Raw genomic sequence first — 72,089 nt, forward strand, 5'->3', positions numbered from 1 at the left:
CCTGCTTCAGCTAACAGAGACACGGGGACACTCTGTCAGCGTAAAAGATCAGATTTTATTAGCTGCAGCTAGTACAGTTGTCCTAGAAGTACACACGGTATGTTCTCAGGAGACTGCCACTTCACTCCGTGGCGCACAATCTTTTATAGTACATAGGTGACATATACATTAACGAAGGACACACCTAAAACATACATGAAAAACCAATAAGAATAGTCTGAAAGTAAGTCAGAGCCAATAGAAAGAATTGGAAAACAAAGGTATCGAGTAACCCGAAGAAGCCTCTCCTCCAACTGTGTTTGCCACCCCTCCCCACAGGTTAAGGTATTAACGTGTCTGTAACTGACTTGCAGGTGGCGAGATACGTTTGTGTGTTTTGGAGGACAGTTGTGAAACGAGAGAATACGAGCAGAGGACAGTGAAGGCCTGAAGATAAGATAAAGTCAGAAGAGAATAGTGTGAACTAACAGATAGTTAAGACAGGGATTAGAAAAACCAGACAGGGATTAGTGTACTCGGCCAGTCTCTAACACCAGCTTTGTAAACAGAGGCACAAGGCTATTTTGACACGATATTGCAGGAAAAGCAGAAAAGACTTCGTTCGTCGTGCTGCCTGAGTGAGGGCAACACAAAATGGCGGCGGAGCACAAAATGGAGGCTCAATACGATCGTGATCGAAAATCGAATTTTCTGAAAGCACGTCTGCTTCCTGGGTCCCCATCTTTTGTCTATGGAGGGATAGCAATCCAGCACTTGTGCAAGTGCAACTTGGTGCCTGGAGGTCTAACCCGGATGGACAAAACTAAGTAACTGTTTCTTTCCATTTTAGGTAGTTCCATCAATCTCATTTACGTGGAGCCAGCAGGGGCAACAGTTATCGCTGACTGGTGCAGTTGAATCTCTGATGAGCTGGGTCACGAGGCATAGCCAAAGACCTGTGATTTCTTGAACATTGCAAATTTTGGGATATGCGATATTGGGAATGTCGTGTTTGTTGATTACCTCTGAGTAGGGCACATATGGTTATGCGGTTCTGCTTCTATTGGGACATTTTGACAATTGCAAATACCTGTAAAGTATATATTCAATGTGCAGACCCTTTTGATTGCAATGTATATATCATGTTGATTTCGATGTGGGTGTGTAATACACTGACCAATGTTTTATAAATACGATGTGGAGTCTTTTTTAGCGTACGCAATGGGTTGCATGAGTGGTGTTGTGCCAATACTTTACACTTTGACCCTGAGGATACTCCTGACTGCTCTTTTCCAAGCTACCCAAGGGTGAGCACAGGTTCTCCTACATGTGTATCATACTCATCCTATCTAGGATGGGGAATGACGACTGGCTTCGATGCGTCCCAGACAGCCAGAAACCGCTAGGTCTAACAGGTAGCCAGAAGTCAGTCAATAAATGACTGGAGGGTTAGTTGCTTTCTGAAATCAGGCGTGGACTGTTACTAAGCCCAGGTAAATGTCATTTACTCCAGCATATTCTTGCATAATTTCTGGGATTTTGCATTATGATTATTATGAGAATGCCCATGACCACGCAATTACCCTATGTCGCATAATTAAGGTTTGTACAGGTAAAATTCCTAGGGGCATATTTATGAGAGGCTAGCATCACGTTTGCACCACGCAAAGTGGTACTTGCCTGACGCAAGCCTCTTAGTCAGATTTATGAAGTCACGCAACACCACTTTGCGTGACTTTGAATGACTTAAAAAATCTGGAGTAGGAGGAGCCTAGCGCGTGATCAAGATGGCCGCGTGAGCTCAGAGCTCCCGAGACCCTCGCTCCCTCCGGCAAATATCCTGTGCAGCATCCTGTTTTTAACACCCGGAATATTGGAGGCGAGCCGTTGCTGAGGTGATCGTCGCTGTCCGGACTGAAATCGCTCACCGGAGGCCGAAGTTGTGCTACATGGAAGTTTGCGGCCTACTCCCCGGAAGATGCCCGGGGCTTGCGCTGGCACAGTGCCCGAGCACTAATTGAACAACAGCGGCCGTGTGAGGGGCGAGCCGTCGGGAGGACGGTGTCATCACTTTCGCTTTCGCTTTCCTGTTCATCGCGCTCTGGCCTGGGAGTGAGTCGCGCCGGTCACTTGTTGCATGGTCGTCTTCTCTGGATGGGCAAGGAGACTGTTTCCGCGGCAGATCACGATGTCGACCAAATCGGAAGCCGAAAAACAGAAGCCCAAGAATACCAGGCGGGGAGGATACACCCAAACCAACAACATGGACCGCTATGCCCAGCAGAAGGGGTCACCGGGCGGATCGGGACGGACACTGGAAGCCTTGAAAGACGGTTTGCCCCCCGCCACGGAACTAACCCTGCAGGATATCATGGGGGCCATCGAGGGGATGCAGTCCTCTATCGGGCAGCAATTTGAGACCCTGGCACATAAAGTGGACACAATCTCGATTGACGTCAACTTGATTCGGGCAGACCTGGGGAAAACTAATGAGCGGGTTCAGTCCTTGGACCTTAAAACCTCTGGCCTCATGGGAGATGTCTCTGACCTGCAGCTGGAAGTCCGTACCTTGAGGACCGCAAATGACCACTTTGCCCGACGGCTGGAGGAGTTTGAAGGCCGGGCACGGCGCAATAACGTGCGCATTATTGGGGTCCCGGAAAACTCGGAGGAACAGTCGGTGGACCTGTTCGTGGAGGACTTGGTGGTGAACCATCTGGCGCCCAAAGGCCTCAGTAAGTTCTTTACTGTTGAACGTGCCCACAGAGTCCCTGGTGGGAGGCCCAAGGTGGGGGCCCCTCCGAGACCGATTGTCGCCAGGATCTTTAATTTCAGGGACCGCGACGCCATTCTACAAGCATCCCGAGTGTCCGGCCCGATGACTTTTCAGAACACCACAGTGAGTTTTTATCCAGACTTTACCCAGATGGTGCAGAAGCAACGGCAAAGCTTCCTGGCGGTTAAGAGAAGGCTAAGAGAGAGGGGACTGAAGTACGCCATGCTCTTCCCGGCCAGGTTGCGTGTGGTGTATGAAGAGCGGACTTTCTTTTTTGAATCTCCGGACATGGTCGGAGACTGGCTGGACACATTGCCCCAACGACGGACTAGCGGGGAACATGCCGGTGGAGCAGAAGGTGGCCGTGATGAACAATGAGCGAGGAATCGGGTGCTAGATCACTTTGATTTTGTTCAGGACAGTGACTCAGTCTTTGGCTCCTCCGGGAGGGTGGTAGCCCGGGGGGTGGCGGGGGTAGGAAGGGAGCTTTTTCCTCCTCTGGGGTTCTTTTTGTAGATTAGTCTTTGAATGGGGCGACAGGCACACTGCAAGTTGGGGGGGCTTTTTGAGCTTACGCAGGGGTTCAGGGTGGGGGGTGGAATGGGGTTGTTGAAGTGGTTGTTGTTGTTTTTTGTTTTGCAAGGCGTAGTGATGCAAGCTTCTGTTGCTCGAGTGCGGTTCTACGGGGGGGTGGAGGTCTCCTTACATTTCGGGATGGGGGGTAGGGGCTTAAAGATACTCAGTTGGAATGTTAACGGCTTAGGGGATCGTATTAAGCGAGGGATTGTCCTGCAATTTCTGAAGCGATGCTCCCCTGATATAGTTTTATTGCAAGAGACGCACTTGATAGGTAACACGTGCTACGCACTCAACAGGAAGGGCTACAAATTTGTCGCACACTCGGGGTTTTCCTCGGGCTCTAGAGGGGCTGGAATACTTGTCAGGGCCTCGCTGCCGTTTGAGGTTGACTCCACTACTGTTGATGATAGGGGACGATTTGCGGCTGTGGCGGGGAGGTGGGAGGGCAGGACGCTGGTCCTGGTGTCGGTTTATGTCCCTCCTGCGCTGCAGCCCTCCACCTTTGCAGACCTGGGGAGGGCTCTGTTGGATCTCCCAGAGGGAATGTTGGTGGTTGGTGGTGACTTTAATGCGGTTGGCTCCGGATTGCTTGACAGACACCCGCCAAGAAGCTCTGGGGGGCGCAGAAATGGCTTCCAGACTTTGTTGATACCCTTGGTCTGGTTGATTGTTGGAGACTGCTGCATCCCACACAGCGGCAGTACACTTTCCACTCCGGGGCGCATGGCAGTCTCTCTAGAATTGATTATGTGCTTACCTTGGCCGCACACGCCTCCTTTGTGTCCGAGGCTAGGCACATGGCTAGAGGTATCTCTGACCATTCGCCGGTGTGGATCTGTATGGATGTTGGTAGAGGAGTGGTGGGCAGGGTGGCTCCGATTAACCCCTGGTATCTCCGTGACCCTAAGACTCGTAGTGCGGTGCTGAAGGCGGTCGATCGCTATTTCCAGGAAAATCTAGGCTCGGTCACGTCTGCGGTGTCTTTTTGGGAAGCGTTTAAAACTGTGCTGAGAGGAGAGGCCCTCTCCTTGATAGCGGCAGCCAAACTTCGGCGGGATGTGGAGGTCGCTCAGATCGAGGCGGAGATGGCGGCTCTAGAGTTGGTTTTGGAGGAGGAGGTCACGGCAGCAGCGCTGCATAAATTGAACCTTAAGCAGTCGGAGTATAAGGCCCTGGTGACGGATGCGGCCAAAGCCCTGAGTAGGGAGCAGCAGGGGCGGCTGTACGACGTCGGGGACAAGGCCGGGAAATTAATAGCGTGGCTGGATAAAAAGGAGCGGGTCAATCGTGTGGTGCCGGATCTAGTAACAGAGGGTGGCGTTATTGTCACTGAGCCGGATGGCATAGTCCAGTGCTTCGCAGATTATTTCCGCACGGTCTATACCTCTGTGTCGGACAGGCCGGTGGAGGACTCGTGTGAACTTCTGCGCGATCTTGCTCTGCCTTGCCTCTCTGACATAGACAGGGAAGATCTAGATGGTGACATCACAGCTGACGAAGTCGCGGGTGCTATCCGTTCACTGCGCCCGGGCAAGGCATCGGGCCCGAATGGCCTGCCAATTGAGTTCTATAAACTCCGGCCGGACAAGATCGCTCCACATCTGCGAGCTATGTTTGTAGAGGCGCGGGAGACGGGATGCCTTCCATTCGACCAACGCCTGGCGACAATTGTGGTCATACACAAAGATGGCAAGCCCAGGAATAAGTGCAGCTCATATAGGCTGATCTCGCTACTTAATGCCGAGCCGAAAATCCTCGCTAAAATACTGGCCAACCGTTTGATCAGGGTGATCGGGGACCTGATCCACCCGGACCAATCTGGTCTTATCCCGCACAGTAACACCGCGTTGAACCTTAGGCACATCCACGGCGTGCTCGCAAGGACGGGGACGCTGCGGGAGCCGACCATTGTGGCAGCACTTGACGCCACGATGGCTTTCGACACGGTAGAGTGGGCATATCTGTGGGCCGCACTTGCAAAATTCGGCTTTGGACCTGGCTTTGTTGGCTGGGTGAGACTGCTGTATGAAGGACCCCTGGCTAAAGTCGCGGTCAGTGGTAGGGCGTCCCGTCCGTTCGAGCTGGGGAGGGGCACCAGGCAGGGTTGTCCCCTGTCGCCGTTGTTGTTTGCTCTCGCTCTTGAACCGCTGGCGGCCTGGATACGATGGCACCCGGATATAAGGGGGATCCGATGGTCACCAGACCATGAGGACCGCATTTCTCTTTATGCCGACGACATTTTGCTATACCTCACTTCACCCAGGAAGTCTCTCATAGTTGTCTGTGACATTCTTTTGGTAGGAACTCGGGTCTCACCATTAACTGGGGGAAGTCGTACCTGTATGCCCTGAGTGGAGACGTCCCTGTTCTCCCGCGGAATTGCTCGATCCAGACCGCCCGGGAGGGTTTTTTGTATCTGGGGATCTATATCTCCACCGATCCAACTGTTCGATATGAGAGAAACCTGCTCCCTCCGTTGACGCGCCTGCGGCGGGATGTGGCGGGCTGGCGGCGGCTGCCGCTTTCCCTCCTTGGCCGTGCCGCGCTGTTCAAAATGATGTCTCTTCCCCGTTTTCTCTATGCCCTGCAGAATACCCTGGAGCTGGTCCCGGCCAGCTATTTTCGGGAGGTTGAGAGCCTCCAGCGCTCGTTGCTGTGGGATGGCCGTCCGCGTATAGCTGTTGCAAAGCTGACCCTTCCGTGGTACGATGGGGGTATCGCACTTCCTCATATCAGAAGATACTATTGGGCCTCTCAGTTGAGTGCGATCAACCACGGAGTCTACGGTCCGGCGCTGAGCACCGGCTTCGCTATGGACCGGTGGTTGCTGCGCGGGGGTAATTACTTTAGAGCACTCTACTCCAGGTCAATGGATGGGTCCCTCACGTGGCCAACCAAGGTGGCGGTGCACGTGTGGAAGGCGGTTACGAACTCGCTGGGTTGGAAGGATAGGCTCACCCTCGCCACTCCGCTGTTTGACTCCGATATGTTGGGGAAACTTTGGCACACGAAGGGATTCGAGAAATGGGATCTGATCGGGATATCCAGGGTGGGGGACCTGCTGGCTAAGGGGCGAGTTAAATCGTTTGACGAGCTACGGACGGAGTACGCTCTGGAGGGTACGGAATATTTCCGGTATGCACAGGTACGCCATGCTCTGCGGTCCGTCCTCGTCGAGTGGGAGAAGGTGCCTGAGTCCTCTCCCTTGGAAGATCGGATCCTGGATGGCCATATGCCGGAGAGTACAATCTCCTTTATTTATAAGAAGCTCGTTAATGTCCGGACTGACCTCCTCCTAGGTGTGCGTGATCAGTGGACTGGGGACGGCCTTGAACTGGATGATGAGGACTGGCAGTACGCCGTCTCCTCTCCCAAGGAGGTCGCGATCCCCGCAAGACTAAGGCTGGTCCAGCTTAAGATACTTCATAGAGTCTACGTCACAGGGCCCCGACTGATTCATATGGGTTTCTCCGAGGATGGCTTATGTAAGAGGGGCTGTGGGATGGTGGGCACCTTTCTACATATCATATGGGAATGTGGTGTTATCGCGGAGTTCTGGAAGCAAATTCATGTAGTGATGCAGGAGGTCACGGGTATTGCACTGCTGCCAGAGGCACGGCGCTGTCTTTTGAATGTCTGGGGTCCTACTGACTATGACGCGGCGCAGACTCAATGGGTGACCCTAGGAAATATGGTGGTGAAGCGTGATATTGCGCGACTGTGGGGCTCTCAGAGACCTCCCGCTATGGATGCATGGATGGATAATATGGACTGGAGCATGTTTAGGGAGAAAACGGTGTATAGTGCCCGGGGGCGGCCTAAGAAATGGCACAAGATATGGGGACGATGGAACCAGTATAGGGGTGATATATGTCTGCCCCCGGCCACTGAACCGTTAGAGGAGCTACTTTCCCCCTAGCTTCACTTCCAACTTGGGATTTTCATGATGACTATATGCTAGAATGTTAGCGCCTCTGCTTCTCCCTCATCCACCCGACCGGTGGCTTTGTTCTGATTTTGGGAATGGGGCCGCGCCCCCATTGGAACTGCACGAGTTTATTGTGTATACTGCCTTGCTTGTGTTATTTATTTTAGGTTGTTTAAAAAACGGAACCTTTGTTTTTTTTTCCTGTACCAGAGCTATGGACGCTTCCATGTGTTGCACTTAACTGGCTGCCGAACCTCCGGGATGTCGGCTGAATAGCTGTGTTCCAGACTGATATAAATAAAGGTTTAAAAAAAAAAAAAATCTGGAGTAAGGCAACACAGTGCCAATCGGATATTGGATGAATGTGGTGCATTCCTGCCCATTCCCATTGAAGCAGGACAGTGTGGTAAGGTGACTTGCTGTGCTGCCCTGCGCCACTAATCTAAAAAATATGTCCCCTAGTGAGGGAGCACAGAAACAAGATGAAAGAAATGAACATGAGCGGCTGTTTCTTTCATGCGTGATATTGCGCCAATTTCTTAGTGAGAAATACATAACACTTCTCGCTAAATAATACGGCAAAATGTCTGGCCAGCATTTTTGTATTAACACATAATTTTGTGTAATATTTTTGGCCAGTAATCCCCTAATCAAGCCCCTTTTTTATTGTTGCATATACTCTACCACTTGAAAATGGTTCCATTTTAATTATATTTCACAAAAGGCATTTTGATGTGCAGTCTCACTCGGACCCTTATAAATAGGATCTTTTCCAAAGTTGTAAAATCAACAATCGATGGTTCATTAAAGTGGCACCATTTTGCTAATGTTGACAGCTACACTTCATGTGAACTATGTTTCATATACTCAGCACACCACCTACCAGCTTCAAGAAGTGTAAAACACTAGTAGGCTAAATGAGCTCAAGAAATACTATAACTTGCAAAGTTTAGTTTGTCATTGTCCCACAACTGTGTTGTGATTTCTGTGACAGTTAGACATCAATAGAAATTGTTACTTTTTTGAATAGTATATAATGTGTTGTGTCCATAGGATTTTCACACAAGATACCAGGGCTATCTAATCAGAAAAGCTAAGGAGGGCATTTTCTATATTACCAGGATAAGATTGTATCTAGGCTTAGGGATCCTAAAAATATGTTCTCATTTGCAATGACAATGCGGAAAGTCCCCAGAAGATTTATTCACTCAATCAGGGCTGAAGCATGTACATCTATTGTGAGGAAAGTGACATAATCACTACCTAATTCTACCACTCATTTGGGGGCATGTTTAACAAAAGTTCATGCAACGTGGGGCAGCCAGCAAAGTTGCTGCCTTGCGTTTTGTGAACGGGAGAGAGCTGAAAAGCACCATATCTACTAAGATATGGTGCTCGTCAGCTCCCTCCTAGAGCTGGGGCACTAGTGGCTTCCTAGCACTAATGCAGGCACGCTTGCGCCACGTTGAACGGTGCCTGCATTATGAGCAGGATTGTTTTTGCTCATGAAGGGATACCTTCCTGTACAAAAACAATCTTGAAAGGCAATTTTCTCTTTCTATGTGTGATACAGATTGCATCATTGATTGAAAGAGGAAGTAATGAGGTGAAATAAAGATATTTCTCCTCATTACACCTCACCCGGGAAGGCGCAGCATTTTGACGCATTCCTAGGTTTACTATTTTTAGTAAATCTGGAAATGCGACAAATCCATGAGTGGATGCCTCGGAATGTTCAGGCTCCACCCATGGAACGCCTACCTAATGCAAATAAAGCAATGCAGTTCTAAGTGCTGCCTTACATTACTTTGTATTTACTAAACCATGCAAACCCTCACAAAGTGGCTTTGAGTGGCTCAGTAAATGCCAAAAATGATTTTGCGTCAGGGCCCCACCACAAAAGTAACCCAGGGACAAAATCATATTAAATCTGGCCCTTAGTTTTAATCTTTATATAAGGCTAAATCCATTATTATCATAAATACAATGAGAATGCTTTATCTACCCTAATATTATTTCAATAGATTAAGAGTGAGACCTAAGTTCCTCTTGGCTTTAAGTCCTCACATACAAAATACTCTGGATGAGCCTGTTTAGCACCAACATGGTGCCTGCAAAAGACTACCCCAATGCTGAAGGATGCCACCTCGAGTATTTGGAGGGGTACGTAATTTTTTTATTTTTTTTAATCAAATCATGTCACTTGCTTCATTTCATTTAACCAGTTACTCAAGTATTTAATACAAGATCACATGAACACTTGGACTTTTGAAAAATACAAGCACTGCATCTTGATTAGCTAGAACCTCACAGTCCATTTTGGTTTTTTTAGTTACAAGGCAGGGGCACTGTATGAAATTCTCTAATTTCCTCCGATTGTGTCAACTCAGTACCCCAAAAATGTGTGCCTGTTCCCAGCACCTGCAACAAACCGCACAAACTAGCACTGTTTTTGATGTACCCTCTGCCCTTCCCAACGAAATGTTTCTGTTCCATGCTCTACAATAACAAATGCTAAGAATCAGCTATACGTGAGATTTTTTATGCAGTCATTTGTTCCCTTTGAGTTTGCAGTTCTCTCCAGAACCTGGTTCTATAAAAGAAAATCTGCTCTTTACATCCAAAGAGGACGACTTTAGGGAGCCAAAGCTGGACTTAGTTGCAAAACCAGTTTGTGAAAAGCATCTTGTGCTTGTATAGTACTCATAGAATGGGGCAGGGGGTAAAATAGTGAGGGGATTGAGAGCTGCAATGCTCAATTATTAATTTGCATTGGCGCTGTAGGTTCGTGTCATGGGAGTCAAACTGAGGTAGCTTTGCTAGTTCATAGTAGGTTATGGCTGTTGAGGGAAGGAGGGATTACTTGCTGCTGGGTGAGTGTGAGTGTTGAGCATCATCGTTTAGCCTTCATTATGACCACAGCCATTGGCTGGTTGGTGTGCTCATCATTGAGTTCTTAGTGTATAGGTGACAAATATCCCATTTGCTAAACTGAAAAATCTGTTGTCTATCATGACAGTGGCATAGCAAGAGGGGCGGTCTGCCCCTGGCCCTGCTCTTACCTGCGGCCGTCACAGGTCGGCAGAAGCAGGGATTGACATCACCCCACCCCCCCCCACTTCTACCTGCGGCCATGGTCAGGTGTCAACCGCAGGCTGGGACGGCCACGCCACTACATCATGAATGTCCCTTTAATAGAGAAGCAGAAGTTCGTTCGGAGGAGTACTCATCCCGATATTCTATGACACAATCTCCCTCGTCCAAACAGTTAATTCTCTGCAAATCAGTCTTGGAGCCTGATGTGAAACTAACACGTGAGGAGTGGAGGACTGCTATTTTTGACCACTTATTTCCTGAAGTGAGATGCGGGGGGTTTTGGAAGTAATGCACATTTTGACTTGTCAAATGACTACAGAAGAAAGGCAAATTTCACGGCTGTTCTAGGACAGGTCTAGTTGGAGGATTGACCACCTCCTTTTAGCAACACTCTTGCTTTTTGATGGACCACTCAAGTGGTGGTGTGGAATGAAAACCTGTTAGTGATCAATCAAGAAGGAGTGTTTTTGCATTTAAAGGTGGCTCCTTAAAGAGACTCCTACCTGGAATTGGCTTCAAAGACCTTGACAATGGACAGAAGGTAAATCATTCCTCATCATCATGCTGAAAATCCCCAGTATTTTTAAACAGCAAAAAACAGTGTTAAAATGACCGCAGTCCCAAACAAAATGTTTGTTTAGTAGCAGATTGACCTCATGTGAAAAGACGTGAACTTTGGCCAATGAGGTGAATTTGATAAGTACGTTCGGATTCCTACTCCATGTTGCATGTTAGAGAGTCCCTGAATGGATCTCTGCTCTATCTTAATAGATTGGCTACAATTGACTGGATTTCTACCTTTTCTTCAACTTCCCTGGAACTCTGCTAGCACTTGTGGAGGTTGTAATTCAGGATGTTTTATTCATGAAGATAACAAGTAGTAAGGTTCAGGACATCAAGTAGATATGTATGCAGATGACAGCCATAAAGAGTAGCTATACTAGCTGCATCCCAAGCACAAGGCCCACTGCAACATCTGCAAAAATGTTTTTTAACAGCCCTCGAGGATAAAGAAAGAAGGCTAGCCCTGTTTCTTCAGGTGAGAAAAAAGAATTCTCCTTCCGATTGGGAAGCCTTCTTGTCAGGGGATGGTTTTGTACTCAGTGCTCCTCAAAGCATTTCCACAAAGGTGGCAAAAAAGGAAACATTCAGAGCTACCTGAATTGGAATTCTCTACTAAAGCACCTTGTCCTCCGATTAGGAAAACAAATCTCAATGTCCTTTGACTGGGCCTCAAAAAAGGCTTCAGAGCACTCAGCACCAAAAATTGCATGAAAACCTGGCTCCCCACAAACCCTGTAAGCTTCCTCACCAAACCCATCTGGAAGGCTTCCATGAAACCTGGGTGGTCAACAACCAAATCACAATCAGCGACTCTGTTGGTATGTGTTTGATCTACACCACCTTCCCATCGATACCAACGATGGTCCAATTGACATGAAGAAGACACTATCAACAATGGTACTGTTGATGGCACTGATGACCACCTCCATGACAACACTGTCAGTTGCTGAATACCCTGTCGATGACAACACCAGCAACAAAATGGACAGCCTGTTGGAAAGAAAGGGTTTACAACTATTAGACATTGTCAGTGACTACATCAGCAATGATAATGTCCACTATAGCATATATCAATAAGATCCTATTGAAACAGCGCGACAGGAATTCATATCCTGCCATCACTTGAGGTGCCACTTGCATATTAGTGGCTTCAGGCACTTACTATTGCAAATTTTAGATTTAAAAATTGAAGGCTGACATTAGTGACTTGATCAAGCGTCAGAAACAGCATTCAGTACTACGCAGCTAGATGCCCCGTACACCGGATTATGAGGCCAATCATTTGCGGAGGAAGAGTAAGACCCTCAATATGTGGCAAAAGATTCAAGAGGGTACATGATACCTCAGGACTATTTAGGATGTACCTCCACATTGTCATCCGATGGGCCCATACAGGGACATCACAACTACAGACATTGAAACCAAAATCAATTAATGATGCAAGCACTTCTGAAATTCCTCACACTTTACAATAAATGATTGAAGACCTTTCAAAAACAGGTCCCCCAACTGTTGCATTATATGCCACCTCCAGCACAACCACTCCCAGCATAAACAGTGGAGCAACCCCATCAAACTGCAATCTCAACACTAATACTGGCAGAGCTTCCCCTATCTCCACTCCCTTTACCAGTTCCTCATGTGGCCCAGGACATGGGGGTAGACAAGCTGAAGAGGAAGAAGCAACTGAAAATTAAGAAGATGGGGGGACTCCTAACCAGGATCAGGAAAAAGATCGTCATGAAGAAAAAAATAAAAAGAAAAACAAAGATGAAGGTGGATAGACTGTGCAGCCCAGTTCTTCTGCAGATTACATTTCTTGATTCTATGCCCTTTTGAAAAGGCCAGTGAAGAACTCCGGTCTACTTATGACATAAAGGGAGAATCAATGCTTCCTTTACGAGTTCAAGGAGAAACCTAAGAAACTAGTGAAGTATCTTCTGATTTAAGACTACATGTGGAAGGAGGGGTTGAATCTCATGAAGACATTGGTTACAGTCCAAGAAGTATTTCTTTGCTTGGAAAAGTAATATGGAGCACTAGACACAGCCCCAGCATGCCACACAGTCATCTAAAGGCAGGCTCCATCATTATGGCAGTAGCTCAAAAAAGATCTAAAAACTCAGTGGCTCCATACTGTCCTACCTAATGAACTTGGAGGCCGATATCTGACCCACCTACTTTCAAGGGACTGGCACCAGATGAAATCGCGATCGTTCCCCCATCGGTTTTTCTCCTCCACTACTGAAAATAAAGCGGGGTGGCTATCTTAGTGGTTGGCTGATTCCCTGGAACAGTGGGTGACAGGATCGCGGAAATTAAGGGACAGCTGCTAGCCTACACGATACATCTCGGGGTACACACACTGGCGGTGGGGTCACTGTATGCACCTAACTCTGGCCAGGAGCACTTTCTCAAGGGGGCTTTCTCGGAAGTCCTCAGTAAACAGGAACGGTGGACACTGGTGGGGGGGACCTTAACATAGTCATGGACGCCAAGGCGGATAGGTCCAGGCACAGGTTTTCTCAGTCCGGGGCCCTGTCTGAGGAGGGGAGGGAATGGCTTAGCTCCCGGGGATTGGTGGACATGTGGCGGGTGGCTCACCAACAGACCTTCCAATTTTCCTTTTATTTCCATGAACGGGGTACATATGCTAGACTTGACCACCTGATAGGCACCACGGAACTCAATGCCCTGGTGGGGGACATGGATATAATGCCGACTGCGCTCTCCGATCATGATGCGGTGATAGTTGCCCTTCATCTCCCAGCAACACGGAGGCCGGGGGTAGGGTGGCGCCTCCGAGAACACATGCTCCACAAGGAAACGGTGACGGCACAGATACACAAGTGCATTAATGATTTTTTAGAGATCAACGATACAGCGGCCACGTCTTTGCCATCTTTGTGGGGGCTCTCAAGGCGGTGGTGAGGGGGGAGCTCATCGCTATCTCAGCAGCAGAAAACACAGTGCATAATGCGATGAGGGAAGTCTTGGTGGCACATTTGACAGAGCTGGAGAGGGTACACAGCAGGACCGGGGCGCCGAGAGTCTGGAGGCAGTTGAAGGCGGCTAGGGCACAACTGGCGCGGCTGGACATAGACAGAGCTGAATTTGTGGCTCTGCGCCTTAAGCATTCCTACTATGTGGGGGGGCAAGACGGGACGCCTGCTAGCAAACAAACTCAGGGCCCGAATCCAGCGGGAAAGGATTCAATCTATCCAGACCGAGACGGGCAACGTGGTCCAGACAGATGAGGAAATAGCGGCCACGTTTCGGGACTGCTACACAGACCTCTATGCCAGGGAGGCCCACTCAAGCTGACTCATGACTGCATACTTACAGGGAGCTAATACGACACAGCTGAGCAAGGGGCGGGCAGAGCTGCTGGACGCCCCGATTCGTGTAGAGGAGCTTATTGGGGCAATCTCCCACCTTAAACCTCTGAAGTCGCCGGGTCCGGTTGGCTTCTTGGTGGGTTTCTACAAGACCTTTTGTCGTATCTTGGCTCCGCTTCTGACAAGACTTTTCAACTCCTTTTCAGAGGTGGGCTCGCTGCCTCCCGAGATGCTCTCGGCATCCATAGTGGTTTTCCCAAAGCCAGGGAAGGATAAATCTCGCTATGGTTCCTATAGTCCAGTGTCCCTTCTCAATGTGGACCTCAAGCTGTTCACGGGCATTCTGGCAACGCGTCTGGGGCCCCTGATGCCGGGCATCATAGTGCCCGACCAGTCAGGATTCATTCAGAATCGACAAAGCAGTGACAATACCAAGCGTATCCTGCACTTAGTGGATAAGGCCCACCGCACGAATATGGATGCTCTTTTCCTCTCAGTGGATGCTGAGAAGGCATTCGACCGGGTCGACTGGGATTTTCTGGAGAAAGCTCTGGCCCATTTTGGACTGGGGGAGAGGTTTCGGGCTTGGGTGGCCAGCTGCTATGGGGCACCCACTGCCACCATCAGGGTCAATGGGATGTCGTCTCGACCCTTTGTCATCCAGCACGGTACGCGGAAGGGATGCCCGCTGTCACTGATGCTGTTTGCCCTGTATGTAGAACCACTGGCACAGAGGATCAGGGACAACCCAAACATCATTTGTATTCCCTTTTGAGGGGAGAGACATACCATAAGCCTCTATGCGAACAACATCATTGCCTCACTTGATTTCCCGGAGCGGTCGTTGCCGACTTTCCTGCGGGAGCTGGAGGCCTTTGAATGGGTCTCGGGTTTCCGTGTGAATGTGGGGAAATCCATGATCTTACGGCTTCAGCCTGACCGGGCTTAGTCTGAGAAGGAAGAGACCGGCTTTGAGGGGATTAAGATCCTGGAGTCCATCCCTTATCTGGGCATCAAACTGGCTCCGTCTATACAGCGGATAATTACATTGAATTATTCTAAGCTGACCCGGCAGGTCACAAGGGAGTTACAGAGCTGGACACAACACCCACTGTCACTGCTGGGCCACGTAGCAGCGGTTAATATGTCCATCTAACCCAAGGCACCATACTTATTTCTAACATTGTCCCAATGGCCTCCTTGGGGGACACTACAAGCTCCACAAAAGGCGATATCTCACTTTGTTTGGGCAGGGGCTCGCCCTCGCATGCGTAGAAAGCTGGGTTATCTGAAGCTGGAGGAGGGAGGCTCGGGCATTCCAAACCTGGTGGACTACTTTATGGCGTCCCAACTGCGGTACATGGTGGAATGGAGCAGGCCGCAATCTGAGAAGAGATGGCTGTTCCAGGACAGGGTGCTCGCAAAGCTCTCCTTATGGAAAGTGCCCTTTCTGAAACGGGCGGATCGCCCACAGAACCTGCAGGGTTCCCCTATCACACATACGCTACTTCAGGTGTGGGATGGTGTGGCCGGTCGACGGGGGTTGACAACTTTCCCTTCCCCCATGACTCCCCTATTTGACAACAGGGACTTCACTCCAGGGTTAGATGAGAGGGCCTTGGCGGGGTGGAGAGTGACGGAGTGTAAAGCGGCAGGGCACCTCTTTGATGGAGAGGGGATTCTTCCATTCTCCCAAGTGCGCCAGGACTATTCCCTGCCGGAGGCGGAAAGGTTCCATTATCTCCAGATCCGTCACTGGCTCCTTCAACCAGAGGTCTGGGAGACAGCCTTTAGGAAGCTGACACCTTATGAGAAATGGTAAGTGACGAAGCGCACTGACAAGAAAATGATCTCTGAGCTCTATGAGTTACTGCGCACTCCGGCCCCCACCCATTTCACAGCTAGTCAGAAAAGATAGGCACTCGAATTAGGGAGGGAGCTCACCAAGAAGGAGTGGAGGGAGATTTATTATAGGACCAAACATACAGCGCGAAACACTGCCAGCAGGGGAACTGCCTTCAAGATCGCCAAATACTGGTATTTGACCCCGAAGTGACTTCATAAAGGTAATCCGGATCGCAGTCCTACTTGTTGTAGGGGGTGTGGGGAGGAGGGAACGCTGCTTCACATACTTTGGGAATGCAGAGACCTGGCGGTCTACTGGCCCTGAATTCTCAATGAAATAGACCAGCATTTCGAGAGATCGATTCCACGATTCCCGGCATACGTCATCCTAGGGCTTTCCAATTCGCTGACTTTCCCTCTGAAATCCCGCAGAGGAAAGCATATGGGGATTGCATTGGGGGCGGCTCTCCAGAATATCTTATCGCATTGGAGAACTCAGACGGTACCGTTTCACATGGGGTGGTTGCATATGCTTTGGTACACTATGGGGATGGAAAGGATACAGGCCTCACTCACAAATTCCGCCTCAAGCTTTGGGGAGGTCTGGCGACCGATGGTCTCCCTTATGTCCACCGAATTTAATGAAATTACATGCCCCAAATACCTCTGCCTCCTCCAACTCACACCAGCGGAGGCAGCGAAAGCGGGCCCGGACTCGGTCCGCCAGGCGCGTTCCGTCCTCTAGTTCACAGAATCAGTGCAGGTTGGACACACCCGTTCTGGGGTGGGGGTGGGAGGTGGGGGGGAGTTACCGGGGGACATTGTTAGCCCGTGCTGCGATCTGCGGCCTCAGCATGCATACTATCACATGTGGGTAATCTAGAGCATATCATTCTTCGCTATGGTTTCTATACGGCTCAGTTCCATTATACGCGGCTGGCCCATCAAGGGTTGTAGGCAGCATGCTGTGTATTGCACCTCTACCGGTACCCCAGGTTTGATGATCTGTTATATGCTTATGAGTTTTTGGAGTTGCCGGCCGGCCCGCTAGGTTATAGGCGAGGTCCATTGTATGATGACATAAGGTGTCTGGTTAATAATAAAAATTGATTTAATCCTAAAAACTCAGTGACCCCTACCTCTGCCCTTCCTGATAGTACATTGTCAAATAGGGCCGGTGTATGTTCAATGTTGCTGGGTTTCACCAACTAACTACAGGAGGCAAGGATGGCTGACTTCAACCTTATTCCAATCAGAGGCGCAGGCCAAGATTCACAACATGCCCTGTGATGATAACCCCTTGTTGACAAAGCCTTACATAACATCAAAATAGACTCTGACATTGCCCACTCCCAGGAGCCCTACAGTTCAGGCATTTCTCTGGTATCCTTTCAGAAGAGCAAGTAGATCCCAGTCGTATAGGGGTGCCTCCTTTCAGTATGGAGATCAGGGCATACCAAACACCTTTACCAACATTCCAGTGGGAATATTCCTCAAGCAGAAGTCAGCGGTGACATCTTTACGGGTGTTTCTCAGGGAAAAAGAAAGGAGTGTCTCCGTTGCGCTCACAAGACAACTCCAAGAGCGCCTTACTCACTACTGCAGTACACACCACTAATCCCTTTCAGGCCATGGGGGAAGAATCACATATTTTGTCTCACAATGAGGAAGGATCAAATTTGACCAGTGGACACTACAAATGGGGGGGATCAGGGTATATTCTGGAATTTATCCAAAAGCCCTAGTGTCATCCGCTAGTTAAGGAAAATTATCCGTATCTTCAGGAACTAGAAAAGGCTAACCAACAACTTCTTCTAAGGGGAATTATAGAACAGGCCCCCCAAGCACAGAGGATTCAAAGATTTTATTCCAGAGTCTTTGGATGTTGGTCCTCCAAGAAGTGCTCCTTCTACTACAGGAAGGAGAATATCTTGCATCCTTGGGCCGTTGTGATGCTTATTTTCCCATTCCCATAACCCATATCAAAGGCAATTTCTGAGATTCTCTGTTTTGGGGTGGCACTCTCAATTGAAGTCATTACCCTTTGGCCTTAAAACTCCCCCAATAGAGTTTAACAAAATATCAAGCACCAATGGCAACCTTCGTACGATATCAGGGTCGCCAGATATTTCCATACTAGGACCATTGGCTGCTAAAGGTCTCTTCTGTTCTGGAAGCACAGAATCAATGGAGGCCTACCTAAGACTGTTCCAATGGCTAGTTTAAAACTGAACATAAGCAAGTCATCTCTCATGCTAATGATTTGCCTATGGTACATGGGGGCAATCTGGATAATAGCTCGGTCAAGGACTTTCTATCAAAAGACTGCGGTACAAAGCTACAGACACTGGCTACAAACTTTTGCAAATGACTTACAGCACCAGTCAGAAACTACACATTGCTACTGGGTCTACAACATTGTAGTTGCATTGGATGCAAAATGGAAGGAGCACCACTGGTCAAGCATTAAAGTGGAGCACATCATACAGAGGACATGCTATGATGGTACATCTTGGAAAGAGTAAGACCCGACTCAATAGGTGGGAACCTACTAGATCAATGGGCCACTCTAAAAAGTACAGAAAAAGGACTGAATGATATAGGTGAGCTGCGAGGGGCTGCAGCTACCTTACCCTAGGAATTAGTACATGACGTGTTCTCCCTTCAGATCTTCTTTGTATGTGGGTATATCTGGGCAGGTTGTGAAGTTCTGAGACCATCCCATATGTATTGCTATGTCAGGATGCAATGATACATTGGAGCACCGTGCACTACACAATAGTTACTATTACCGTCCTTAGTGCCTTACGATGCATTGATACAGTTTGAAAACTGCGTGTACTATAAGCTCTAGGAGTTAGGGTGATATAGTAGAATCAATAATTTGTACTGACTATAACATGTATGTCTTTGCCAGAATGACTTGGATATTGTCATTACATGAAAACTTCAGCACGATTATGAATATCACATGTACAATTTTGTCAGTTTGCCTTGGATATTGTCAGTACAAAATATATTCTGTTCCATCACAATGCGAAGTCCATAATATTTGAGGAATGTAGGGGATACATGGAGTCCTTGTAAGGGGCTGAACAGGGATCCCTCCAAGGCAGATATTGCTTCTATTGTGTGAGATTGACTTTCCTGTAGTGCCATTGACATCATCCATATATGATGTTCACATACTCACTGTCCATATATTGTATTTTATTGTAATTGCATTTATATAGCGCTTACTACCCCTGACAAGGAGTCAAAGTGCTTTTTCGGAGGTTAGCACGCTACTCCAGAACCCACATATGACACACACGATTGTTTATCAATATGAATGTGAACTTGTATCCACATATGATATACTCAATAGGTTGCCGTTATGGATGAGGATTTGGTGCCATGCCTTTCATTATAAAGGTAACCGGGTAGTCGGGACATCCAAGATCGCTGGCGCGGTTTGCGGTCTTGTGTTCAATCAGGACCCCAGGCGATAAGAACATGCTTCTCCCAGCACGTCCTGTTTGTCTTCCAGTATCGGATGCAGACACGATGAACATACCTCGCTGCTGTGTCTTGACGAGCCATTGGATTGTGATAGACAATCGCTGTCTATACAGCAATAAGGTAAGAGGGTGACCATTTGAGGACCCTCAGGTGATATTTTAGCTATTATTTTAACACACAGAGTATAAAGGAACACTTAATGGTGTTTGAATACTGGTGGGTTCACTGCCTTTGTTTATATTATTGAGAGGGGCTGTCCAACATGTAAGTGATATTGAGAAAGTTTACGGGCAATAGCCATTACAGTGCCTAGCCCTTGAGGTTTTAGCATACAATTAAGTTGTTTGCATAGATATGCATTACTCTCCCCTGTGGATTTGCATTTTAGATATGGGATACTAGCAGAAGTACCCATATTTTTGAGTCTTTAATATGGTTAGTTTATTGGTTTTAGATGGGATCTAGAGGCCAACTATCATTGACCAACCCAGCACATGAACTATGAACATTCCTTGGAGGTAGGTCTTGGATCATTAAGTAATGTTTCATTAGAACAGATATATCTGATGCACATAGTAAATTAGTCTCTCTCTCTACATTGTGCCCCGATAGATACTGTGCCAGAAGGCACGTTTTTGTCTTGAAGAGACCTTTGTAAATTGCATGTAGGGTCGAAACTTCAACGATTTTAAAGGGATTGTCTGTTACTCAATCACACTGAAGACAGGAATCAGTGAATACTTTTCGAACTGTTGAGTGTCTATGGAAACTTTGAGACATCCCGCTTGAACATGTGTATCATTGTAAATCATGCACACCACTGTACCTTTGAGCACCGCACCGTCTGCACTAAATGTATTTATGTGTGAAAAACTATACCCATTTTGGAGAAAATATTGAGTTAAATGTTTTCTGTGTCAAAAGAGAGAGTTGCATTCATCGAATAAGAAAAAAGTCCTACAGAACCATTTTGTTTGTTTTCACTTTTTACCGTGGTGCCGTTATTGGGGATAAGGGTTAGGTCCTGTGTATTGTTATACCTACCATGTCTTATTCCTTTAGGACAGGCCAAAGATTAAATAACCATTAATACAGGAATGTCTTCTAAAATGTGATTTCCTCATCAGACGGGCTGTGTATTTGTGGACATGAATCCTGCATACCCTACTGCTGTAACAAGAAACCACTCATTTACTCAGAGATGACTGTGGCCCCTGCCGAAATTGCTCCTCACCCTTTATGGAATAACTAATTCCTAGAGAGCACTGTGATGCCCATCTTTCCATCCATAAATTCACCCATCCACATTCTCTCCCCTGCATCCAACCAGCCACACCCTTGCTCTTCCCATTTATTTATGCATCAACAAACCATACACCCAGACCTATTCATGTATCCATCAATCCATTCAACTGTGCATCCACACATGTATGTATCTATCTCTTGACCCACACCCAAACATTAATCCACTAATCCACCAGTCCATCTGTCTGTCCCCGCGGTTAGTTAGGAGCTTCCAGGACTGCTCCTTTTCTACTGCTGCCTATACCTGATGTTACCTCTCCACCCAGTCCACTCTCCCCAGCTCCCACTCCCATGCTTATTACTAAACCTACTCCTCACTCCACCATCTCTGCTAACAATTCCATACACTCCCCTACCCTTACAACACCCTCATACATGCGAGGTATGCAGCAAATGCACCTATAAAATTACTGGTCTCATCCCCAATAATAGCTTCCACCTTCTGGCTCTCATGGAGACCTGTAATAAAAACATTCTTCATTGCCAGATATAACCAATCTCCTTTCACTGAACTACAAGCTCCTAACTAACCACGTAGGGCAGAGTAAAGGATGAGGGGTTGCTCTGGACTATCTCAATTCATTCTCTCTCAAACAGGCCCGTAATTCATCCTACAACTCATTCAAGAATCTCCTCTCTAATGTGACCATGAACTCAAGCACTTAACTAGTCTGTGCCACCATCAGCCATCAGCCTAAGAAATATGTGGCTTCATTTCACTCAGATCTCCATGATCTGTCCGAACACATCATACATACCCTTCTTGATTGAGCTTTTAATCTGGGTGATCGGAATGTCTGGGGTGTGACACAACAGATAGGTGAGTCCCATTCAAAAAGCCCTGCGTCATTCCTTAGGCCTGGTCTTAGCAGGCGTAGGGAATTTGACGCAGTGAATGTGTAGAGTGACACAGTGAAATGTTATAAATTTCACTGCACCAGTTCTACATGGCGTTTTGGGTGGGATTGCCCACCCTGCATACATTTTACCTGAAGCAGGTATAATGTGGTGCAGGGCTTTACAACGTGACGCATCTCCCTAGATGCATCTCATTGTAAATGGGCCACAAAGTGGCGCAATGTTTACGCTGCTGCTGTGTCACAAAAAGTGAAGCAACGGTGGCGCAAAAGTGCCGCAAGGGGCTTGTAAATCTGCCCCCATGTTGTTATTGATCTCAGGCTTGCATTGGGCCAAAGAGGGGGTGGATATGTCATTACACATTGTCCTTTGGGTGTTTTGCCACATCTACATTTTATATTTCTCAAATACTTATTTACCAATGTATTCGCACCGGAATGTCAATTATATGTTTTAAGTCCTTCATTTCTCAATGTAGCTTGTGCAGCTTACCGAGGACCAGCTTGATTTTCGCTCGCTGTAGATTATTACACTTGCTTGAATTTGCAGAGGTGTGAAAGCTGTAGTTTGCAAAACTGGTGTCGATTTTTTTTCCACACGTGTATGCCTACTCTTTCATTTCATCCAGAAGGTGTTAAGCCACAGATCTATTTTTGTCATGAAGATTATTCTCCGTTTTTTGTCACTGCTTTGAATTTTTGTTGCGCATTGCTCTCTTTCATCTCATCAGTCTGACTGAGACTACGCAGGTACCTCTGCTTTTGATTTGACAACTTCCTGGGTTTATCGTGAAGGGCTTTGCAGACAGCGTCACTACAGCTGTCCGGTGGAGCCTTGTAAATGTCCTTTACCGCGACTCATATTTATTCATGAGCTGGCGCAATACATTGAAATGCCTATGATATGCTCGGAGGCTTTCTGCTTCCCACCTCATCCGTGGCTGCATTCTTTTGGTTCTTATGTTTGCATTTCAGATGCCCGAGTTGAGCACTGCTGAGATTTGTAGGTTTGTTCTGAGTGTCAAGTTGCGCATGTGTTCTTCTCTTTATTCACTGTTCTATTTTTTAGCTGCTTTGGTTGTGGCACAGATTGAATTTGAGATGATTAGAGCGGTGGCATTGTGGACTAACTTTGATGACAGTGTTTACGTTTGCTTGCATATAAGTGAACATATAATCTATAGGTGTACTATCCACATTGAACGAATCGCCTCATGTTGTACCATAAAGAAGCGAGCTGTATGTCTCTGCACACAAATACAATCTGTGAGCCTCTTTCTTTGTAGGTTTGAGATTATGGCTGTTCCGTTAGCAATGAACAGTGTGTGGATTTTTTTTATATACTGTAGTTGCTTACGTCTTAGAGATGACCTTTATTTCTCCGTGGATTGATGCCTTTAGATTTCCATTTGTTAGGGTGTTTCCCCTAGTTTGATAAGGTAGATGTATCTCACTGTTGCATGGGTGGTCTTCCTGTTGTAGCAGTGGTTATGGCAAATCCCCGTTATCCATATGCAAAGATTACTTGCACTGCATTTTAATGTTGATATGTATTTGGTTAAATGGCTTGAGTTTTCAGGGGAAGAAAGTCCAGCTCTAAATTTGCAGTCCGCCTTTCTGCACCTAATAGAAAAACATGTTATGTCTCAAAGACAGTGATAATAATGAAGCAGTGTGGGATGGGGTTTGCACAGTGCAACTCATTGGCACTAGCATAACGAAACTTGAGGGGGCTCTCCTGCCAACTACATGGAGGGGCCCCCCTCGGGACTCAGTCATGAGCTCTCAGGCCAGGGTACTGTCATGAGGGGGCCGCTGAAACTTGGGGGCCCATCGCACCACGGAGGATGTGGGGGGCCTATGTTACGCCGCTGATCATTTGTGCAAATTCAAGTACAAGCTGCATTCCAGTTAATGGACCTTTATCTCAAATTGAGGCTTAACATAAACTTTTCAACAGTACATCAATGATTGTGAAGTACAGGTGATGAAAGCCGACATAACGGCATTGCAGCGCAAATCAGAAAATACTGGAGATGCTCTTGTTGCAATAATGTCCGCTTTTGGGATTCCCTGAGCGCTCTGAGGGTCCCAATATGGAACTCTTTCGCAAGACATGGCTGATGGAGACAGTGTTGGCTGGTAGGATTGTGAAATTGTTCTCTGTCGAGTGGAGCCACCGCCTACTGGGACAGCTTCTCCCAACAGGAGCGTGCCCACGTCCAGTGATAGCCCAAGTACTCCACTACACAGAAATAGACCTACTCTTACAACTGTTCCGAAAACAGGAACTCTGGTACTTTGAGAACTGTGAAATTTCCGGACTACACTGGGAAAGTGCAACACCGTAGTACTCGTATGCCAGCATGACAGAGCAACTACACCATTAGGGGATACAATACGCTCTTCTGTTCCCAACCAAGCCTCGGGGTTTTGAATACAGATACTACCCACTTCTTCACATCCCCGGAGCATACGTGGACTTGAATGTATGGCAAGGCCATGGCGGAACATCCGGTACAGTCCTGGGCCTGTGAGAGTTGGTTGACCCACGAGCTGAAAAGATACCTTCCCTGGAGGCCACTATCCAGGCCAACAACTGAACAGATGGCCAAGGAACAAGCATGGGCTGTGGAGGGAGTACTGCTGCCCGCACATAATCCCTTTGAGTTCCAAAACTCTGACGGGACCTCTGACACTGGTTTCAAATACCAGTGGCACTGTAGTTTCTACCAGTAATCAACTTCATGGCCACATACTGACACCTCAAATGGTGGACGACCTGCAATGCTGAACTTGGGCAAAACCTTCCTAAGCGGTAAGACTAGTGGCGATTGTAAATGCCCTGTCGCTCTTTTGGTGACATTAAAGTGAGGGGGTACAGGGGCCCACTAGTATGGGAGTTTCAAATGACCCGGATCACACCTTCACTTGCTGCCCATGCCCCAGTGTACCGTAAAGGACTTGAAATCTAAATTGCAAATTGTTAATATTTTGGTTATACAGCATTTTCCAATGTTGCAGAAAATGAGGTGTTAGCTCAGCATAGTGAGTGGGTGTAGGGTATGTTGCTGTTGGTTTTGTTGATATTCTTTGGAATCTGGAGTTGCCTGTGTCAAGTACTTGCAAGCCCGATGGACTAACTACACTCACACATGCACAGGGATAGAGCTGAGAGTGATCCTGCCCTAGGGGACCGAGTGCCTGGGGTTCAGGACCTTCTCCTCAAACGTTTCGATACAAGGGCCACATGTGTACACCTAACAAGACCTTAACCCCTCAACACAACCTACTGACCTGGAACGTGAGCGGGGTGGCCACATTGATTATGCACTGCCGGGTCAACACCTACCTTAAACTGCATCATGAGCAAGTGGTGATTCTTCAGGAAACACACCTAACACAGACAGAATTGCTAAGCCTGCATACGAAATGGAGGGGGCAGGTATATGGCACCACAGTCTTGACCAATGTCAAAGGGATTCTCATCTGGATTGTCCTAGGAGTCCTGTTGGTCCAAGAATCTCACAAGGTTGACCTAGAGAGCAGTTATGTTGTGCTTGAGGGACGACTAGAAGGAAAGCCCTTGGCAGTAGTAGCTATTTATGCTCCCACTGTGACCCAAACTTCATTCAAAGACATGCTCACACTTGTCCTGCTGCGTGACCCCCCACACTTTTACCATCTGGGGTGGAGATTTCAATTGTGTCTTGGATATGGAAAAAGATCGGTCAACCCCCTCACTGGCAGGAGAGACTTGCAACAGAACAGCAATACATCTCCAGGAGTGGCTGTCCAACCAAGTAATGTGTGATGTGTGGCAACTGCAACACCCGGAGAGACACAAGCCATCCTTTCACTCCCCTGTACATGATGTTCACACCTGCTTAGATATGTTTGTATGTAGCTCACCATTAGCCCCCCTTATACACCACTTGGAATATCTGACATGCACACTTTCCGATCACTGCCCGTTGCTGCTCTTGGTGTGCTGGGGCCATGCTCACCCAAGCATTCCAACGTAGAAACTACACGCTCCTTGAGCCTCCATTTCGAGAAGACTTGGCTGTGCAGTTGACATGATGCTTTGACCACGATTCTGACTCCATGGCTACTCGGGCACTGGAATGGGAGGCACACAAAGTGGTGGTGAGGAGACACTGTATTGGAACCACATGGGGGATAACGGACATATTACGTAAAGAGATACTAGCCAAGGAGCAGGAAATGAGGTGGCTTGAGAACGTCCAACCACGTCCTACTATCGACATTGCACACTTACACCAGTTACACCAGGAAAACAGTGAACTGGAAATGCATCTAGGGTGCCTTGTTTACAAGCAACAACTCACCAGACTCCAAGGGGAGGGAGATCGCGCAGGGAGGATATTTCTACATTCATGTCCACCTATTGGAGTATTTCGTGCAGACCACGGCACGATCCTCAATACCCAGGAGGATATTAATGCCACAATTGTGAACTTCTATAGCTCCCTCTACTCTATTGGGGTGGGTCTTTCCTTGCCTGCTCTGCTAGATTTCCTGCAGGATATACTGCTCCCACGCCTAAATGTGGCACAGCAGGCTGACCTGGATGCACCCCTCCAGATAGACGAGATTTGTGCAGCCATATCACAACTTGTTCACAATAAAACCCCGGGCACTGACAGCCTCCCCATAGAGTATTACCCTATGTATAGTACTACTCTAACACCTAAGCTTTTGGAGGTTTACAACGAGGTTCACGCCTGTGAACACCTACCGGACATGCTCCGGGAGGCCCTGCTAGTGATGCTCCCAAAGTCAGGCCTGTGATCTACTCGATGTTTGATCTTCTAGACCACTCTCCCTTTTGAACCTGGATTACAAACTTCTAGGAAATGCTTTTGCAAATAGGCTACTCCCCTTACTTAGTACCTTAGTACATGTGGATTAAAATGGATTCATACCTTGCTGCAAAACATCTCCCAATGACCGCCGACTACTGCGGCTGCTGAGGGCTGACCTGGAGTCTACGGGTATGCTGGTTGCGGTGTTGCTTGACACCGAAAAACATTTGATATACTGAGCTGGAATTATCTGTTTGCGACAATAGAGGTAATGCAGTTGGGTCCAGGTTACATCGGTTGGCTCAAAGCCCTCTATAGGAGACCAGAGGTGAGGGTCAAGGCTGGTTCGTTTGTCTCTGAGAGAGTGGATATTTGCTGCCCCTTATCCACGCTGATCTTTGTCTTGCCATGAAGCCGTTGGCCTGTCGGCTGCGTACTCGGGTAGATGAATGGGGGGTGGGGTTGAGGCTACAGGTGCCCATCATGTTGTCTCTTTATATGCAGATGACACCCTAATTTATCTACGGGACACTGACACCTTGTTGCCACAGTGATGTCCCTGTTGGACGATTTTGGTGAGATGTCAGGATTAAAAGTGAATTTGTGCTAAATCCTGTCAGTTTCCCCTCCATCCCATCTGCGAACCTGATAGAAGCGCTCTATCCAGGGGCTGGCTTCAGTGGAAATATAACTCTTTTAAGCATCTGGGGATACAGGTCCACCATTCAAATGTAGTCCTGGTCGAGGGAAACATACACAAAGTGCTTGGATCAACGTACAGGTCGCAGCTATTCTGGACATCTCTCTCCCTCTCTCCACTGGAGAGGGTGGCCATATCTGAGATGTTGGTGCTTCTGTGGATGCTACATTTCTTGACCCTCCCACTCTTGCTCCCTAAACAGTTCTTCATGGACCTCAATTCACTATTTGTGGAACTGATTTGGGGTACAGGTAGGATCAGGGTGGCCCTCTACAAACGAAACAGTCCCCCAAAGGAAGAAGGTCTGGGAGTGCCCAACTTTCAGTGGTACTAAGTGGCGGCCAAGGTACAGTGGCCAATACAGTGGCTAGAAACAGCTGCATGTGGGGAGGGGGCAATGGTTCGGCACCTGCTGGTTGGGACTCACATGTACACTTGACTGACGACCCCTGGACCCAGTGTCCCAGGTGAGTCGCAGCAAATGAAAGTTGCCAGAAGCAGCTGACAGAAATATGTCTTGGGTCCAGAGACACCCTGTATTCTCCCTTGATACTGGTATGGAAGATGGCGAGTCGCCAGGAGACTGTCAGACATCACAATGTGACATCCTGGAAGGGAGACAGGAGTGAAACGGGTTGGAGATTTTTATACTGATGGTGTGTTTCATCCATTCCACATATCAGCCAGTCAATTTTTGACCTATGGTGCAGTACAACAAGCGCTAGTATTGCACTGGGGGCAGGAGCACATGGAACCCAAGGTGGTAACCCCTCTATACATGACGCTGTCATATAGTGGCACACACAGAGTCAGTACAGCACCAAATGTGCAACACTCCTGAGTCACAAACAGAATCTGGATGTCAAGCCTAGAGAGAGATGGGCAGAAGTCCTCAGATCTCCACTGGTGGATAAAGAGCGGACCCAAGCCCTGCAACAGGTTAAGGCAGTCTCTTGAAATTCTGAATTTCAGTTTATCCAATTCAACTACCTACAGCAGACATACCTTAAACCCCACCTTATCTCATGCATGTTCCCTAATGTCAACCCAGGGTGCCCTAGATGCGGAATATTAGATGCAGGTTTTCTGAAGATGGTCTGGGAGTGCCCGGCGGTAGAGCAGGAATGGAAGGAGGTGACGAGATTTACATTCTCCCTGGCTGATAGTGTAGTCTTACCCACTCCCGAATCCTGCTTGGTAGGTATTTATCCAAGGGTTAAAGGTAACATATATTTGCATAGGTTCTTAGAGCTGGCATGGATGTATGATAATACATCGCAAACGTTAACATCACATGCCACGACATCGCAGTTGTCACATCGCATGTTCTTTTACATCGCAAGTATCCACAACGCAAACCATTACATCGCATTTCCATTGAAATGCATACAAAATACATTTACAACGCACACAAACACCCCGCATGCTTTGACTTCGCGATTTTTACCCCTATGCCCCCTCCCCTAAACCCGAAATTCTAAAACCATTAATTACTACCTTACATGAGGACCCCCAGACCCGACCCTAAACCCTGAAACCTAAAACAGTACTTTACAGTACGACCCCCTAACACTTCCCTAAACCCTAAGCCCTAAACCCTAATACAGTACCCTATAGTAAGACCCCCTGACACTACCCTCAACCCTAAGCCCTAAGCCTACCCTACACTACAACCCCCTAACACTTCCCTAAACCCTAAACCCTAAACTAGGAATTAGGAATTCAGTACCCTATAGTAAGACCCCCTGACAGTACCTTCAAAACTAAGCCCTAAGCCTACCCAACAGTATGACCCCCTAACACTTCCCTAAACCCTAAGCCCTAAGCCCTAAATTACACTCTAAGCACAATCCCCCTTACCTCTCTCTCCTTGCAGTATCTCTTCCTCGCCTCTGTCCCAGTGCTTGTCCGCCTCTGCAACGGTGCTCCGCCTCGTGTCCATTACATGCGTTTTAAAAGCGCATGCGATGTAATGGAATGCGTTGTAATGTGTACGTGTTGTAACGTCGCTTGCGTTGTTACGCATGCGATGTAAAGGCACGCGTAGTAATGCCAGAGTTGTAATGGGTGTTCGCCAGCTGGCATTTGTGCTGTACAAATGCCAAATTGCAATAGTATGAAAATCGCCAGCCCCTCCAGGCAAAATGGTCTGGTTCTGCACTTTGTTGCAATGGGCAAAAGGAGAGGTGGCAGTAATGATGGAGACCCGTGGGAAATGGGTGCTATTCAGGGACTCACAGTATGGGACATGTATATACGGAAACTGGGGGCGAAGTTCTTGGAGGCTAAAGATGATGTTAGACCCCGTAGATACTCGATTGTACATTCATGGTGGAGTTAGATGCAATGAAGAGGATTGATGCGGAGGCCCCGGTGTTGGTAGAAATGCTGAGCTGCATTACACATGAAGGCGTTCATCCTGAGTTTATTGTTGGGGGACGGTAGAGGTCATTGGTCTCCGTGGGGATGCCGTTTGTTGCACGACGGAATCAGTAGGACTGTTACCAAAGGAATCTGAGTGTTCTTATAGTAATCATGTATTGCTTTGTTTGGAGGGGCGGGCATATGAAGACAGTTATAACGGGACTCCAACTTGTTGTTTCTTGTTTTGAATTGAAATGGCAATAAAAAGATGGGGAAAAAACAATGGCAAATCTAATGTGAAATCACTAACCATGGTCAACCTTTATGTAGAAATCTCACTTCCTATATAAGTATATGAGGCATAGATTAATATGCATGTTAAAACAAACAAGTAATGGCGGCAGAGAGTTACTCATACCATGCAAGTTAGTCTACAATCATGTCTTTTACTTTTCTCCCCTGAAAATGGGCAACGTTGACAAGTGTGCATTCCATCTAGTGGTAAGAGACAGTAAGCTGAAACTTCTTACTATCAACTATGTTGCTCGGGAATACAAAGACAACACAGTTTATATCTTTAATGCTAACCTTTTGAAAGAAAATTAAAAGGAAGAGCGTGTTATTTGTTTCAGGTCAAGCTGACTGTTTTTAGAACCTTTTTTGAAGAACTGTTTGTTTGTTCATAATATGACTAATGTTAAAAAATTCCTGGGAAAGTTATTTCTATGTTCCATTATGAGTCTTGTTGAACCACAACAATATTTGTTAATAGTTCAGATTGTTGAATTAGAAACTTCTATTAATAAGCATTTGTAAGTCCAATTGGTTTCTGCTTCAAATATCCAAGCTATTGACTTTGCCAATGCTCGTTTAGTCTACATGTCACCACGCATGCAACTTCATTACGCACACATTATGACACATGTGTGATGACGTGAGGGCACACAAAGCAGAATAGTGCTCATTAGTGCTCAACAGAGGCGATGCATTTCTCCTTTAAGCTTAGTAACAGCTCCACATTTCAAGGCCTTCTGGTCTACTGACCACTGGGGTCCAGAGTTGCTTTTTCTCAAGCCCTTCTGACTTTTCTCCCGCACTCACCATTCTGGGTGACTTTAACTATCACCTAGAGATAAATACTAACCCAGACACAGCCAGACTCTTGGATAATCTTGCAGCCTACGATCTCACGCAAGTAGTGTCTGAACCCACTCATCTAGCCGGGCTCATGTTAGATGGGATATTTACCAATGACCCTGACATTGCTATGATCAGGACCCTAACACTACCCTGGACAGACCATAGGGCGGTCTTTTTTGATCTAAGGACAACTAAGCTCAGTCGCCCGAATCCTAGCAGATCCGTCAGGGTGAAGATTCGGCGGTGGAATAAGATACAAGGGAAGGACTTGGAAACTGCCCTTAACTCCTGTCCACCCATCTTAGCCAGGGACAATGATGATGATGAAGCAGCTAACCAGTTTGACAACTGGATCCGGACTGCTGCAAATCATGTTGCCCCTGAAACAACAATCCTTGTTAAAAGAGGTTCGGCAACCGCACTATGGTATGGACCTGACATCAAACGTGTAAAGATTAAGTGCAGGAGAAGTGAACGGATCTGGAGATCTGATTACAGCAAGGAGCACAAAGCGACATACAATTTAAATTTAGAACAATACAAGGAGGCAATTATTGAAGCAAAGCATGTCTACTTTACTACAAAAATTGAGGCTGCCAGAAACTCCTCTAAGGAACTCTTTAAATCTGTCCAATTTTTAGTCAAACCACAACTGGCTAATCAGTTTAGACCTGATCAAGCCTTCTGGAACAAGCTGGCCACCTTCTTTCAAAGTAAAGTGCAACTGATTTATAACGACCTTCTAAACATGTCCGGTGCTATGGCCGGCTATAACACCCCACCTATGGTAGAGAGGGCAGCCCACTGCCAGTTAACCTGTTTCAAGCAGTTATCTCATGAGGAGGCCAATCACTGCCTCCTATCCATAAAGTCAGGCTCATCGAATGACCCTTGTCCCCCTGCCACATTGCACCTAGTTTCTAGAAATATATGTACATATTTAGTCCCCCTTTTAAACCAAGTCATAGAAACCGGCACATACCCTTCTGCCTGGAAAAAAGCGTGTATCAGGCCAATCCTCGAAAAGCCAGCCCTTGACCCCACTGAAACTAAAAACTATCGTCCAATCTCAGGGTTACCAGTGGTAGCTAAAATTCTTGAAAAAGCCATAAACAAGGAATTAACACAATACCTAGAATCCAATAACTTGCTTGATCTGACACAGCATGGTTTCAGGCCCCGTCACTCCACAGAGACGGCCCTGATAATGGCCACCGAGGAGATACTGAAGGTGATGGATGGGGGGGCAGAGCGGTACTCATTCTCCTAGACCTATCGGCAGCATTTGACACCGTAAATCATACGGTGTTAGTGTAGCGGCCGAGGGACATGGGAATTGAGGATGCAGCTCTGGCCCTTCTCTCCTCCGTCCTAGTAGGAAGGGTGCAGAACATTCACTGGGAGAGCCTTCAGTTCGACACCTTCCATCTCCCGTGCGGAGTACCACAAGGCTCCGCTTTGTCACCAACGCTCTTTAATATTTATGTCGCCCCACTGGCCAGTCTTATCAGGAAGCATGGATTTACCCTGATTTCGTATGCGGACGATTCCCAGCTCATAATATCGGTATCCAAACAACCAGAGACCGTGGCTTGCAGCTTTCATGCCTGTCCGATGGAAATTATGAGCTGCATGAGCGGAAAGTTCCTTAAAATAAATACCAATGAGACAGAAGTCTTGGAGTTCGGCAAAGGCCCTTCACTCTGGAACAACACCTGGTGGCCGACTGAGGCAGGTGAATGTCCCTGCCCATCCAAGAAAATTAGGAACCTTGGAGTGATCTTCGATGATCAGCTCAACTTTTCAGCTCAGGTCAACAGTTTGACCTCCTCTTGCTTCTTTCTTCTGAAAAGTCTGTGGAAGATTTTTCCCTTCATCCCGCAAGAACTTCAAAAAACTGTTGTAGTTGCGCTCTTTCTCTCAAAACTAGACTATTGTAACGCGCTCTTTATGGGCATTGACAAGTCTCAGAGGAGGAAATGACAATCTTTGCAAAATGCAGCTGCCCGACTGCTGTTAAACATTCCAAAAGGCCATTCCACCTCGGCTGGCATAAGGATGCTACATTGGATCCCCGTCCAGCAAAGAGTGGAATGTAAGGCCCTCTGTTTGGTGCACAAAGCTCTATATGGACGGGTCTCGGATGAGATCCAGAAGGTGTTCTCGTGGTATTCCCCCATAAGAACCCTCAGATCCACAAACACGGGCCTCATCCACACCCCAAATTGTGGGCTTTATAAATAAATATCCTATCCTATCCTAATAAAGACTCATTTTTTAAAAGGAGACAATAAGGGGGTGCCTAAAAACTGAAAAATTATTATTATTCAGTAGAGCCAACTTTTACTCACATTGCCATTTACTGTCCTTGGTTTTCAGGAGTTTAATATACATAGGGGGATATTCACAAGGAGCTATCGCCGAGTAAATGGCACTTTATCGCAGCCAAACTTGTGATAAATCGATCGCCCCATTCACAAGCTGGTGTAAACAGCCCACAGCACCAGTTTACCCACAATAGGAGCCATAAAAAACATCACCACAGAAGACCCCCGCAACTATCGCTAATGAGATGCAGAGTAGGCGTTCCCGTGCCCAAAGCCGCAACAACACCACTCCACAACATTCACAACGACCAGCCAGAACTGCTATAAGAACACAAAACAGGTTATAAGGCGCGCTAGCAGCAGGAAAATAACACCTGCTCTGACCTGGTGCAAAGTCGGACCACAGCCTGCACCACAAAAGGGAGACCAGCCCACAGCCACATCGGAAGGGCAACAGATGCCATGGAGCCACCGGTCATGCTGGCCGGACACCCAAGAGGGCCACAACACCCACCGCCACCACCCCAGGACCCCAACACCCACCCGGAACCCCCCCGGACCACCACAGAGCCAGAGCAGACAAAGACAGCGGACCCCCAGGAAACGCACCAGTCACACAGACCCAACACCTGACAATGTCACTGCCCACTACAGGCTCAAAAGGACAACCATCCTACGCATCCTGACCAACAACACCCAACAGGCCGACGGCACTAACACAGTGGACAACCAACATCCCACCCCACACAAAGCTGCTGGCTGTGCTGCACCTGTTGTCCCCGGGTACCCCCAACCAACAGTCGGAGGAGTCACACAGCCAGCCACATCCCAGTCCCTCACACCTGTCCTGTACATCACCATCAGCCTGGTACCCCATTCCCCATATGTCCAACATAATGCGCAGGATCCGCTGGACACCAAGCGAGGACGATATGCCATAGCTGGATGCACGCACGTGTCGGGGGAAATCCACAGCACACATGTCATACCTGTGCCCCCTGCCGACACAGCACACAATCACCGCAACAGAAAGCACACGTCTCACATCAATGTGCAGGCAACAACCGAACACCATGGAACCTCCACCAATCTCGCCACCAAATACCCAGTCACTGTGCATGATTCCTCCATCCTCCGACAGTCCATCAGCAACCAGCATCCCCAGGATGGCACCAAAGGAAATTCACAGCCCCTTGGCAAGTTCCAAATGAACACCCCACTCACCTCAACTCCACAACCATTGCAACTCACAACTCTGGCAATGCACACATCACAAAATCAAAACCAACTTGCCAAATGACATGCCCACCCACCAGACATGACAGAACAACTCACAATGGTAACCTGGGCAAGCAGTGAACATGAGCCATAAACGGCATGGCACCTCAGCCACACACTAGCCCAATGTGGGGAGAGGTGGCAACCAGGCATGTGTGAAGGAGGCAGGAGAAGCACGACTGGGAAAGCACACAATGCCAAGAGTGGCGGAGATGTGCTGGACAGACCGCAGTATACAGAACACACCCATATCCATGGTGACATACACCTCTGGTGTATGGAGTGTAGTGGACAGTGGGCACAAACATGTCGCCCCGGCCAGTGGGGGAGTTCGCGCAAATGTTTCCTGTTACGCCCCCCCCCCCCGTAAGCAGAGCGGGATACGCCAGGCCAGCGTAGGGGTGTGAATAAAAAGCACGTAGCCCTAAGCGTGGTCCACTTCCGGAAAGCCCAACGTCTCTGCGAGGGTGGCGCCTCTCACCATGCCACGAGGCCGACGCCGTCCTCGTGAGTGGAGTTGCCTGCGATTCTCTACACCTGCCATATCCTGGGCCGCTGGACCCCGAACCCGCCAGGCCCGCCCCTGCACAGCCAGGCCACACTGATCATCTGCCGAGGGTCCACCATGTGCCAGTGCAAGCTCTAAGCCCCAGTTCTGTGACCTCTGCAGCCTCCCCACACCATCGCTGGCCCCCCGGCCCACATTACTCCTTCAACATTCACATACTACACTAGCGTCCTCTTCGGCCCAGTAGATCCCATATGTGAAACTATGTCCTGAGTCCTGAATGGCAGTGACCCCAAAGCCGGGGCAGCGGCCACAGCACCAGACACCCCCGATCAGTGAGGCATAGTTCCATATGGGCATCTTGCGACACGTGGTGCCACTAACCCTGTTCAACGCCAGCTGGCAACACGTGGATGAGGGACCAGGATCACCCTGCGGACCAGTAGGTCTCACATCCAGCACCTAGTCGCGAATCACGAACGGTAGAGTCCACACCAGTGGTCGCACAGAGAGGAGTAAGAGGAAGATGCGGCTGAGTCCGGACGAAAGCCGGGTCACAGTCACGGAGGTGACCGAACACTATCATCAACCATGTTCATCGCAAGTCTGCATCCCGTGGTGCCACTGAACCTGAACTACGCAGGCCGGTGGGGCCATCCAACCTATGCCAGCGACACTCGGTGAATAGCCCTTGCTGACCGGTGCCTCAGGCCTACACTGCGGTCCATTAGGTCACACATGTGGAACTGTGTTTTGGGTAAGATGTGGAGGAATCCACACCATTGGACACGCCTCATTGCAGGCGGCATCCCCTAACTGCACTGGTGCCACTAACTCTGTGCGCAATGAGTCATGGGCACCATCTGGTTGGACCCTGGTGGCATCAGAGCCCATGGCCTGGTGGTTTTCTGCATCTTCTTCTGGCTGGACCGGACTTGGTGTCCGACATGTGTCTGTTCCATTCATCTTCACCATAGTGACTGTATCAGCGTGGGCCTGCCCTCTGCATCCTGCCCTGGGGGTACACCATCCACTGTCCTTAGAGACACTCCGCGACAAGGCCCCTTGTCATCCCGTGAACCTGCTCTGCACCCGTGACCCTGCCCCAGTGCACCGAAAGTCAGCTGCCCGTGGCGGAAGGCCCATGCAGGACAATGTGCATCTGGGCCACTAACTCTGCAGCACAAATCATGGGGCCTTTATGGTTGTATGGTTGTGTCCTTTACGATGTAGACTGTTGTCAATTTCTGACTGCACCAGGCAGCCTTTGCCAGCTGGTGTGCACACACCCCACACACATCCAACACAGGTGTCACTCAGTAAGTGTGCCTGATAATAAATGTGGCCGTGCGCACGTGCCCATAGCCATTCACACCATCTGAGCAAGTGTGTCCATGTGTTCATTGTGTCAGCTTGATGGGCACGGGCCCTGCAACATCACAGTGCGCTGTCATCTGCAGACGTTGCCATGTCACCTCAGCGTTGGCAGTGGCCCTGGACATGTAGCCCCGCACCTGCCCCCCTGCATGCCCAGGCTGCGTGTGCTGGTTCGGCGGGGGGGCAGGGCGTGGTCCGGACCTGGCCCAGTGCAAGAAGTGCGGTAAGTGTGTCTCTGTTTTGGGGTGTTGTCGCCACCAGGGCCACAGTACATGATGTTGCAATGTGGCATGTACCAGGAGGGCGGGCCCGCAGGTATGGGGACATGTAGGAGAGCTAGGACGCTCAGGGTCTTGGCACATGCATGCCAGGTGTGATGTGTATCAGTCTTGCAGATGCATGAGTCTGTTGCCTGGCCTCATTTGCAGCGGGATCCCAGCAAGCTATGGGCTGGACACCTGTGTCCGCCCTGTCTGGACCATTGGCCTACACCCAAGTGGGCGCACACCTTCGAAGGCCAGCGTCATGGTGTTGTTGGCATGGCGCTAGACATGCGTGCATGTGATGCAACTGTGCAGCGCACACAAGTGTGAGTGCCCGTGGCAGGGAGGAGCAGCTGTGTGGCAACGTGACACACAGTGAGTCCACTCATGTGTATCGTGCTGGGCATATCATCCATGATTCCCAGGGGCGCAGACGTCCCACTACACACACGACCGGCCTCTGTAAGTCTCCTGTATGCATGCAGCTGATGAAGTTACTGTAGGGATGAAAGGTCCTTTGTCTGTACTATCAGGCTGTAGCACATCTGCAGCTCCGAGCAGGAACTTGCATGTGCCCAGCACCCCCTGACAGGTTCAATAGCATTTGCTTGCAACTCCCACACTGTGCACTGCCCGGCGTGAGACCAACATGTACACATACCACACACAGTAGTCCTTGGTCATAGTTGGCGTGCGTGATATGGCCTTCACACGTACACACATAGAAGTTGCAAAACAGCATTTAAAAAAAAATTATTGTTTATGTGCAGGAAAGGTACGTAAACAATCCATGGCCTTTTGCTGTTTTCATGTGTGCTGCACAACGCAGCACACATAAAAACAGCAAAAGTGAGGAGAAATGAAACATTTCTGCTCATTGCGCCAGGGTAAGACCAGGTTTTCCCTGGTCTTAAATCTGGTGCTGCCACCTATTTACGCCTCCCTTGTAAATAGGAGGCAGCATCAGAATCAAAGGGTGTTGCGGTGGAAAACCCACAACAATACCCATTGCCCTCCCCTTTCACGCTAAGCATAGTGTGAAAGGGGGCCTTATTTACAAGGCAGCATTAAGCCACGTTAGGTAAATAAGGCGAAGCCCCTATTGCCCCAGGAACGTCCTAAAAAGTGGCGTTCCCATGACGATAGGGGCTTGTACATATACCCCAAAGTGTTTTGTTATGCTTGCGTGAGTTCATATGATTTAAAGTGGACCAGAAGGTCACGCAGCTCCGTGGTGAGAGGGGAACTCTGGTTTACCAGACCTGGATCACCCCTCTTAGACTCCTCAACAGTTGTATTGGAACATTATTAAGAAAATGAATTAAAAGCAGCTTCTGCTGCGAGGTTAGGGCTAATTGAGGAAGTCATCCAGAAAAAAAAACCGATTCATTGTTTGATAAGAGAATGCCCAGGCTTTCCTTCCAGGGAGAGGGCATGGCCTCTTTAGAGTTAGTGGATGAAATGATGTAGACCCATTGTGAACGTGGGGGCAGGGAGGCTCCTTTGTCTGTCTATGTCCTGCTTCTTTAATTCAGAAATGGTAAGCTCCACCTGCCACTAAGGTTTGAAAGAAGAGCCCAAGCAGGAGCACTCATTTCCATCATCCATCTGCACGGGAAGTGACATCACTGGATTTTCCATCATCCATCTACACAGGAATTGATATCACTCCTCCTCACACTCAGGACCTAATTAATGGCAGCCACAGGTTGGATACACAGCAAGTGTGCTACTGGCGCGCAAAAGGCAAGCCGGTCTACACCCATTTACACCACTACTGTTGTCAGAGCCAGGAACCCTGGTCCTCTGCTCTCCCACCGTTAACCCGCTGCGACCCTCCATGCCTTCAAACCAAGCCCCCACTAAACATGCTGTTACCTCGCTGAGACACACAACAACGAGGGAGGGTTCTCCTGCTCTTCCTGCAAGTTTTCATTTTCTTACCCACGTTCAACACACACTGCACCAGCAACAATAGCACCCAATACCCCCCTATCTCACACTCACACAGTCCTGCGACCACCCATGCAATACTCCACGCTCACATGCATTTGTGCAACACCGGATCACTCACTAAACGTGTCACATATTTCTGGGATCCAGACAACGACCCGGATCTTAGTTTCTTCACAGAAACCTGGCTGAACCCTGCATCAGCACCTGACATCGTCATAGCCACCCCCTGGCTACAAGATTGTCAGGTAAAACAGACTTCACAAGACACAGTCATCCTCAAGAATGGCATCAGCTGCACCACCTCAATGGACACGTCATGTAACACTCATCGTTCGGGTTTCACATCACGGCCCACTTCACCCTAGGTGGCACTCTCATCTACGGACATCATGGCCAACTTCACCAACACCATCATGACACCATCATGAACCATCATGTACTTTATCGTGCCGTTCACCCTGGACGCTAGCAATTAGATCCTACTCAAAGATCTGAACTTTCACCTAGAAGACCATGCTGATCCCAACTCAAAAAAACTCATTGAAGACCTTGGAATCTTGGGCCTCATCCAAAGAGTAAAGTGACCTACCCACTCCACTGGACACCTCCTGGACCTATTTTCACCACCTTTGACAACATCAGAGTCCACAAGCCAATACTAGACTCCTGGACAAACCAAGCCCTTGTCAAGTTCAGTATACCCATCTGGGTCCAATGTACACACACCAATGCCAGATCAGGCTACCGGAACTGAAACAACACTTATGACAAGGACTGGATAACACAGCTCTCAGCACCCACCAACCAAACACAGCAACAGCCTCCAAAAAGACATCAAGAATTCCAAAAAAGTGTCACCTCTTGACCTGACTGCCTGGCCTCCTTCTCACACATACTACAAGATCTAGACCCCAGGCCAGTTAGTAAATGGAGGATCTCAGACTGATAAAAAAACCACTGCAAACAACTGGAGTGTATATGGAGAATGAGCAAGGAACCACATGTCAAACAGGAGCACATTCAAAGGCACCCTGAGACACTACCACCAAATGATCCAGACCACCACATGTGCCCCTCTTCTGGACAGTGCCAATGCCTAGCTCCAACCGGAAGAAAGAAGTTTTCAAACTTGTGAGGGATTTCACCTCACCAGCAAACTTCTCCAAATCATTCACACCCTCACAGGACCTCTGCAACAAACTTGCTTACTTCTTCAGCAACAGAATCACCACCATTTACAGAAACTTCAGCCTGCAACCAGACCCGACAGGTCTCAATGCTAACCACATGGCCTGCGATCTGCAAATAAAAAAACACTGTCACCATGGAGTCCATCCATTCAGGGGCTCCATCGGACCCCTATCCCCATCACGCGTACTCCAGAGGAGTGCAACCCATCAGCACCATGCTTACACCCATTCTGAACTCCTCCACCACTTCTGCGACCTTCTCAGATGCTTCAAAACATGCAACTGTCCACAAATTGCTGAAGAATCCCTCCGTGGACCCTTCAATGCTCACCAACTACAAAAGATATCCCTGCTACCATTCTTAGCTACGGTCACCTCACTGACTACCTCAACAACCACCAACTCCTTGACACTATTCATTGTGGTTTCAGATCCAATCAGAGCATGGAAACAGCCCTTATCTCTGACATGGATGACATCTGCTTTACTTTGGAGCGAGGAGACATGGAGGCCTAAATCCTCCTGGCCATCTCCGCAGTGCTTGACATGTTTCCTACCCCATCCTCATCCAATGCACACATAAATCGGAATCCAAGGAAACAAACTCCAATAGATCCGCTCCATTATGACTGGAAGGAGTCAGTAACTAAGCCTTGCACTGTACCCCTCAGATGCCCGCAACCTCACCTGCAGACTTCCACAAAGATCCAGCATGATATCTACCCTGTTCAATGCATACATGATCCCTCTAGCCAGCATCATCTGCTCTCACGACATCAATGTCAACAACACTCAACTCATTCTATACTACACAGACAAAACGTACAGTACCCAGATCAAGCACAATGCCTGCATGACTGACATTGCTCAATGGATAAAGACCAACAGTAGGACGCTGAACACCAACAAGATAGAAATTGTGATCTTGGGTATCAATGTGGCACTCCACTGGGTGGCCAACAGAGCTATGACTGACATCCACCCCCATCGCTGACACCAAGAACCTCAGAATCATTAGCAATAGCAAATTCGACATGACTGCCCAAGTCAACGCCATCAACGCCTCATGATTCCATTTCCTGAAGATGCTGAGGATGATTTTCAAATGGCTCCCAACCCAGAAAATGATCCTGCATACCTTAGTCATAAGCAAGCTCGACTAGAGGGAATACCCACTATGCCGGGATCAACACAAATTTCACCTGCAACCTGCAGACCATTCAGAACTTGGTGGCCAGAATCATTCTCAACCTCCCACGCCCATCTCACATCACTCCTCCTTGCACATGCCCCACGCATATGGAAAACAAGATCCGACAGGCAAGGCTTCGCCTCATCTCTCCAAAAGCATGGAACCACATAAGAGCCTCCTTCTCACTTCTTGAATCCCGCAAGAAGCTGAAAACCTGTATTTTTGAGTAGTCCTAGGTTTGGCTAGACTCACACCTGCTTAGTGCCAGGATACCCTCCCAAGTGATAGTGCACTCTTCAAATCTGCATCGCACAATATAACATAACACCCTGCATGTTCATGTCCAGTTCCTGCCATCCACCACCCAACACTGAGCAAGAGCCAGGGTCGGAATGGCCTATAGGGCAATCAGGTAATGCCTGATAGGGACTGATCCGACAGTGCATGGCTGTTTGTGGGCTGGTTTTATGGGTTGCTGGGCAGATATTTTCTGTTGATTTCCCTATTATTAAAAAAACATTGCCTGCAGCAATATCAAATACATACAATCGTCTATACCTCACAAAACAGTTACACAGTGTGTCTTTACAAGTTAAAAATTGCCCGAATGTGCAATTTTTTCTCTAATTAAATAATGAGGCCACTTTTGTTTTAGTCCCAGGGCCTATTTTCTATCCCTGTCTGAAACTGGCAGGAGCTGGGAGGAGGGTTACTCATTCTCTGCTCGAAAAGCAGATGTTTTGACATTCAAATGCTGTGACTATTCTGTACCTCGCCGCATCAGAGGTGCTGAAAGAGCCTGCATACCACTTCTATGGACGGAGATCAGGTAAAACAGATACAACGCAGTCCTGCTGACCCATTTATTTCATGACTGTTGCTGCTGCTAGGGACCTTGAGAAGGGGAGGTTTATGCAGCACACAAGTGTTTCCCTCGTATGATAGGTGTTATTTGCTTTCCAACGTACCAGTACTACTCACATTGAAATCAAGAATGAAAGTTAGGCTTGCCTCTCGAAAGACTATAATATATAGAGTGTGATCCTCAAATTACACATGAATCACAGCACCACACAAAAATGAGTCTGCTAAGCTATTATAATTGGATTGCAGTTTGTTACAAGCAGATTTCACACTGCTCAGCTGCAGTTATGTTAAGACTCAAGGATTTTTTAATGACAATGTAAACCTTTAATCAGAAAATGACCCAGTTAGCTGCAGTAAGTGCATATTTGTTTTACCAGGACTGCAATTAGAGAATTGCCTGATACAAACATTTAGATGCAGTGAACACTTTGACCTCCTAAACTGTTCCTCGGCAGGTACATGTGGCTAGCGTTTTGTACTACATGTTGAGAACAGTCGAAAGGACACATCTCTGAATCTCATTATGGCTAGCTGAGCCTTCCATCCTTCTAGGATTGATAAAATGTGTATTACTCAGTCGGGTAATAAAAACACCTATCTTTTAATGTGCCACTTGACTGTGATAGTGAGTGATGTTTAAAAGAAAAAGTAGTCCAATTGTGTGATTATGAACCAGTGGTGTGCGAAATTTGCATAATTTGCTTTTGAGCAATTCTGCAAAATTCTGCAGAACTTCCCTGAAATACAAAACTGCCATTTACCATTGTATTTTAGCACAAAATGTGTCTTTGTGTACATTTTGATGTGGCATAATTACGGCATTTGGCATAATTGTGTGAATTCAGGAATTTTTGTATAGTAAGCTGTCAGATCTATCATCCTTCCCCCAAACCGTTTGCATTCACCACCGTTTTTGGAATTTCGTTTTTGTTGACATTAGGTCTCTGCACTGTACCACTGCTAACCAGTACTAAAGTGCTTGTGCTGTCTCCCTAAAACATGATAAAATTGGCTTACACCTGATTGGCACATTTAATTTGCATATAAGACCTAGTTTATGGAACTACATGTACCGGGTGCCTGTAAATTAAATGCTAATATTGGGTCTGCAACACTCATTGTGCCACCCATTTAAGTAGCACTTTAAAACATCTCAGGCTTGCCATTACATCCTGTATTGCAGTTTAGAACTGCCATTTCAATATGGCAAAATAAACCTTTTGCCAGGCTGAAACCTTCCTTTTAATACACATAAATCATCCCTTGGATAGACCCATTAAACCAACAGTTCACGGTCTATTGTATTTAAATGTAGGACGTGTGTTTATTTGCCATGGTAGTGAAAAACTCCTAAATTTGTTTTTCACTACATTAAGGTCTATCTCTCCCATTGGATAAAATTGGGGTAACTTATTGTATTTAATAAGTGCTAACCTTTGATTGGGAGCAGATAGAACTATCATGTTTGGACAAAGCATTTGTAATTTAAAATCCTCTTTAATGGTAAAATCATATTTTAAGTTACAATTCCGAAAATGTCACTTTTAGAAGGTTGAAAAGTACTGATCAGGTTGCACTCCTTCCCCTAATCAAATTTCATCTTTCCTATTCATGCACAGAAAAGTAGTAGTCTGTAAATGCGTGCGATCAGCTACTGTGAATCGCCCCATGTCACAGCTAGTTCAATATGACATTTACATACAATTACATGCAACTGCAAAATGAAAACGAAATAAATCCACTGTAAAAAATACGTGCTAATGAAGGCAACCAACAAAGCATTCAAGAATGGAGTGAAAAACATGAGGAGATTAGGCTGCCGGTTACAGCTTTTCAAGGTAATTCATTGAATTGTAAAGAGACACGTGGAAGGTGGTTTTAGTGGGGAGTGAAATAGATAGAGAATCAGTAGATCGGGTGATACATAAGTGTTGATGTTAACTTTGGAAGCATTGTGTATCAGGGAGGATTGAATAGGGGAATGGTGGTTTCAGCAGTTTGGGTGTTACACACAAGATGTTTTGCATCATTCACAGCAGAATGTTATACAACAGAGGCATGTTTTAGTAAGAGGGGTTAAGTAATGAGAGGGTGAGGGGTTTGTATTCAGTTATTAATTTTCGAGATTAGAGTGGGGGGCATCGAGGGTGGTGAGGCTATAGGCATTGGGTGTTGTAACATTGTTTTGTATTTTGTATAATGAAGGTTCTCACAGGAGTTGTTAGCTGAGCTGTTTCTTTTATTTGTTTTAGAGACCCCTGACGAAGAGCCTTATGGATTGAAATGCATTGGGTATTTTCTAAATGGGCCTACTCTGCTGCATGAATGACCTTGATGTGTCACCTTATAAGCCTGGATGGACATTCATGAGGCATAAAAACTAAGTTGAATAAATAATGATGGTCAATTACGCTGTCTCCGCAGTGATTATAAATACAAGGATAAATGGTGAAAAAAGAATCCTAAAAATATTGGTATCCAGTGGTTTAAATGGACAAATTCAGGAAGACATGTTTCATTGAGAAGGAATAGTTCCAATATTCGCAGTGCGACAGTTGGGTGTGCGAGCAAGGTGCCCTTTGGAATCGCTTTTAGAAGGTTGCCATATTCTTGTCCTAACCCTTTGGTGCCTGCAGTCAGTGCCCTGGGTCACATGAATGTGAATCGCTCTGCTGCTGGGTTTTGTGTATTCCCCCAGACAGTGAGGCAAAAGGGAAATACGTGTTGGCAAGATGGGCAGTCCTGCCAGACTGGCTGGGGGCTGAGTTGGTCCCTTTCCCTCTAGTACTTCAAATGAGCTTGCTTCCAGCACAAAGGAACCTTGCACTAGTCTTCTGTCACACCAGACTTCATGGAGCCTTGACAGGGTAAGTAAGGGAAGAACTTTCCAGAACCAGATGCTGGGGTAGTATAGGGAAGTCCACCACTTCAAAAACACCACCAAATATAAATATTCGACCCACATAACACCTCTCCAGTACACCTCTGAACCTGTGGACACTACAGAAGAAGGACTACCTTGTTCCCCAGAGGACTGCCCTTCCGCATAAGGTCTTCCTTGTGTCCTAAAGGACTGCACTGCTGCTTGATGTCTGCCCTGCTTTCTGAGAAAGAAGGCTGGACCTGCTCGCTTCATCTCAGGCTAAGCCTGAGGGACTTCAAGGGTAAGTTGGCTGAACTCCTGTTCTGAGGTACAGGACACAACACGCTCCAAAGTCCTCCATGCAATGGCCCAGCTGGCCTGTTGCATATTGATCTGCCTGGACCTGCAGTTGGTGATGCCTGAACCATGCTGAACTCTGCCATAGTAAGTCCCTGGTCTCTAAGAGGTGCCTCCACAGGTGCTGGACCCTTGGCTGGCATCAGAGTAAAGGAGAAGAAAAGGAGAAATTCTGAGGTTTTGGGCTCTTCGCAACTGTGATCAGGCCTGCTTGTGCCAATAATGCCAATGAAAAGATCCAGTGAAACCGAATTTTCGTGCTACAGCGACTGCAAGCTACATTCAGCAATGCAAGATCTGCACTTCGTGCTAAAGAAACAACAGTCTATGGTGACTGCCAACGCAAAGGTACAGCAATGACTGTCGCCCAACCAGAGCTATGTGCTACAGCAAGGACTATCCACAATGCCAAGCCTGCTCTTTGTGCTGCAGTGACGACCATAAGTGCATGGGAACAGTCCAGCCCGAACTGCCAAGATTGATGGATTTAACCCAGATCTCTTGCCTGGGAGTGAAGGTATGACTTATTCAGCATACCATCCATTATTTGTTTGCTTTGCACTTTTCACCCTAAGTGGGATGGGTATGCCCAAACATGGGTCCCTTGTGCACTGTGCAACTGGATTCAAACTAGCCTGGCTGATGAAAGGCAATACCCCAAAAACGGTCCCGGATTCTTTTTTCTGGACCAGGGAGGACCTGGCTTGGCAGTTCGGGCTGGACTGGTCCTATGAGGAACAGGATCAAGACTGGTTCGCGTATGATTGGGTCTTAACTGGAGTGGCATGGTGAGCAAAAGAATGATGGATTTAACCCAAATCTCTTGACTGGGGGTGAATGTATGATTTATTCAGCATTTTGTCCATCATTGGTTATCGTTGCACTACCAGATGGTTAAGCACAGGTTAATTTAGTATCTTGTGTAGTTTACCCTGACAAGTAATATGGTTGTTGCTTGAGTGGGGCTTCCACCCCCCTAAACCAAATAATCCGATTTCTTACATAAGTAGAATATGAAATGAGCAAAATTAGTCGCGATTACACTGGTTTTAAAGTAATGTAACACAGGCTTAATGTGCACCTATAAAAAAAATGTCTCGTTATTAGTTTGTTTTAGGACCTTTACTACTGTGAAGTCTAAACCCCGGTTAATAATCCTGACAGTTGTTCCCACTTTATTAAACTGTGTTATCCTGGGCAGCACAAGTATCTCACTATGTTTCAGAATAGATATCTCAAGTCGATTTTAATTGTACCCTGGAATGTGTACAAAGTACTATTTTGACAGCCTGTCTTATGGGCCCACTTAGTTTGGTTTAATGCACCATTGAATACCCAGTGGCCCCATGTCATTAGAAGCTCACACCGGCAGTCAGTGGCATTTAAGTTAACAGCACGTTTCATACAGCACCCTTTAAACTTATACTTACTGTTTTGAAGGCAATGCTATACTGGTCCCAGAGTGTAGTAGGCTGGTAGCCAAAGAAACACATCCGGCTGAGGGAGTTGTGTGCCTGAGAAATCCAAGTCAGAGCTTGGCCGAAATAAAAAGGTGAGAGCAGAAACACCCACTGCTTTGCCTGTCATGCTCAGAATCAATTAGGAAAAGAGGAGAAAAGGTGAGAAGAGTGTCATTAAGGAGAGGGAGACGAGAATAGTATGGGGAGAGAGGAGTCATAGTTAAGTGAGACACAGGGAGAATTAGTGAAGGAACTCAAGTCTGGGGTCACAGTGTACATTTGAAAATGTGGTGCTTTGTGGGGAGAGATGTGTTGATCCCTCGTTGTGTGAGACACTACCTTGAGGAGAGCTGGGGCCAATATGGGCTAGTGGGGTTGTGTAGGGGTTGTGTAGGGGTTGAGGGGTCGGGGAGGACTGAAGCAATATGCGGGAGCCTGAGCGTTGTGTGCTTCCCCTGTGATGGTGCACAGCAAGGGTTCACTCAAGGTGAAACTGTGCCCCTGCCTCCAGATCCTCCCCCTCTCCCTGGAGCTGTTTTCCTGGGTGCAGAGCTGTAGTTGGTGAAAATTTGCTCTGACTTAATGGGTCCAGAGACATCAGGCTACTAATGAAGGCCCGAAGTGGTATCCCACCTGGAGTTACCATTCCAGGTGGGATATCAAAACTCCTCACGAGGACCTTACTCACTTCCTTACAAAACTTCCCTTCCTCACTGACTAGGCACACTAGGGCAGAAGAAGTGCAGCCTTCTCTTTCTCACAAAGTGGATGTAGCTCCGCCATCAGCATCACAAAATTGTCTCCGTCACTGAACAGGAACAGATCTGCCTGGAAAAGCAACACGACCTTCTATGTCATTGGCAGGACAGATACACGTGGAAGCAGTAGTAGAGGGGGGCAAGCAGCAACTACAGTAAACTACAGCATACGGCCGAACCGAGGTAAGTACATAAATAAATAAATAAAACGAATTACATTGCACATGCTGCAACGCCAAATGGCGATGCAGCGTGCGCAATGTAATTAGTTTTATTTATTTATGTACTTACCTCGATTTGGCCGTTTGTCGTTGTTTACTACCCCCTGCCCCGCCCACCGCCCCGCAGCATTCCTCCAGGAGCCGCTACTGGTGGTGGCAGCAGTTTGCCAGCCACTTTAGTCTGCCGCACTTGTGACAGAATCCAGGGTGGGGGATCTTCTCACCCAGTGTCTGGACATTTGAAATGTTAGTGTAAGGAATGAATTCTAAAAACAAATTTCGACTTACATACTATAATGGAGTTGCACTTTAGAATGCATTTAAACCATGCAGGAATGTCTTCACATAACACGTAGGAAAAATGTGCTTGCTTTACTACGTGTAGGAATCCATTAGGATGCATTTTATTCTGCCTAAAGAATATATAGGTAAATCACACATCGGGAAAATGTGCTTGTCTAAACGTATATGTCTAAACGTATATGAAAAATAGCGTGAATAATTTTTTGGGTACTAGGCTATCATTCTTAAATGTACCTCTGTAACTAGGCCCAAGCCTTTTCTTTCGACTCTTGCTCATTGCTAAATAGACTGAATTTAGGACACTTTGCCTAGCAACAGCAACTTGCTAACGAATGTGTTGACTTCAAGATTATGTTCACCTAGCCTTATCATACCATATTAGATCATCTTGTAATAACAATGAACTTTGCTGTGGATTCATAAGGAATAAACTGCTAGAATGAACAATAATTTTGATATATTTTGTATGTATGTTTAACTAGAACATTATTGATAGATTTGTTTCAATGCATCTGACTAGCCTTTGCATTCACAATGGGCCATTGAACGCAGCTTTTAGCTTAAGTAAGAAGGTTCTCATAAAACATTTTCAATATGGAAAAGTTACAAAGGTTGGCATTGCAATGCTAGTATGAATTCATGGGTGTACAATGTCACAGTGGGTTATGAAGCGATGGTAAGGCAGCACGAGTGCCCTGCATAAAAACACCTACACAAGATAAAAAAATCAATGAGCCTTTTCAAGCTCAGTTTGTGAGCAATGTTCTCAACCAGAATTACACGTTCTGCAGTAAACAAAGAGGAAACTGTAGCCGTTTCATTCAAAGTAAAATGATGGGTTTGGGGGTGGAATTGAATATGTTGCTAACAAGCACGTTTACAATAACTCTGGCAAACCATTCTCAACTAAATACTTATAAAACTGCACAGGGACTCAAGTCCCTGTCTACACCGTGCATGCACCTTATTCTCCGTTACTGAAAGTGTGAAAGGTGTAGAAAGTTTGTTTAGACAGATAAGGGGTTTGGGCTTGATTATTAATGGTATCTACACTTTCAGCCCAAAAAAGTTGAATAATTATCTTTGCATTAAAAAATTACATTGTAAACTGTCACGATCAGCCACTAGTCTTCTTCCTATGTGGCTGGGAGCCATCTCAAGGCATGCTGGCCGCTGGGTGCTAAGAATCCCACCACAGACTGGTCATCTAGACACTTATTTAATTGTTGACATAACCAGTCGGGATACAACCGATGGATGTGGGGGTGGGGGGGGTGAACAGCAAATTCCTGCTGACGACCTACAAACACGCTCAAACAGAAAAAACCATGATGAATTACTCCTTACAGCAAAAAAGCCATTACCCAAGACGTGAGGTTGAGAGGCTGCGAATTATGATGTTAAGGTGTATACTGGAAATAGTTGCATATAGGGTGTGGTACCAAACTGTGGTTTTACCAAGGGAAGAGCCAGGTCCTTGGCCTGCGTTGTGGCTGCTATGGAAACAGTGACCTCAGGGCAGACCTACTAGATGTCTATTGGGTCACTACCGCATAAACTGTGTGCCACAGTGGCTGCCACAACACAACCACTGGGAACATCTTTCCCCAATAGAGGTTCTTTGTTACTGGATTGGTGCCCTTTAGTTTCATTTCTAGATTTCTCATTTCCTATTGGATGATGAGGACTTCTCTCCTCTACCAATTCACCTTGTATTGGCGGCTCCCCCTTCCTTCTCCACCAATCAGATGTCATTCCATCTCAAGAAGACTCCCTACAGGCCAGTTTGCTGCCTTGTTCTTATAGTCCCATCAGGATCCAAGGTATCACCCGTCCACAAACTTGGTGTAATCCTCTCACAACACCGCCTGAGTGTACTGCAGCTGTGCCACTCCTTATAACCCTCAAAGCTGTATTAATACGAAGTATAGTCCCACGAGCACTCCACTGCTACTGGTAGTGGAAGCCCTCTTCTACTGACTTGCCTGGCTGTGTGCCATGCAGGTCTTTAATACTAACACAGCACGCTTGAGGTAGGAATTCTGCAGCCATAGCTAGTTGTGGTGGAACATTAATCTCTGTTGCTTGACCTTACTGCTATTGCACTTTGTATCCTGACTCATTACTTGTTTGCTGTGACATCCTTCAGGTAGGAAATGGAGACGTCTGTACTAAGAGTTTTGAGGAGTGCTTTTGAGGGTACCTGAAAGCCAGATTGCCACATTCTGCTGAATAATGTGGACACTATGGCCAGATGGTATGATGTCACACTGAAATACATGTTTCTGCAAATAACCTTTTCTATGTGAGGTGTTCTAGCACTCATTGCATTCAGCTATTCTATTTAACTTATATGTGCAACATTTCTGTGTCTACTGTGCATGTGCAGTGGGATTCAAATTTTTCATTAGCCAGGCCAAGCTACACTCAAGGCTTTCCAACTACTGCGCAGAAAAGATGGAATATGTGACAACTACGTTGAATATTGCCCAGAAATTGATTAAATCACGATTGCTTTGCTCAATGTTATCAAAAGATGTCCTTCCTTTTTTAGAGCAACCCTGAGCGAAGAGGGCATGGGCCAGTGGTAAATCCTTTGAATCTCATGTTGATAAACTGTGGAGCACAAGGCCCTTGTCATTGTGTAACACCACAAATGTACTGACTATAAGGAAAAGTATTACAACGGTATCATTCAGACGCATCCCTCTCATGTACCTTTATCTCAATGTGCCAGCATGGTCTCTCTGGGTGAAATGGAGCCCTACTAAAATATATGATCATAATGATGGTGTATGGGAGGTGCAGGCTTAATCAGAATAACTCAAAAGTTCCTTCTTTTTGATGTTGTAAACATTGCGTTACCTTGCTACTCCCTGAAACTCCACGAATATAATAACATTTCTAGATTTTTGTTTTAGAAAAGACCCTTTCATCTGCAGATCATACTGGCCCATAAATTGCTTGAATGTAGATTTCAAGATATTTATGAAAATTCTGGCGATAGGCTTTTTACCAATATACAGAAATTAGCAAAGAAGCATCAAATGGGTTTTATATCAGGGACACTTCTTGTAGCTATTATCCCTTATTGTTGGGAAGTAGTTGATTATCAAGAAGTAATGAATATCACTCTTGCGGAAGAGGTGTTTGATCTGATGAACTTTTTTAAGTACTAAGCATATATGTATTTTCCACTAGCTCAGCAGATTACTTGCTGATCTCTACCAGGGATCACCAGAGAATTAATATTAGATGGTGCTATAGCAGGGTCGATAACATGGTTCTAGCTCGGATTACAATTATTCCCTCATTCTATTTGCTTTATGTATAGAAGTACTTTCTAGGTGTATCAATAAATGTGATTTGGTTAAAGCTAGCCCAAATATATTGCAGGGGAAAATATAGCTTTATTCTAACAACGTAGCTTCCTGTCTCCTGAGAATCAAATTCGGGCATCCATATTCCAGAAAATTGAGACACTTTCTAATATCTCACGCTATGAAATAATAGACCTAGAATAAAGAGATTTCCGATAAATGCACAAAAAGGAGAGTTGGATTCGAATTTGTAAAAGATAGTGGCAACTCCCCAAGTGTGATACTTGGGAATTCGGGCTAATGACAATAAAATAATTTTCCTTAAAAAAGTTGGAGCATTTATGTTTTTCCAGGCTCTACATATCTCTCGTCTTGCCAGAATAATCACATAAAAAATACATTTGGATGCCGGTTCAATAAGATGATAGTCTGTATGCAATCCGAACATAATCATTCTTGTAGTGACTTCGATTTGTTTATGTAATACCTCGACTAAAAAGTCTCGCACCGTGACCCAATAACTTACTATCTCAGGACAGTCTATAAACATATGATAATCATTGGCTGCAGGCAGTTTACATCTTGGGCAATGATGATCTAAGTCTGTTATCTTTGTTAACTTTTTAGGAGATATATATGCTCTGTATGCGGTATATAGATGGTTTCTTTTGAGTGGAGCTGATTTAACCACAGCATGTAGCATGGTGAAAGAATCTCCCCATAATTCCATGAGGTCATTGGAATCTGAACTAATAACATTGCCCCAAAGTTTGTGAAGTTCAGGTTCAGTTATAGCTTCTGTGTAAAAAGAGAAACTCTCTTGGGAATATATAGCCACCTAGATCACAATCCTTTCAAGCTCTATCAAACCATGTCAACAGACAAACTCAACTAGGGGTCTGAAACACCCAAAACAATAGCCGCATATATCTCAAAGATAAAGTGAAAAAAAGGGAAGTAAAATTGAAATTTTAGTTTATTAGCAACGATATATCCACATATTCGCAGTTATATAGCAGAGTGCATACAGACAATCAATAAAGAATATAAAAACATCAACAAAATCTAAAAAATATAGTTAGAGAGCAAGAGTACAATGTGAAATCGATATATTCATCACAGAATGGTGTAATTCCAGTATAAATCAATCTGTGTGTGTCACAGGTCTATTCATAGTACAATAGATCCGAATATGAGACAGCTTCTGGATATGAGACCAATTCTGAGTAGTACCGGCGTCGACGCGTTTCGGTGGGAAATTCTAATTGAGATGCCACTGTTTATTTGTAAAAATATGTACGATTTAATTATTCCATATTATGGCATCATGTTAGCCGCCTAACGATATGTACGATTAAGTTATTACATATTTTGGCATTATGGTAACCGTCTAAAGACCGATATTGAATTAATAATAAAGCAAATGGCAGAGTCTTATATTTGTTGGCAGTAGAAAATAGACTCTAGTTTGTCGGTAAACAGTCTATACGGTGACACCCATCACAGAGGACACTGTATGAGCGTTATACATAAATTAAATAAAAAGAAAGAATAAATGCCCTATAAAAAAATAGATGATTGACCCATATGTATGTGGGATTGATGCCTTATATTTCATCAATTTTTGTGGACTACCTGGTCCCCTTTGATGAATTTATGATACACATGGAGGAGTATTGTGTTAATGGACAGTCATAGATTTACCCTAGTCTGTCTATTAGGTGTTTACATGATGACAACCATCCATCAAGACAATGTATGGGTGGTAGGTGTAAATTGAACGAAAGAATGCCTCTTGAATAAACCGATGGCCGGTACATCGGTGAAAGTTCATGGGCAAACCTTAGATCATATTCATACCAACCCTGGGCTCAAATGCAAAAATGTAATCATAATACCTATCAGTTCATTAGTCCATTAGTCTATCAGTCTCATCCAGTCTTCTTTGGTGTTCAACCCTGTTCTAATGGTATCCAAGATGGAAATGTACCATTGTTCACGTTTTTTTCGTTTAAGGGTAAGGTCCCCCGATCTCTTATTACCCTCTATTTTTTCTATGATGAACCAGCTAAAATCCATTTGAGTGTGTCCCTCTTTCACAAAATGATTCACCAGGGGGGCATTTTCCTTCTTGTTTTTTATGGCAGACTTATGTTCTCCCAACCTGGTGCGTCATTCCCGAGATGTCTCACCAACGTATCCCAGATTGCAGGGACATAGGAGTAAATAAACCAGGTACTTACTCCTGCAATTATTCAAAGATTTGGAGATAAGAGTATGCTTATTATGAACCACTTCTTTGCCCTGTAGGCACTGATCACACATATTGCAACTGTTGCATTTATAGTTGCCAATTGCTTTAGTACCCATCAAGGTACGTTGGTGGATAGAGGGGGTTTCTCTATAAGTATGAACTAACTCCCTCCTCAGATTGTTATTACGTCTAACGGCAAACAGGGGTCTGTCAAGTTTGTTTGCTGTCTGGTCATTGAGAATATTCCAACTTGAGTTGACAATGTTCTTTATCTTATTACTCAAACAGGAATATTGACTCACAAATACCAATTTTTTTGTATCCTTGGTCGTTTTATTCTCTTTATCCTTTCCTTCCAGTATATTTTCGCGATCATAAAATCGCGCTCGTTTTAGGGAATGTGTGATCAATTTTTTAGGGTACCCTCTATTTTTCAGTTTATTGCTAAGGATCTCTGAGTGTTTGTAAAAAACATCAATAATTGAACAATTCCTCCGCAGACGGAGGAACTGTCCGAAGGGCATGTTATCTTTTTGGGCCTTAGGGTGAAAACTCGAGTAATGCAATAATGTGTTCTTGTCTGTAGGTTTAGTGAATAATTCGACCGCTAGTATGCCCTCAATTTCTTTAATTCTTAAGTCCAGAAAAGTAACACTCACGTTACTATACTCTGACGTAAAGCTCAGGTTGGGATCACCTAAATTCAACCACATAAGGAATTCCTCCAAGATGTCAATGGGGCCTTCCCAAATGAAGAAGACATCATCAATGAATCTACTCCACTTGATGATATTTTCAAAAAATGGAGCAGATTCATTGAAAATGTGAGTCTCCTCGAATCTGCCCACATATAGGCAAGCCAAGCTAGGGGCACAAGTAGCCCCCATACTTGTGCCTTTGATTTGGAGATAAAGATCATCCTTGAACAAAAACAAATTATGTTTAAGTACCAATTCAGTACAGGCCGAGATAAATTCAGCATTGGCCCCTCTACACTCAACTGGTCCCAGGATGCTGCTGATGACACTTAAAGTAGCATCCTGGGGTATGTTCGTGTAGAGGGCCTCAATGTCTAAGGTGACCAGAAGTTGTGTCTGTTTATTAAATTCAAAACCTTCGATGGTTGTGATCATGTGGGCAGAGTCTTTGATGTAAGATTTCTGTTTTGGAACTAAAGGCTTTATGAAACTATCCACATATTTACTTAGTGGTTCCAAAAGTGAGTTGTATCAACTCACAATTGGTCTAAGTGGTGGATTATAGGCATCCTTGTGGATTTTAGGTAATCCATATATGGCAGGGATTACTGGCTTATCATTGTGCATAAAACTATATTCTTTATCAGAAATCCATCCATTTTCTTTAGCTCTTGTCAGGAGTGTGCTCACCATACCTTTTAACTCATTCCATTTATTCATAGGGACTTTCATGTACATCAAGGAGATTCATCACTCTTCTTTCATAATCCGGGGTGTCAAAAATGACAACCCCCCCACCCTTATCGGCGGGTTTATTAATTCAATGTCGGTCTTTAGACGGTTACCATAATGCCACAATATGTAATAACTTAATCGTACATATCGTTAGGCGGCTAACATAATGCCATAATATGGAATAATTAAATCGTACATATTTTTACAAATAAACATTGGCTCTGAATCTTTATAGGGTTCAACTAAGTGGGTCTATGCAATGAGTGGGGTCGCTTCAAACTGATTATCGGTACCACCACTTGGGTGATGAGTGAAGCGTAAAACTTTACTATTTCTCAATACGCTAACAAAAAAAGTGGACCCTGTTCGCTTATTTTGCAGTTGCTGCTTTAAGAAAAGCGAGCCGATTTAGTCGCGTACTTTTTACGTAGACCTCAGGTGCAGATAGTTTCACCTGAGCTCTCGACATATAAAAGAGGCCACAAACTAACAACAAATCCATGGGCTACTGATCCGGGTACGAGTAAAACGGGGAGACGGCACGATAATTTAGAGGACCAGAAAACGCCTCACCACGAATAGAAACCGCCACTTTATGAAGGTAAATACAGGCCGAAAAAAACCAATTGCGAGATTCGGGAGAGAGACTTTTTTCGTTATTTAGTTAGATTTAATCTCCGCCCTGAAATTCGGTCTTGTAATACGGGGAGACGGCATGATAATTTAGAGAACCAGATAATGCCTTACCACGAACAAATACCGCTACTCTATGAAAGTAAATATAGGACGAAAAAACCTATTGTGAGATCCGGGAGAGGGATTTGTTTCGTTATTTAGTTAGATTTGATCTCCGCCCTGAAACTCGGTCTCGTAATACATTAGGCGGTATATGTTTGCACATACGCTTGTACTGGCAGGATGGGCAATATAACCTGTATTCCCTAATGTATTCCCGTAAAAAAGAGATAGTAAGCAATCTCTATCGTATATTTAGAGCGAGACATTTAACATGACTCAAAAAGTTTTGACTATATGAGGCTCGTGACCTATATTTGCGATATGATTACTATAAGATACTCTAATTAATTAATATTATAGGTGCAAGTTTGAAGCACATTTCCAGCAAGGAGCGCACGTTGGCCACTGATAATCCTGCAGTATTCGTGTGGATTTTTTGAATGAGTCGGGTGGGGCTGGATTCTATCAAGCTGAGCTCCCCATATTCTGCACTCATGTGCAAGCATTAAGGTAAGTAGGGAAACCTCCTATGACCCTATTTATAAAATAGTTTGTCGACATTGGGACTGAGTCTAATAAGTTTCCCATATCATCTTTCTGTATCTTGTTTGTATATTCCATATTAGATCCCTTGAGTTTCAACAAACAGGGACTTCTAAGTACTTCATTAAGAATACACTCGGAAGAGATAATATTTACATATCTGTTCTTTCAAATGGACTACACCCACAACAGGGGTATGTATTATCGTTATTCGTCATGCAACACAAAATGGTGGTATGAATGGTGATTAGGTTTCATTGGGTACCTTGGATACATTTGTGTATCTATATGTCATGGTACTTATATTAGGAACCTATAATGAGGTTGCATGACAGTTTGTGTGATTGGTATGGGGATGAATCGGAGAATTAGTAGATTTGTTACTGGTAGCCGCATGCACTCATAGATAAAGATGATATTGGGCTTTATGTCCCAATGTAATACATGATATAGGGATTGTTTGTTCTAACAAAAAAAATATTTTTATTGTTAAAACTTGTTTTTTGTAACAATATATCCAGATGATTGATATTAGTATGACTACTACTATGATGATTGTTTAAAATATGGTAAATCATTCTATTGGGTCTAAATGAGCTTTTCTCTTTATTGTTCCAATAGGTTTTTAATTGTATAGAAAATTTGGAGAGTTTTTTATCTTTGTCCTGATGAAGGTGGAATCTCAATTAGAATTTCCCACCGAAACGCGTCGACGCCTGTACTACTCAGAATTGGTCTAATATCCAGAAACTGTCTCATATTTGGATCTATTGTACTATGAATAGACCTGTGACACACACAGATTGATTTTTACTGGAATTACACCATTCTGTGATGAATATATCGATTTCACATTGTACTCTTGCTCTCTAACTATATTTTTTAGATATTGTTGATGTTTTTATATTCCTTATTGATTGTCTGTATGCACTCTGCTATATAACTGCGAATATGTGGATATATCGTTGTTAATAAACTAAAATTTCAATTTTACTTCCCTTTTTTTCACTTTATCTTTGAGATATATGCGGCTATTGTTTTGGGTGTTTCAGATCCCTAGTTGAGTTTGTCTGTTGACATGGTTTGATAGAGCTTGAAAGGTTTGTGATCTAGGTGGCTATATATTCCCAAGAGAGTTTCTCTTTTTACATATTTGTGGTACCCTGTCTCTTGGGCAGTGGGGTCCCTCCCATATTTTTATACTCAGTTATAGCTTCTGCCTCAAGGATGGCCCAGTACCAAAAAGATACCTCCTGCTTCCAGCTACCCCTCCTTGATACATAGTCAAACTTAGGGTTCAATGAATCAAATTCCCAAGATGTAGTTGCCCACCATCCTGACAGCTGATAGTACTTGTATCTTGATAGGGTTCCGCCTGTCAGGCAGGATAGGGACTCCCAATTCAAAAGCTGCGAGTCTTTCTGCAGATCCTGCCAGTAGAACAAGCCTGCCACTTTCAGAGGATGAGATAGTTGGTCATTAAGGCAGTCTGGTATACCTGGAGAGTCCCAAATCGGAGCCTGAGGCGCATAATATGGGATTTTTAGACTCTTTCTAACGTACAGCCAGTTCTTAAGAGCAGTATCCAGAATCTTTAGTCTGACCTAGGGTCACCATACTTAAATAAGAAGTATTCTTGCCCCTGAGGTATACCATGTAATAAGGTTTGAAACAATAATCCCAGCGAGGAGGCATCTGACTTTCCAGCTAACATTCTGAAATGTTTAAAATGAAAAGAGTGACAGTAGACAAATAAGTCCGGTAGAGTCAACCCTCCCATTTTAAGGCTTCTCCTTAATTTTTTCCAGGAGATCCTTGATGTCTTAGTGTTCCAGATAAAGGAGCCTATATTCCCCTGTATTTTAGCAATGTCAGATGCTGGAAATGTCAATGGAATAGCGCCAAATAAAAAAGTAATCTTTGGCAGAATAATCATTTTAATTAAATTTACTCTGCCAAAAACACTCAAGGAGAGGCCAGACCATCGTTGCAATAGGCCACAAACGTCCTTATAAACTCTCATCAGGTTTATTTTAGCTATTTCCGAAATATTTTGGGCCAAAATTATACCCAAATACCTCATATGTGTCTTAGCTCCAACTGCACCTCCTGCTTGGTTCCAGTGCATATTCTCAGTTTTTTCCTTATTTACCTTATACCCCGAGATTACTCCAAACAATTCTGCTTGCTCAAACAATCTTAGGGTAGCCTCAGCTGGATTGGAGGTAAACATAAGCAGATCGTCGGCATATAGAGCACATTTTAGCTCTAGGTCTGCAATTCTAAAAGGATGAATCATAGGATCAGACCTAAGCTGACAGACAAAAGGTTCAATATAGAGATTAAACAACAGAGGTGATAAAGGACACCCCTGCCTGGTTCCGCGAGAGATTATGAACCAGTCTGAGAGGACTCCGTTTACCAAGACTTTTGCTTGAGGCCTCTTATATAGGGACCGAACAGCTGAAACAAAGTTATGGGGGAGTCCAAACCTGGACAGAGCCAACCACACGTAGGACCAGTTTACTTGATCAAAAGCCTTAGCGGCGTCGATGGCCAGAAGGGTCAGCGGAAGCTTCTTAGCCACTGCAACATCTACTGCTGCAATAGCTTGAAAGGTTAGCTCATTTAGCTGTCTATCAGGAATAAAACCTCTCTGATCCTGATGAACAATCGTTTTAATGACTTTGGCCAACCTTGTTGCTAAGACCCCTGCGAAGATTTTATAATCAGTGTTCAACAATGAAATTGGTCTGTAAGACTCAATTTTTAGGGGATCTTTATTAGGCTTCAGGATCAGAGTGACTGTGGCTTCAGACCAAGTATCTGGAGTAATATCACCCAATAGGTATATTCACGTAAAACAAGATCGTCAAGGCGGAGACAACTTCCCCTGACTCTATCTGATATAGTTCAATTGGGAGCCCTTCTGGACCAGCTGCCTTGCCCCTGGCCATTTTTTTTATCTGGGCGAGGACTTCCTCTTCCCTTATATGCGAAGCCATAAAGATGCATTCTGTTTCCGTTAGCCGAGGGATCTCTATCTGGTTTAACCACTCTTCTATATTCCGGGTAGAAGGACATATATCTTCTTTGTATAGGTTTTGCATGAATGATCTGGCTTTCTCTCGGATTAGGACGTCTTCATGAGTGATGACTCCTATATCTTGAAGCAGAATACATTTAATCTGGTTTCGAACTCTATCCGTTCTGGCTTTCCAGGCAAGAAGTCGGCCACATTTTTCCCCATAGGAGAAATTCTGAAGCTTACTTAAATCCCATCTATCTTTTAAAATTTTATCTATACTTGCCTGGTATTCTGCCCGCAAATCATCTAATTCACTTTGGATAGATAGTATATTTTTTTGAGGATCTACAGAGGCCTGCTGAAGCTGCTCTTCTTTCTTCTTGATCTTAACAAGGCTCTCTTTTTCAATCTGCCTCCTAACCTTATTTCTCCTGATCGTCCATGCGCTTATGGTCCCTCTAATGTGCGCCTTAAATGCTTCCCATATAGTCTGATCGTTTGCTGTTCCAGAGTTGAGCCTGAAATATTCCTCTATATCCGATTTTAAATTTCCTATAACCTCCTCCTGCGATAGTATAGACCTATCTAATGTCCACCTTCTCTGTTGATTTTCTTTCTTCAGGTTTATGGTCAATTCCACCATAGAGTGATCGGAGAGTATAGCTGAAATATATGCTATGGAGTCTACCTCAGGGTAGAAGACTTGGTCCAACAGGAAGTAATCAATCCTCGAGTGGTGCCTATACTTACGGCTATAGTAGGAAAAATCCCTCCTGTTGCCGTTTTTCACCCTCCAGATATCTATTAGGTTAAAGTCTTTAATAATATTTTTCAGCTCTACTAACGACTTACGGGGAGGGAGTATATTTAACCCTAGATGTACGATCTAGATTCTCATTCAAAACCAGATTAAAATCTCCTCCCATTACCACTGGTATTGTCAAAGCTGAGAGGCTGGTTTTTAAACATGATAGAGCTCCGGGTGTATCCTGATTGGGCCCATAATATACTGCACATGCTAATGGAGAGCTTTCAATTAGAAGAGATGCAACTAGCCATCTCCCTGAATGGTCCGTCTCAAACTTTTCTACTCTAATCCCCTTATTAGATCGAATTATAGTTGCCACTCCCCTTGTGTTTCCTGTCTGTTTGGAACAGCAGAGCTCTTGAATCCACCTATGCTTACCAAACGCTGCCTCACATTCATATGCCTCTAGGTGGGTCTCTTCCAATAAACAGATATGGGCCTCTGATTTATTTAAAAATTCACAGACTCTAGCCATTTTCCTATTATCTCTCAGTCCATTGACATTCCAGCTAACAATTTTAATTCTATTGGGAATATTATTCATCAGGGGTTTTTTCTAAGTTTCTCCTAAGGTGGAACATTTTTCCTTCTAAATCTATTCTCGCCCCAATTTCAATCCTTACTTTCATTTCCAAGATTATATGAGGAACACATTTTTCTTTTCTCTGCTCCCCCTCCCCCCTACCTCCCCCCACCCTCCTTGAGGAACCTTATGGTCTTTGGCGATCCTGTCGCCTTTCGGGAGTCAATGAACTCAACTCGGGATAGAACCTCCCATGGATAGTAAGAACATAATCGAGTGGTATGCCATTTTCCCTTTACTCTTTATTATTTTCCTCTTTTTTTTTTTCCTCTCATTTTTCTCTATACTACACCACTCTCTTAAATTTTTTTTATTTTATTTTTTTAGATATTATAGGGGGATCTCAAAGTACGGGTAAACCTAATAGAAAAGTAAAGAGAAGAGAGGATGAAGAAAAGGAAGCAGTCACATCTCTTACTTCTCTCGTTTAAATTTTTTTTTTCATTTTTTTATATTAGTGCGGAGTCTTCCTAATATCAGACAAAAATGTGTCTACTTCCTGAGGAGATGTAAAATTATACGTTTTGTTATTCCAAACGACCCGTGGGGCTGCTGGAAACTTCATTTGTACCTGCGCCCCCAGACTTCTCAAATCTGGCATTCTAGAGCCTAGCTCCCACTGCCTCTGTGCCGTTGCCCGGCCCACGTCTGAGCGAATGAGGTATTTAGTGGTATCTATCTGAAGGGATTTATCAATTAACGCTCGACCCAATATCAACACCTTAACTGCATATGTTTGAAAATTAACCAGGATTTTCCTTGGGGCTTTCCTATTGGGATGCTGCCTAAAAGGATCCCTATGCGCTCTCTGAATTTCTTTTTTCAGGTCAATCTCGGGTTTGTCTCTTAATATTCCCTCTCCAAGGAGCTTACAGATCAGAGTCTTGACGTCGCCACTTTCCGCCCCTTCAGGTACATTCAAAAATTTAAGATTGTTTCTTCTGGCATGCAACTCTAATCGCTCAATATCCATTTGCAGCAGTTTATTCTGAGCCTTTAAATCCACTATATCTTTAGAGTGGTCTTGAGTAACTTGAGATAAGGTAGCGACCTCAGCCTCCAGCACCTCTGTTCTGTTACTAATATCGTCCAGCTTTTGCTCCAGACTTGTACATTTCTCGTTTATCTCTTTCAGATTAGACTCCGAAATTTCAAATTTAGACAATATATCTCCACGGAGAGATTGGAAGAGTTGCACGAGCTGGCTTCTTCCGCCACCTGAACCCCCTGAGCAGCACCTCTCAGTATCCATCGTATCCGTCTCAATCATTTCATTTTGTGGGCTTGGTAATAACAAATCGCCTGGTTCTAGGGAGGTTTGAGGATCAGAGATAATTTCAGCGAGAGAGGTTGTTTGGACCGACCCATCAGGTTCAGACATTAAAGGGGAAAATCTGTTCTCAATCCATATTTGGGGATGCACAATATCAAAATTTATCTGGTTATCGGCCTCTTTGGGGCAAGTACTTTTAGTGTTCAAAGTGCTAGAGGTACTGGATGCGTTAGATGCATCCAAGATGTTGGAGGATGCAACAGGCGGGGTTACTTTATTCTTGGAGGTAGCTACTTGCTCCATAATATTAAAAAAAGATTTCAGGGAGAGAGTTGACTTAAATAGGGGAGCACGACCTTCAACAGCCTGGCGTTTTTTTTCTCTCCCGTCTTACTACCCTTATCCCTCTTTTTTCTCTGCCGTGGTGTGGTCGGAATTACTATACTGGCCCCACCAGAAAAGGCAGGCTGCAGCTCGCTTTCTATCTGCGAGCGTAACTGATATCTGTTTCTTTGAGCAATTGAGATAGATTTGGTCAATCTATCAGGTAGCTCAGCGGCCAGTGAGTCAGTCCAACTTTCTGGTATCCCCCTTCTCACCTTTCTCGCCCCCCCGACCTCTCCCAACACTCCTGCTTGACTCTCCCTCAGCCTCTGGTCCCTCTTACCACCAAACAAGCCTTCACCGCAAGGTACACTTAATCCCTCTTCCGGTAGAGCGTCCATGCCTACATGGGTCGATATCATAGACAAAGTGCATCCCACAAGGGTCCCAGAGTCAGGAAACTCACAGCTTTCCCAATTTTTAACTGCAGCGACACACCGCAGATATAAAGAATCTGGTGGATTACAATTCACATATGCTCCATCAGCCTCCCCCGTCACTGACCGTGTTGCTCTTCTGCTTCGGAGTGGCCAGAAATCAATCCTGGCAACAGCTGCTCTGGTCCGCCGCCACAAACCTGCCCGGCGTCTACCGCCAGCTTCCCTCGCACAGCGCGGTCCGACGTTCGGCTCTGCTAACGCTTCCACCCCCATCCGCAGCCGGGTCTTTCGCGGTCCTACCGCCTACCACTCAGGAGCACGCCATCCCGCCAGTCCGGAAAAAACAAACAGGAGTGTTTAATACGAGCAATACAGGTGAAGAGTGCCTGAAACATATAATTTATACTAGTGAATCCGATATGGCATGTGACAGTAACAGCTATGGAAAAGTCTGGGCAGCCCTGGTTGCATGGCGGAATAGATAAAGTATATTCCAATGATTTCACCAGGGCACTGCTTGTTCGGTCCCTTCAAAATAGCGCCGGGTTATCTGGTAGCGCGAAAAGGAGTGGACATTGAAGGCAGTGGTTGCTTGAGGGTTTGAGCCTCTCTCTCTCCTCACCGGTCTTGAATATCAGGGCTGGATTAGGTCAATCGGTGAGGAGAGGTTGTGGCCTCCCATCAGGAATGCCCATCTCGGTATATGAGGAATAAAATAAAAAAATAAAAATAAAAATTATTTTCCTTGTTATACCTGTTTGAGGTTTCACAGGATTTCGGCTCAAATCCCTGTCTAAAATTCTTTGAAGATAGGGATTTGCATCAAAACACACGGAACGCACTCTTTATGCAAAGTAAGCCAGACAGCGCTTTGCGCAGCTTTACGTTACTTTGGGTTCAAATCCAACGCAAACCATTATATGAGTTGGATTGCAAATCCCACTGCAACACTTTTTGTCAGGTTTGCATTAAAAAAATGTAACACAAACCAGACACAAAGTATTTGTAAATCTGGTCCCTGGAGTCATAGGATTTGAGAATGTCTAAAAATTAAAGAATTTAGGATGGAGGTTGTGATTTGCCAAGAGGAAGTAGTTTATAGAGATGTTGAAGCTGTTGCCATGATTGTGATATCACCCCTAAACATTCCAAGTTGTCTTTTCAGATCCTTCGTAACTTGCTCATTTATCGTACACATTGCCAGAAATGATACGTAAAATGCAAAAATAATGGACCTTCAAAAAAACTTTTATATGTAGCAGGGTCAAGGTATTAAGTTCAGCAAGCTCGGGTACATCTATCAAGAATGGTTGCAAACTTTGAAAAATTTGCAGCATACGAAACATTCTGGAATTTTTACATTTTAAAAATGTAAATGTTTGCAAATTTCTGTAAATCAATTCACATAGTTATTAAGCCATGTTCACTCATTTTCAATTGAGCTCTGTGGTGATATTACTGCCCCTTGTTTTTGTATTGACCAATATGTGGCTCCAATTAAGAAACGCATTGGTAAAGCCAATAGGTCTTGACCATGAAACCTAAAGGTTTTGTCAATGCTTTTTTCGAAGGTGGCTATCCAGTCCCCTCACTTGAGAATAAAATACATTTCATCCAGTCAAATCGTGGTGAGACCAAACTGCTCCGCAGGTGGGACAAACACAAGAACAGAGAGGAAAGTCACCATTCAGAAGCAATGAGAGAAGAAAGGCTTTGACTCATTAGCAAATGCCCAACACAAAGCTCACACGAACGCCTAGAAATATATAAAGGGCTTGTGGTGCCCTTGTGACATGGCAGGTGATGCAAGGCAATGCAAACCCTTAACTCTGATTTACTAATCCACGCAAGGCTACCTTGCTTAGCTCTGCGTGGCTTAGTCAATCAAGAGTATCGCAAGGTAGCACAAGTCACTCCCGTGTGCTTCTCTGCATTAGGAAGGTGCTCCATGGGTGGAGCCCATGGTTTTTGCCAAATTCCCAGATTTACTAAGACTAGTAAACCTGGGAATGTGCCAAAATGCTACGCTTTCTGAGGTGAGGTGTAACAAGGAGAAATATGTTTATTTTTCCGTGTTATTTCCTCTTTCTATTTGCTGCAGTGTGACGCAAGGTTGCTTGCATTGGTTCTTGGCAGCCACAAGTGCACCAGTGCAGAGAGAGCAGGAATGCGCTATTTGTTAGCAAATATGGTGCCTTCCTGCTCTCTTCATTTAATGCAGTGCAGCGCAGCAAGTTGTCTTGCTGCGTTTCATTGTGCCAGATGTTGCTAAATCTGGGGCACAGTCCGTTTCAGAAGCAATATGCCTCTTTGTCAACAGATAACTACATTTAAAGCTGTCCATGGGTGAGACCTAAAAATGCCAAACTAGAGTGGTCTGGCTGCTCCTACAGAAGCCTCATTTAAGAGTTGTGGCAATTTCGAAATTTGACATTGTCACAATAACAAGGAAAAGCTGCTTATTTTTAACCACTTTTGTAGTTTTATCCTATCCCGATTCGAATACATTGGGTTACTAACACTGAAATTACCACCAGCTAAATTCCGATACAAATCACCTACTTCCCTAAATTAAAACAGCCAGACATGCATACAACTAAATGTGCAATGGACAGCAATTTGCAGTACAACTGATCCTAAGGTGCAATTTTTAATGATGGCACACAGAAGTGCACAGACTTGATTTCAGTCAGTACCGTGGACCAGCATCCCCACATGAAGCATTGACAATATTTCACTTGGTGCTAGTAGTTAATGTGGAGTGGCTATCATTGCTATGTTGGCATTCCATATGTTTTGTAATTTGTTTGTACAGATGATTCTGGCACTGCTGAAATATCTGATATTACCACAGTAGAACCACTTTTTTATTAAGGCATATTTCAGGGTACGGATACTACTGTATATTGCAACTGTAGTAACAGCACTACCACATCAGCACATAGGAATGAAACCGGGTCTCTAAATGTGGACACTCTTCTGTGTTACTATCACCTTCAAGCTCAGGCATGTAAATATGATTTGAGGCTGTTACCATAGCCTTGTTCCCAGCATAACTGCTATACTGGTCATTAAAGGGCAACTCCAGTGTGGCCTTTAACAAGTGAGCGGGACCTTAATCACCGGTATAGCCCGTTTCAGAGGGCTATAAGACTATTAGAACATTCCACTCCTAGAAGACGGAATGTTCTAATTAGGAAAACAAAGGCCTCATGGAGCCCGAGGGGGTTGAAATCCCCTCAGGTTCCGTGAGGCCTTTATTCACAGAAACAGCTGTGAAAGGAAAACATTGGAATGTTGATGCTTCGGGGTTCTACGGCCATTAGAAGCCCTGAGCAATCCATCGTCTTCAATGGAGCACTCAACATTCCAATGTTCTAATAAGCAATGGAGCTCACTCTTGAAGGCGCCTTCCAGCAGAGAGAGAAAATGCAGGTCTCCTCAATCAGTCTTGCATCTCTAACAAATACCAACGATAGATATTCCAGAATATTCCTTTGTTTGATGATGTCTACTTGGTTTTTGAGACCGATTGTGGTATCATTCACCAGAAGGCTCCTTTAAGAGCAAGTAGACAGTAGGGATACCTTTACTCATCATGAGTGTCCCCAAAAGTGACAGGTGCCACGCCCCCTTCGTTGTGTCACCAAAAGTGACAGGTGCCACGCCCCCTTCGTTGTGTCACCAAAAGTGACAGGTGTCAAACCCCCTTCGTTGTGTCACCAAAAGTGACAGGTGTCAAACCCCCTACGCTGTGTCACCAAAAGTGACAGGTGCCAAACCCCCATGATGGACGTGGGTTCCCCCCTTTGAGCCATGGGGCGGGGTTACGTAGGGCGGGGCTACTTTTGGAGACCTCAGTGTCCTATGATGGAGGCTGAACATGTTGTGATGTAGAGGTGCACGCCCCTTTTAGGGCTTGTTTAGGATACCTATAAGGCCTCCTTAAGAGCTTTGTACAGCAAGTCGGCGCTTGAATGCGAAAAGGTTCCCATAGCAAAATGAAGAGATACAACCCGCTCGTGAAAAGGCCCATGTGGGGTGGAGGCCAACCAACTATCGATAGATATTACCGCAGCTTAACACCCCTGGTAATGGACGAGGATGCTCAACAAGAAACACCTAAGGATATGGGTTGCGATGTCACTGGTTTTGGCAATGACCAGTGTCGGCATATGGAAGCACATAGTCTCAAGGATTGCGTATGCCGGATGTCACCTATCAAGGTCGGTAGCATCGGAAGTGTGGACTTTTGTGATGGTAGCGAGTATGAGGGATTCAGCTTCGTGGAGCTGGACGATTTGGAAGATACGATAGTTCCACCTAGCTCCCCCGTCTATGAAGACATGGGTTTTCAGGAGGACACGCCTCCGGAGAAGGTAGTTGAGCAACAGTCGGGTACAAGCGTCGAAGATGATGGGGCATCGCAGGACATTAATGACTCTCAAGATTTCAGAGCAGTCGCAGAGGGCGGTGAAAATATTGAGGTTAGTAAAAAAAAAAAATTAAAAAAAATTTATGAACAGACAGTTGCATAATAATGTATTTTATTTCTTCAACTAAACTAATGGCGTGTCAATCTTTCTTCTTTTTGACCCTAGGGAGCAACCCCAAAAAGAACTAATGCCGTGGAGCCTCCCACAAAAGCAGACAGTGTAAATGTTTACTGTCTATGTTGTGCAAAACAGACTGAAAGTTCCACAAGACAGAGTACAGATGTTCCCGTGAAGTGTGACTATGTCTCTAAGAGCGTGGCTGATGTAAAAGAAATTCAAGTAGTATCTCAAGATGACATGATGGCTGTTAAGGGTTTCGCAGTGGCTGTGATACAAGCTTGTGTCAAACATGACTATTATGGCCTTTGTCACGGGCATCAAATGAATGATCCTCAGCAGGCAGCGCATGAGTGTCTGGACAATGCATACAGAGATCGAGTAATCTGCTATATATGTAGTTTGTTAGACCCGTTCAAGGTGTATAAACTGTTAAGGGTGGTGTACGGGATGGCAGATGAAAAGAAATATGTTCATCCGGAGATGCTGAAGCTCTTGACAGCGGCACTCGAGGAAACCCAACATGCCCATTACCCTGGCTTAAAACTGCTGTGTATGCAGGGTTTGTGTGTGGCTTCTGATAGAAAGATGATAGAAAGACTCGTAGAAAGGCGTATGTGTAAGCTGTATCTAAAAAATAGAAGAATAGGGTCTCTGGCCCCTCGAAGACTATTTTAAATAATTAAGGTCTTACTTAATGGGACATGATAGCTTGTAGTGGAATGTTACACCGCATGTTGGTTGTGTGTTAAACCGAACTTATGACGTTACTGTGAAAGTGTAAAGTACCTTCTGTATGTTTTGTTAATATTCTTTACTTTTAATAAAAGGCTCTTATGCAAAACACTTATCATTCATTGCCTGCTGTGTAGCTGTTGATAAAATGCAGGGGGAGCTGTTAAGAAAACTTTATTATGATACACGAGGAATTGGTGGCTTTGGAAGCACCGAAGCTCTATATAGAAGGGCTGTCGATGAAAACAAACCTGTAAGCAGAGACCTGGTGAAGACCTGGTTATCGGGAGAGGAGGCGTATTCACTCCATAAACCAGCCAGAAGAAACTTTAAGAGACGCCCTACAATCGTTAATGCGCAATTAGATTATCAATGGCAGGCGGATATCATCAGCCTTCAAGATTTAGCAAAACATAACAATGGAGCTCATTATATATTAACCGTCATAGACGTGCTGTCCAAGTATGCCTACGCAGAAGCACTACGCGATAAAACTGGGACTAGCGTTACGGCCGCTTTTAAAGCCATCTTTGAGAAGGGTCGAATTCCTCAAAAACTACAAACAGACGCCGGTAAAGAATTCTTAAACAATACATTTCAGAATTTAATGGAGTTCAACATTTTGTAACACACACGGAGGTTAAAGCAGCGGTTGTAGAGCGGTTTAACAGAACTTTAAAGTCTAGGATGTGGAGGTATTTTACGGCCCACAACACCTACAGATACGTTGATTTTCTACAAGCTTTTTTAGCTGTATATAATGCCAGTTATCACATGACCATCAAAACAGCGCCCGTAGAGGTAAATCCTAGTAATTCCTTAAATGTTTGAAAAACGGTGTACGGACGTAATTTCGCTACAAAGGTGAAGAAGCCTATTTTTAAAAAAGGTGATCACGTAAGGATTTCAAAATTGAAAGGGGTCTTTACGAAGGGCTACCAACAGACTTTTAGCGACTAAATATTTATAGTGGAAAGTGTGGAGCTTAAAGAAGGGATGTATATTTACAGGTTAAAGGACTACGATGGGGAAGCGGTATCAGGGGTCTTTTACAAGGAAGAGTTACAAAGGATACCCAATGACCTGCACAGGGTGTATAGGGTTGAAAAGATTCTGAAAAGGAAAGGTAGAGGCGCTAATAGTCAGACCTATGTCAAATGGCGGGGATAGCCGGGGAAATGTAACAGTTGGATGTTGGCCAGCTCCCTTAAGGGTGTGTGAGCTGAGGACCGTCTAAAAGCTGCTGATAAGATGGAGACAACCCCCTTTTATATCACCCTGCCGTCCAACGCTTCTAAAGACATGTTCCCCGACAACCAGATTTCTAATTATACCGTGAAATTGGCTAAGCCGGTGGACCTGAAAGGGGATTGGGAGGTAGCCCTAATCGAGATCCTGTACCCTAGAACCTGGAATACATTTACACCGAGCGAGGCCAAGTTTTACTTAGAGCGGGAGCAGGACCCTGTGAGCATGCATGAGAGCATCCCTAACGGCTACTACCCAAGCGTTCTAAGTGTTGTCGACGCCATCAACAAAGCCATTGGTACCATTGAAACATATACGAATACTCATCTGTCGCTAGATAGCGTCAGAAGGAAGGTGTTTCTTAAAGCCCCAAGTCGTACTACGACGTTTTATTGCTCAGGTAAATTAAGAAGAGTTTTAGGAACAGTACAGAATGCGAAAAGTCCGATCGAACCGGATCACACATGCCCTGATATTAACGGAGGGTTCTACACGCTCTATGTGTATAGGGATATTGTGGAGGCCCAGAGGATTGGCGATAGTTACTCACCGTTGTTAAGTTGGGTCCATGTACAGGGTGAAAATAATACAATGGTCAATATTCAATTCAACAAACCCGACTACGTCGCATTCTCTAAAAACCATTTTGAAACTATTTCAATTATGATCTTCGATGACCAGTCAGATCCTGTGTCCTTTAAATACGGGAAAGTTATTGTTAAGCTTCATTTAAGACCTAGACGCGACAGAGGCTATTAAGCAGACATCATGGTGGTTGTGAAATCATACGGGGACCCTTCTATGTACAGGGACTATTACCGAAACCAGGCTGGATATGGAGGCCCTCCGTACTTTCAAGGGTCACCTGTTATGTACGGGGCTGGTCTAGGAGGTTTCTTCCGCAGTCTGTTTAGAAGAGCTATGCCATTCTTGAGAAAAGGCTATGAATTTGTAAAATCGCATGTTAAAGCGGCGGCTACGAACATTGCCCAGGACGTTGTAGGGTCTGTTACTTCGGCGGTTGACGAACGCATGAACAAACAGCCGCAAGAAGGTGCGGGCTTGGTGTACAGACCACGAACGCGTGTTAAAAGAAAACGCCGCGCATCGAGACGCAGAGGACCACCGGACCCCTATAAAAAAAGGAGGAGTTCTTCAAAACGCACACAGAAAAGAAAAACCCCAAGACGGAAGAGAACTTCAAAGAAGAAGAAGAGATCTGCCTCTAGAGTAAATATTTTTTTAAGCGGAGCAAAATAAAGCATGGCCTTTGTACACTGTGCATCTGGCGAGTGCGCCAAATCTGAGTTAGACTTGTTTACTCTAAAGCCCTCGCAGACAAGCATCGAAAACAGCTTCTTCATGGAGGTATCGCCTTTAGCAGCTTTGACGCCTCTGGCTCCTATAGAGTGTTATGTATCAGGGTCCACGCATATGTATTTGGATCTCAACAACACGCTACTCCATCTTATGTGTAAAATCGTAAAAGCAGATGGAGCCGATATAGCAGCAGATGCTAAAGTGGCGACAATCGCTTACCCCTAGCAACCATATTTAATCAGGTGGACATCATCCTGGGTGATCGGCTCATCACACAGAGCGATAACATGTACGCCTACAGAGCCTACCTCGAGAGTATTCTAAAGTACATTAGCGACGCCCTTGACACGCAGCTTTCAGCGGGGCTCTTCTACAAGGACACAGACAGCCAGTTTGAAGCCAAGGAGCTGGACGGTGACAATCAGGGTTTTGTAAAAAGAGCCGGCTTTGCGGGGGGCAGTCACCAATTTGACCTTCTGGGGCGCATACATTCTGACCTCTTCTTCCAAGCTAAGCTGTTCATCAACGGAATTGATCTTAAGATCAAACTCACGCGCAACAAGGACACATTCTGTCTCATCAGCGGGGATGCGGAACACTATAAGCTGGACATACTGTCAGCGAGTCTGTTTGTAAAGCGGGTGAGAGTGTCCCCAAGCGTCAGACTCGCCCACGCCGACGCTTTGCAAATATCAAACGCCAAGTACGCTGTGGAACGAGTAGCTCTGAAGGTATTCAGCATCCCTGCGGGTACACGGTTAACTCAGCAGCAGAATTTATGTATGGGACAACTACCAAAGCTTATCATTATAAGGTTTGTGGACAATACAGCTTTTAGCGGCGTCTATGGTTCAAACCCCTTCAATTTTAAGCACTACAACATCAACTACGCTGCGCTGGTCCATGAGGGCATCGTGATTCCTGCAAAACCCTACACACCCAGTTTTAGAACCTCCAACTACATCAGGGAATACATGGGGCTGGTCTCGATAACAGGGAAGCATCTGAGGGACTGCGGTGTAGCTGTGACAAGAGAAGGCTATGGGGCCGGATACACGCTATTTGCATTCGACCTGACTCCTGACATGGAAGACGGTGATCACTATAACCTGGTCAAAAATGGCAATCTAAAAGCTGAAATACGTTTTAACGATCCGCTAACTGCGAATGTGAACATGGTCGTATTCTCGGTATTTGACCGCATCATTCAGATCAACCACGCCAGACAGATTTTGTTTGTCTATCTTTAAAAGTTTCTGAAATGGACACTGTACAGATACGTAACTACTTAAGCAGACATAAATACGCTAGGAAATACTTTTTAGGTGTTTTCCCTAGCGATGAACTACCAACTGAAATAGGTTCGGAAAGACCCCGAACCCTAGTCTTTAATACAGATCCTCATTACAAGGGTGGAACCCACTGGGCTGCAGTGTTCATAGATAGTGACAAGGTTAAGGTGTTTGACAGTACAGCCGAGTTCCCCGAACACAGTATATATACACAGCCCATATTCAAGTTTGTGAAAAAAGCCTCAGCGAGGGTTGAGTATAACAAGCTAAGAGTCCAGGATTCCTTAGCCATCACATGTGGGGAACACTGTATTTATTTTATCAGTAAAATGTCGGAGGGTGTGGCGTTTAGAAATTTCTTAAATCTCTATTCGAGTGACCTTGTTAGCAATGACAACATAGTTGTGAAATATGTAAAAGAAAACACAAGGGCATCTGTCAGACCTGCAAAAACAGAATATAACGTTTGTCAAAAT

The 72,089-nt window shown here is 45.5% G+C and overlaps 1 protein-coding gene and 1 long non-coding RNA gene across 2 annotated transcripts; both read left to right on the plus strand.

Moving 5' to 3' along the window:
- Positions 1 to 19,633: 19,633 nt before the first annotated feature.
- On the plus strand, positions 19,634 to 44,717 carry LOC146856977 (uncharacterized). Its single transcript, XR_014979840.1, has 3 exons — positions 19,634 to 19,726; positions 20,061 to 20,124; positions 44,012 to 44,717. It is a non-coding gene; the product is annotated as an uncharacterized LOC146856977 (long non-coding RNA).
- A 25,891-nt stretch (positions 44,718 to 70,608) lies between these two features.
- Positions 70,609 to 71,571, plus strand: LOC146856978 (uncharacterized protein F54H12.2-like). The gene has a single exon (XM_085647009.1). The coding sequence runs from the start codon at positions 70,609 to 70,611 to the stop codon at positions 71,569 to 71,571; it is 963 nt and encodes a 320-aa protein (XP_085503135.1).
- Positions 71,572 to 72,089: the final 518 nt, after the last annotated feature.

This window comes from Triturus cristatus, chromosome 3_2, assembly GCF_964204655.1.
Source record: "Triturus cristatus chromosome 3_2, aTriCri1.1, whole genome shotgun sequence".
In the NCBI taxonomy this organism is placed as follows: Eukaryota; Metazoa; Chordata; class Amphibia; order Caudata; family Salamandridae; genus Triturus; species Triturus cristatus.

Coding starts and splice junctions, on each gene's coding strand:
- LOC146856978 (XM_085647009.1), top strand. CDS start 70,609: ATGTACGCCTACAGAGCCTACCTCGAGAGTATTCTAAAGTACATTAGC.